The sequence below is a fragment of the Marmota monax genome, unplaced genomic scaffold (genome assembly GCF_021218885.2).
Source record: "Marmota monax isolate L192 unplaced genomic scaffold, Marmota_monax_Labrador192_F-V1.1 WCK01_AAM20220418_F8-fsc00021, whole genome shotgun sequence".
In the NCBI taxonomy this organism is placed as follows: domain Eukaryota; kingdom Metazoa; phylum Chordata; class Mammalia; order Rodentia; family Sciuridae; genus Marmota; species Marmota monax.
Genome location: NW_026695228.1, coordinates 27254036 through 27325038, shown reverse-complemented (window position 1 = coordinate 27325038; position 71003 = coordinate 27254036). Strand labels below are relative to the sequence as shown.

The following is a 71003-nucleotide window of genomic DNA, read 5'->3' as shown; positions in this document are numbered from 1 at the left end:
TGGACCTGCCAGACGCACGGAATGAGGAGGAGGGAACCGTGGGGGGGGGGGGGGCCCAACCACAGGCCGCTCACAAAAGCTGCCTCCATCCACGTAGTTAGAACTTCCTTTGTGTTTCTACGCCTGCCAATCAGTGAGATGGTCGGTCTCCTCCACGCAATTAATCCAGTCCTTCAGCCTTTATTTCTTTTTATTATCTGGACACCATGCTAAACTCTTAATAGTTGATTGCTTGGAGTTTACAGCGTACTGACACTTTTTGTAAAGCTTGAAATTTTTCTTCTTCAAATATGCATTACTCTTTCCACTTGACGGATTTTTTTGACTTTAAATTCGGGGCCTTCCGCACTGCGTTTTGTAAAACAGCGCTGATAAACACTCAGAAGTGATTCTAAAAAGTTTTCTGATCATCAGTTTTGCTGTGATTTTCAGTGAGCGGCTTTTGTGGAATAAAGAGTTGTTTAGAACTCTAATTTACAAATATTTTACAAAGATTTGTTAGTGCCTATTAGATATGGAAAATGTGAAACCTCCAAATAGTGTGGACTCGGGAAAAGGAGTGAAAAAGAAAGCCATACATTAATAATATTGATCCTTACCCAATCATTCTTTCTTGGTGACAAAACAAGCCCTGGGGAGAAGTTCTCCATCAAACCTAGACTGACAGTCTCTCGAAAAAGACTTAAGCATTGATTTCTTCCGAAATAAATCCTTTCCAGATGCTGGCCACTGACCCCAGATCCTTCATTGCCCAATAAAAATAAAATCTCAAATTCCTGAGTGAGGAGCTCTGTCATTAATTCATCCCTCGATATAAATAGAAGTATAGACTCCTGCTTCGGCTGGCTGCCCATTTTCCACCAGGAAAAGGGTCACTCCATTCCTGGAAAAAAAAAAAAAAAAAAACTGTGCTGATCCGTAAAGTTTGCGTCCTGTCCTGTTCTTTTGGGCTAACAGTGCCTGTTATCAAATGTGTTTTGTGAACACTAGATTGCTAATTACCTCACCATAAAATGTTTATTTTTTGCCATATACAATATTTACCTTTTATGTAGTCAAAGGTGTTTGTTTTGTAAAGGAACTTGTGAGTTTCTTGCCTTGCATTAAAAAGTATTCTTAAAAATCTATATTACAAATGGATTTCCTAATTTTCCTTTGTAATGTTTTTGTTGTTGTTGTTGTTATTGTTTTCTGCCAGTAATTGAATCTAGAGGTTCTTAACCACTGAGCTACATCCCTGCCCTATTTTGTATTTTATTTAGAGACAGGATTTCACTGAGTTGCTTAGCATCTCACTTTTGCTGAGGAGGCTGGCTTTGAACTCACAATCCTCCTGCCTCAGCCTCCGAAGCCATGCTATTGGGATCACAAACGTGCACCACCGGGCCCAGCTAAATTCTTTTTTTTTTTTTTTTGTACCGGGGATTGAACTCAGGGGCCCTTAACCACCGAGCCACATCCCCAGTTCTATTTATTTATTTATTTGTTTATTTTTTTAAATTTTATTTTATTTTTATTTATTTATATTATTTATTTATTTATTTTTATTTATTTTTTTTGAGACAGGTTCTCTCTAAGTTGCTTGGGTTCACTCTAAGTTGCTGAGGCTAGTTTTGAAAGTACAATCCTCCTGCGTCAGCCTCCTGAGCCACTGGGATTAGAGGCATCTGCCACCACACTGGGCAAGAAATTAAATTATTTCAAAATGTACAAAACAGACATTCTTATGAAGTTATCAAGGCTTCTACCAAGCATCTTTCAAATTATCCACAAGCTTCATCTGTTAAACAGCCACACAAGTGAGACCCAAATTCAGGTTACCAAAATGCACTATAGTATGTTATTCAGCAAGAGCTGAAGTTCCCTGGAGCAGAGTGTCAGGCAGACAATCAACCAGTCTGAGGTTTTTCTGGACCCTTCAAAACTTGTCATGCCTAAACTTGGAATGGAACCACCGTTTGACCAAGTGATCCCACTCCTTGGTCTACACCCAAATGACTTAAAAAACAGCATACTATAGGAACACAGCCACATCAATATTTATAGCAGCACAATTCACAATAGCTAAACTGTGGAACCAACCTAGATGCCCTTCAATAGATGAATGGACAAAGAAACTATAGTATATATACACAATGGAATATTCCCCAACATTAAAAGAGAATAAAATTATGGCATTTGCAGGTAAAAGGATGGAGTTGGAGAACATCATGCCAAGCGAAACAAGCCAATTCCAAAAAAGAAAACAAAGGCCAAACGTTTTCTCTGATATGTGGATGCTGATCCACACTTGAGTGGTGGGGACAGGGGACAAATAGAGGAACTTTGGATTGGACAGAGGGGTGTGAGGGAAGGGAAGGGGGATTGGGGGTAGGAAAGATGGTGGAATGAGACAATCATCATTACCCTAGGTACATGTATGATTGCACAAATGGTATGATGCTACATTGGGTACAACCAGAGAAATGAAAAGTTGTGCTCCATTTGTGCACAATGAATCAAAGTACATTTTATTGTCATGTATAACTAATAAGAACAAATTTTTGTTTTTTTGGTTTTAGGTGAACACAATATCTTTATTTTTATGTGATGGTGAGGATCGAACCCAGTGCTTCATGCATGTTAGGCGCGCACTCTACCACTGGGCCACGATCCCAGCCCTAATTAGAACAAATTTAAAAATTAAAGAAAAATTGTCATGACTGTGAGACTCTCATGTTCTATTTGGCTAAGAGGACAGGTCTGAGAACATGAGCGCCACTCATCACTAACACAACTCTGCATTGTATTGCTTCAGGTACACTACTATATCTCCTTGCTTTTCAACAATTTCTTCTAGGCTTGAAATAATCCTGAAACCAGTTTCCAAAGTAATGTTGCTGTGGTAAGGATAGTTTTTTTTCCTTCTTCAAGTACATCAGCTCTTGTTTGACTTCCTTAAATTTTCTCATTTTCACTGCACAAATGAGCAGACAGGTCAGGGAACAGAGCTTAGTTCCAGGGCCTGACTGAGGTCAAAGTACAACTTATGAGGCTCAGGAAAAGAATGCTGCATGTACAGTATGAGGAGAATTATTGTGTTGCTGGTTGAATACACCATTAGGACAAGTCTTTTAAGACCTTATGGTGATGATACTGAATGTTGCATTCAAGAAGTAAATGTGAAATCCGCAAAATAACTTTTCCCAGGATTATGACTGAACTTTAAATGGGTTGGTATAGTTCCTAGGCACTTGTCCTCATTTAATTAGAGTAAAAACAAAGCACACAGGTCAAAAATTCTAAAAACAAAAAAATTGCTAGACAACAAACACAGCATAGATAAACAAGAGATTTGCTATGATGACTATTAAAAGAGAAAGGAATCTGTGTCTAAAATGAGCTTGTAACGAGTGATGTAGTAGAAGATAGACATGAAGAAGTAGATCATCTTCAATTGGATAATGTCCAAGGAAATGCCCTCCATCCTGACCCTCATCGCCATTTCTAGACATCAGAGGCTAAAGCCCCTGCAAGCCTGATCTCTCCACCTCTGCCAGCTGAAGAGTAGGAAAGTTGTGACCTTCTGGGACCTGTGGCCTCAACCCCAAATGTACCCACCCACCAAAGTAATTTTGAACAAGAACAAAACCAGAGGCATCACACTTCCTGATTTCAAATTATTTTACAAAGCTATACCAATCAAAACAGTGTGGTGATGGTATAAAGATAGAAACTTGGGCTAATGGAAAGAGTTAGAAAGCCCAGAAGTAAACCCATGCATATATGGTCAACTAATGTATGTTCCAGCAAACCCCTTCTTTTACCAAGGAAGTAAAATCACTACCTGAAAGAGAAAGCTGCAGAACTTTAGATAGGGCAAAGGGGAGGGAGGGGATAGGAGGGGGCAAGGGGGTAGAAATGATGGTGGAATGAGTTAGACATCATTACCCTAAGTACATGTATGAAGACATGAATGGTATGAAAATACTTTGTGTACAGTGAGTTGAAAAGTTGTGTTCTATATGTGTAGTATGAAATGAATTGCATTCTGCCAATATGTATAACAAATTAGAATAAATAATTTTTTTAAAAAAGAGAAAGCTGTACTTCTATGTTCATTTTAGCAATACTCAAAATAGCCAAAGTATGTCCCTTGACAGATGAACAGGTAAATAAAATGTAGCATATTTGCATATATAAAATAGAATGTTTAGCTTTTATTTTTTATTTTAGTTTTTAATATTTAGTTTTTAGTTTTCAGTGGACACAACATCTTTATTTTATTTTTATGTGGTGCTGAGGATTGAACTCAGAGCCCCACGCATGCCAGGTGGGCGCGCTACTGCTTGAGGCACATCCCCAGCCCTAGAATGTTTAGCTTTTAAAAAGAAGCAAGCTAGAAGCTGTGACACACCCCTGTAATCCATCCCAATGGCTCAGGAGTCTAAGGCAGGAGAATCGCAAATTCAAAGCCAAACTTGGCAACTTAGCAAAGACCCTACACAACTCAGCAAGAACTTGTCTCTAAATAAAAAATATTAAAAAGGGCTGGGAATGTGGCTCAGTAGTTAAGCGCCACTGGGTTCAATTCCCAGTACAAATAATAATAATAATAATAATAATAATAATAATAATAATACATGAAAGAAAAAAAAGAAATCCTTTCACTTGCAACAACATGAATGAACCTAGAAGACACCATGCTAAGTAAAGCCAAAGAAAGACAAAAATTGTATAATTTCCCTTATATGTGGAATCTAACCAGAGAAAGCATTTAATAGAATCTTAAGTCATTAAAGACAAAGCCTCTCCCAAATGGAAAGGAAAGAAAAGCTTTAACCTTGTGAAATCTATATCAGTTAACACAGTTATTGGTGAAAATGAAAAAAAATTCCAATCCCAGCAAGTAGGGAGACCAAGGCAGGAGGATCATTGCGTTCAAAGCCAGCCTCAGTAACTTAGTGAGATCCTAAGCAAATTAGCAAGACCCTGTCTCTAAATATAAAAAGGAACTGGGGATATGGCTTAAATAAATAAATAGATAAATTCCTTTAGGACTAATAAGAAAAGTATTAAGTTTTTCCTGCTTTGGTCTCAGGAAAAACCTATGTGGAAAACCCTTAAGAATACATAAGAACTAGAACTGGTAAGAGTTTTTAGCAAGGCTTCTAGTAAAATCAAATACAAAGATCAATTAAATCAGAATTAGTTGATGGAGCAGAGATGGTGTATAGATGATACGACTGGGATGTGATATGTTAATACTACCATTAGGATTCCAAGTCCCAGATGCCATGGCCAAACTGCAGTATTGACTTCATCTGTGATCCACAAATTCTCAAACTCAGTCATCTGTGAACAAGTTCCACAAACGACCTACTAGTCTTATTTCATACAATCAGGATGGCATCCAAAGTCAACCCATGATTCTTTACAACCCACACAAAACAGTTAAAACCAATCTCATGATCTATGATGTGTATGCCCACAATTAAAGGTGACAACACTTAAAACCACAAGAGAAAAAACTCAATGACCCTCTTGTCTTCAATTTTGAACAAACAATTCAAAGTACAAAGGTCTCTTATATTCTGGATTGTTAAACTTGATTTGGATTACTATTAATTACAGTGTTTTGATTAGACACCAGAGAGCCATCAAGCAGCTATAGCTCTGAGGGTCAACCATGACATAATCCAAGATTGATCCAAGCATCAGAAGTACATAAACTTGGACTGAGGTTGTACTCAGTGGTAGAGAGCTTGCCTCGCACATGTGAAACACTGGGTTCAATCTCCTCAGCACCACAAAAAAATAAAAATAAATAACTACAACTAAAAATACTTCTTAAAATTATATAAACTTGTATCACTCAACTGAAATATAAATAGCTGAGTGCTCTTGTCTTTCTTTAGTAGAAAGGCTCCTACTCTAAATATATTTAAATTTATATACAGAAGTAAGGGCATTCCAGCTGCCAGCACATTCTGTATGTTTAGAATTTATCTTAACTTTCTACTCCAATATTCTTTGTCAAAAATGAAGGGCATCAGCCAGGGACGGTGGTCAACACCTATAATCCCAGTGACGCAAGAGGCTGAGGCAAGAGTATCACAAGTTCAAGTTCAGCCTCAGCAACTCAGCAAGATTCTGCTTCAAATTTAAAAATTAAAGGGGCTGGGGATGTAGCTCAGTAGTAAAGTACCTGGGCTCAATCCCCGCACCAAAATAAATAAATAAAGGGCATCAAAGACAAAGTAAAAATCTCAGAGGAAATTTTCTTTATCAAAGAGAAGGGGGAAAGGGCCCTTTTGGACTAACTTTCAGCCAGTGGTCACTGAACACACAGGATGACCAAGTCTGTGAAGTGAGAGGTCCCTAAGGTCAAGTCGACGTGACTCAAACGCCAGAAATCAATTTCCTTCATGAACTATTCACAAAGGTTGCTCTTAAGGAGCCACCTCATGAGACAGACCACCCTGCCTAGGCCGCTCAGGAGGGCCAGGCCCAGGGACTCGAGGGGAGCACGCCACAGCAGCCTTAGCCACACCCGCCCTTTGATGCCCCCCCCCGCCCCCGCCAAACGGTGGACTCGCAAGTATGTAGAAACCACCAAAGCCAGAGTGGGCCCCCCCACTAGGAAGGACAAAGGACAACAGGCAAAGCCAGAGGCGGAAATGATATCACTTCCTCTTTCGGCCTTCGGCCTTCAAGATGGTTCCTCAGGCATCAGCCACATGGAGCCATATCCGGCTGGCCATGTGCGGACGTTTAATGCTTCCTCCCGGGAGTCTGGGGCTGAGTCACAGGTCGGTTCCTAGCAGGAGGCCGAACCAGGTGCTCTGCTGGGGTGCGAGTCAGGCCTGGGGGCGGGGCCAAGCCCTGTGCTGACTCCGCCCATGTTTGCTGAGCCCAAAGTTGATAAGCCTGCCAATGCATGGTATGGTCTCTTTCTTCCGTAAGTCTCTCTGTAGGCCGTTATTGCCCTTTATTTCGTTCATTTACCTGGGCACCGTGCTAAACACTAAAGTTCGTTGCGTTGTGTTTTCAATGTGATTATATTTTCTGCAAATCTTTAATTTTTTTCTTCAAATATATATTTCTGTGTTACTTATAGGATTTTGCCATGGGGCCTGGGGCCACCTGCCACCTATGTGATGGTTCAAAAATAGCACTGATGTCATCGAGCATTTTCCAAGGATTAATTCAGAAATGTGTCATAATCTCAATAAGGATGCCAAAAGCTTCTTCGTGAAGTCAGGCACATTTATATTAAAGTCCTTATGAAAGAACTAACATCTAACACTAAAAGAAGCACTGAAAATTGGTGATCACCTACGGATATTAAAATATACTATAAAACCTCAGTAATTAACACTGTGTGTTACTGGCACATGAACAGGTAACAATTTTTGCAAATATACTCAATATAATATAGAAATTTGGGTCGTTAATATATTTCAGATCAATGCAGCAAAAATGCAGCAAAATGCTAAAACAACTGGTTACCCATCTGGGAGAGATGAAATTAAATCTATACCTTAGCCTGTGCGGTGGCGCATGCTTGTAACTCACTCCAGGGACTTGGGAGGTTGTAGCAGGAGGCTGAGCAGGAGGACTGCAAGTTTGAAGCAATCAAACTTTTGGGCAATTTACCGAGACCCCCGTCTCAAAAATTAAAGAGGGCTGGGGATGTAGCTTACTGGCAGAATGCCCCCGGGTTCAATTTTTCAATTTCATTCTTTAGTAATGAAAGTAAAATTTTACAGCTTTTACGTTATACAACAATAAACTCCAAATGAATTGGGAATCTAAATGAAAAACAAAAACGTGCATAAGGTGTTCAAGTGATTTCTAGTCTGAGTAATGGGAAAATGTGACCGCGAGGTGGCAGTAGAATACCATTATTTGGGCAGCGCTTTGAGAAGTTAATGGGTGGAGGAAGCCCACACAACCCGGAGAATAGCCACAGACTTTCTCTTGGGAATCACCACTTGGAAGATGGAGAGGATTGACGATGTAACTCAGTGGTCAAGCGCTCTCCTGGCGTGCTTGGAACCCTGGGTGGGTTTTGTATATTTTTTTGGGGGGGGAGTGGGTTTTGGTTTTTTCTTCTGGGTACTGGGAATTCAACCCAAAGCCTCTTGCACATGGTAAAGGAGCATTCTACCCCTGAGCTGCTTCTGAGCCCTTATTCGTTGTTGTTGTTGTTTGGTTGTTGTTGTTTTCTTGTTTTGTTTTTGCAGTGTTTTGTTGAATTGCCTAATAATTCTGTTTAATTTTCAAAGGAAACATCATAGTGTTTTACAGGCCTAGGGCACCATTTTACCACCAATGCACATAGTTTCCAGTTTTACTGTTTCCCACCAACCTCATGCGTGCAAGCTTTCTACCATTGAACTACATCCCAGGCTTTTTTAAATTTTGAGACAGTTGCTCAGGCTGGCCTCAAACTTGCTATCTTCCTGCCTCAGCCTCCCAGGTAACTGGGATTGTAGACATGTACCACTACACCCAACTTTTTTTTTCTTTTTTTTTTCTCCCTCCCTTTCTCCTCCTTCTGTTGTTTCTCCCTTAAAAACAAATAAAAAAACAACAACAACAAAAAAAAAGTAGCTGTCATCGGGATCAAGTGATAGCTCATTGTGATTTTTTTTGGAGGGCTGGTGGTTGAACCTATAGCCTTTTGCATGCCAAGCATATACTCTACCATTGAGCCACACCTCCAGACCTTCATTGTGATTTTAATTTCTCTAGTATTTAGTGAGTTGAGCATGAGCATCATATAATATATCTTAGTTGTAGATGGACACAGTACCTTTATTTTGTTTTTTTATATGTGGTGCTGAGGATTGAACCCAGTGCCTCACATGTGTGAGGCCAGTGCTCTACCGCTAAGCCACAGCCCCAGCCTGGTGAATTGAGCATCTTTTCATGTTCTGGCTCGTCATCTGTTATCTTCTTTGGTGAAATTATTCTAGTTCTTTTGCATATTTGAATTTGATTTTTTGGTTATTCTTGAATTTGTTTTTTTTCTTTTTTGGTACCAGGAATTGAATCCAGGGGTGCTTAACCACTGAATCACATCCCCAACCCCAGCCCTTTTAAAATTTTTTTTATTTTGAGATAGGGTCTTACTAAGTTGCTTAGGGCCTCCCTAAGTTGCTAAGACTGGCTTCCAACTTGCAGTCTACCTGCCTCAGCTCCTGAGCCACTTGGATTACAAGTGTACACTACCATTCCCCCCATTGCTATTATTCTTGAATTTTATAGTTCTTTATTATAAACTCTGTATATTATCCTTAATCAAAATATGATTTGTAAATATTTCCTCCCATTGTGTGAGTTTCCTTTCACTCTCTTGTAATATGATGAGGTCCAATTCATCTACTGTGTGTGTGTGTGTGTGTGTGTGTTTTACTGGGAATTGAACATAGGGGATCCTACCACTGAACTACATGCCCAGCTCTTTTTTTTTTCACTTTTTAAAAAAATTTTATAACTTGTTTATTTATTTTTATGTGGAGCAGAGGATCAAACCCAGTTCCTCACACATGCTAGGCAAGCGCTTTACCACTGAGCCACAACCCCAGCCCCCTTTTTATTTTATTTTTATTTTTTGAGACAGGTTGATCTTAAACTTGTGATCCTCCTGCCTCAGCTTCCTGAGTAGCTGATATTACAGGCATATGCCACCATGCCTAGCATAAACTTGGCTTTTGGTGCTTGTACATTTGAGTCATATTCAAGAAATAATTTCCAAATCCAATATCTAAACTCTCCCCACCCTACACACACACACACACACACACACACACAGAGAGAGAGAGAGAGAGAGAGAGAGAGAGAGAGAGAGAGACATATTTTCTGCAGAGTTTGTACCTTTAGCTCTTACATTTAGGTTTTTGATCCATTTTGAGTTAATGTTTTGTTGAATTGCCTAATAATTCTGTTTAATTTTCAAATTACATGATACAAATTAAGATTCCAACTCCATTATTTTGCATGTAGATATCTACTTTTTCTAGCACCATCTCTCTAGGCCCCCAATTTTATAATAGTATCATTTATTTTTTTAAAGGTGTACAATGTGAAGATTTGATATATGTGCACATTGTGAAGTGATAATCAAGCTAATTTTACATCCAGCATCTCACATAGACACTTCTTTTTGAGTATGGGTGAAAACACTTAACATTTACTGTCTTGATAAACTCCAAGCATATAGTGCAACATTATTACATTCAGTCATCATGCTATAAATTAAAGCACACAGAATCTCATGACTCAAAAGTTTGTTCCCTTTGACCTACATCTCCTGATGCCCCCTCCCAACCACCATTCACTTAGAATCCATATTCTATTCACTGCTTCTATGTGTTCAGCTTTATTTATTTTTGGTGTCAGGGATTGAATGCAAGGACACTTAAACACTGAGCCACATCCTCAGCTCTCTTTATTTTTTTTATTTTGAGATAGGGTCTTACTGAGTTGCTTAGAGTCTTTCTTAATTGCTGGGGCTGGGTTTGGAGTTGTGATCCTCCCATCTCAGCCTCCTGAGCCCCTGGGATTACAGGTGTGCACAACTTCACCTAGCTCCAAGTTCACTTTTTAAAAAAATTTCCCGTATACAAGAGATTAGGCAGAGTGTGTGGTGTGTGTGTGTGTGTGTGTGTGTGTGTATCCTATTGAAAGTTGAACCCAAAGCCTCACACATATTTGTCAAGGATTCTACCACTGAACTACACCTCCAGATCTTTTTTCAATTTTTATTTTGAGACTGGATCTCATAAATTGCCCAGACTGGTCTCAAACTTGCAATCTTCCTGCTTCAGCCTCCAAAGTAGCTGAGATTACAGATGTGTGCCACCTTGCCCAGCTTTTCTTTGTCTTTTTATTTTGAGGGTCTCACTATTTTGCCCAGGCTGGCCTGAACAACCTGGGTTCAAGATCATTCCACTTCAACCTTTTGAATGGATCTCTGCATGTGCCCCTGTGCCCAATATGTTCCATCATTATGCTGAGCCTTTGGACCCAGTGATCTCTAGACCATTTTTAACCCTAAGGCCACCCTCCCTACCCTGGATTTTGAGTCCAAAGAGTGATTATTATAAAGATCCTCACTTCTTCCAAAATTACAGGCCGGTTCTCCTTTCTCTTTTCAGAAATTCATACGCCATACAGAAGGTGCTGAACAGAATTGACATTTTGGCTCGTATGATGTTAATACCCATCCCACATAAATGAAGGGCTGACCCACATGAGTGAGCAAGACATTGCATTCCTTTTCAGAATCCTGTGGCTGCTCATACCAAGATCAACCAAAGAAACTTCTTTTCAAGTTACAAGTCAGCCAGGCTTGGTGGCGCACCCCTGTAATCCCAGCAGCATGGGAGGCTGAGACAGGAAGATCATGAGTTCAAGGCCAGCTTCAGCAATTTAGCAACTAAATTGAGGCGCTAAGCAACTCAGTGAGACCCTGTCTCTAAATAAAATACAAAATAGGGGGTTGGGGTGGGCTCAGCAGTAGATCCTCACCTAGCACTTGCAAGGCCCTGGTTGGATCCTCAGCACCACCTAAAAATAAATAAATAAATAAAGGTATTGTGTCCAACTACAACTAAAAAATAAATATTTTTTAAAAATACAAAATAGGGCTGGGAATGTGACTCAGTGGTTGAGTGCCTCTGAGTTGAATCCCCAATACCCATCCACTCCCCACAAAAAAAGGTAAGAGAAGAGCAGAAAGAGATCTGAAGATTTGAGCTATGTTAAAAATCTGGCAATGATAAAGACATGGGGTGAAGATTTTAGATAGTATTGCAAATTGACTCTGAAAATTAAAGCCGACAGTGAAAAAAAAAGAAAATACCAGTGAAAGAAAGTAGGAAATTTCTGGAAAAGGAGCATATATCAAAGCAATAAACTTTTGTTTTGTTTCATTTTGGTTTTGTGCTGTACTGGGATTGAACCCAGGGGGCTTAACCACTGAGTCACATCCTCAGCCCTATTATTGTATTTTATTTAGAGACAGGGTCTCACTAAATTGCTGAGACTGGCCTTGAATTTGTGACTCTCCTACCCCAGCCTCCTGAGCCGCTGGGATTACAGGTATGCGCCATGGCACTTGGTGCAAAGCAATAAACTTAAAGAAAAGTTTGAGTATAAGAAAAGTAAGGGGCTATGGTTGTGGCTAAGAGATAGAGCACTTGCCTAGTATGTGTGAGGCACTGGGTTCAATCCTCAGCACCACATATAAATAAATGAATGAAGTAAAGGTCTATCAAGATATAAAAAAAATATTGAAAAGAAAACCAAGTATTGGAAATTGAAAATTTCCTAACATCTGAGAAAAAAGGCCTCAGCTGTCAGGAGCGAGGAATGAATTATGGGTCTTTGAACTCCCTAGAGACAGAGGTCACGCATCTCTTGGGAATTTCTTGGTGCAAAGGAACCAAGAAAACATCCCAGTTGTATGCTAGCCACGGAATTTTATTAGTTCATAACCTTGGTTTCAAATGCCTGATTCCCACAGGTAGAGAATTATAGGTGCAAGCTGATAAGCCCTAATTGGGCTGCTCAGCTTCAGCTCTTTTATCTTGAAGAAGTTTTCTCAACAATAAATCCTTTAACCTATCTAATAAGCATTCTGAGCTTGCTCGTGATCAGTTTTTTTCCACAAGAGGCAGGCTGAACCACCACACCCCAGCCTTTTCTCTACTTTTGTGTCTGTTTGTCTTTTTCCTAATCCTCTCATCAACTGGTTCAGTTACCCCTGAATAAAACTGTCACACAGGAAATGACACTCAGTCTTTTTCAATAAAGTGCATCTTCAAAAGTTTCCTCCTTATAGTTGCAAGCACACTGAACTTCTCACAAATCAGGATTGTTTTTCATGAACAGTTACTTTGGAGAATTCCTTTCTGAACTGTCCTCAACTCTTCTTCTTGCTCCAACCAAGAGATCAGACTGGGTTTGATAATTTGACATCCAATATACAGGGAAAGACAACTTAATGGAAAAGATTAACAGAAGAGACCAGAAATCTTCCAGATATTCAGGAACTAGAGGTCTTTTAAAAAAATTTAAATTTATAGTTTTAGATGGACAGCATGCCTTTATTTGTTTAGTTTTGTTTTGTTTTTTAATGCAGTGCTCAGTATCGAACCCAGTGTCTCATACATACCAAGCAAGCGCTCTGCCACTGAACTACAGTCCCAGCCCTAGAGTTCTTATTTTTAAATTTATTTATTTTGGGGGGTACCAGGGATTGAACTCAGAGGCACTCAACTACTGAGCCACATCTCCATCCCTATTTTGTATTTTATTTAGAGATAGGTTCTCACTGAATTGCTTTGTACCTTGCTAAATTGCTGAGGCTGGCTTTGAACTCATGATCTTAGCCTCCTGAGCTGCTGGGATTTCAGGCCATGTGCCACTGTGCCCAGCAGGAACTAGAGTTCTAATAAAAGTAGTGAAATTATTTTGAAAGGGCTAAAATATACATATATCATCTGTTTAATTACCTCTGTCTCCTAAAACTCAAATTCAGTCTTATGTACACATTTACAAAACACCAAGACTTTATTTTTATTCTAATAGGAAATAAAGGAATGCAACAAAGAGATTTTTATTCTTTAGGGCAAACAACTACAGCAATGGTTCTTTTTTTCTTTTTCTTTTTTTGGTAGTAGGGGATTGAAAACTCAGGGGTGCTTAATGACAAGCCACAACTCCAGCCCTCTTTTTTTTTTTTTAGAGAGAGAGAGAGAGAGAGAGAGAATTTTAATATTTATTTTTTAGTTTTCGGCGGACACAACATCTTTGTTTGTATGTGGTGCTGAGGATCGAACCTGGGCAGCATGCATGCCAGGCAAGTGCTCTACCACTGAGCCCCAGCCCCTCCAGCCTTTTTAAAATATTTTATTTAAACACAGGGTCTCACTCAGTTTCTTAGGGCTTCACTAAATTGCTGAGGCTGGCTTTGAACTCATGATCCTCCTGCCTCAGGCTTCCAAGTCACTGGGATAATAGGCATGCGACACAATTCCTGGCTACTAATGGTTCTTAAACATTATTATGCATCAAAGTCATCTAAAGGTCTTACTGACACATAAATTACAGAATCTCACATCCAGATTCAGTACAGCACATCAAAGTGAAGAGAGAAAATGTATACTTTTTGTTGTTTTTTGCAGTATTGGGGATTGAACCCAGGGTCTCATGCATGCTAGGCAAGAGCTCTCTCTACCACTGAGCTACTTTTTATTTTAATTTTGAGACAAAATTTGTCTCACCAATTTGCCCAGGCTGGCCTTGAACTTGTGATCCTCCTGCCTCAGCCTCCTGAATCATTGGAATTATAGGCATGCCCCACTACTCCCAGCTGAAATTGTATACTTCTAGCTTACTGACGGCACTTTTATGGATCTTGGCCATTTTGAGAACCACCACTGTAGATTATGATCTATTTCGGGTAGGGACTACATTTCTATTATTTTTCATTGCATTCAGAGCTAACATCACCAATCCTGCAACACAGTAAGTCCTTGTGAGGCTAAAAGGAATAACAGCAGTCCTACCTACTGTAGCCAGGTTCTGGTAGTTCTCTAGCACCACATCACTGTACAGGTTTCTCTGAACTGGAGCCAGTAAAGTCCACTCTTTTTTTTTTAAATTTTTCAGTTGTAGTTGGACACTATACCTTGATTTCATTAATTTATTTTTATGTGGTGCTGAGGATCAAACCCAGTGCCTCGCACATGCTAGGAGAGCGCTCTACCGCTGAGCCACAACCCCAGCCCTAAAGTCCACTCTTGTCTATGTTGCATATACTAGCCTCCTGAGGGAATAAGTCTGGCATTGGGAACTCCCCGTGGCACCCCCCACAGGGACTGACCATCTGATGCAGGTGAACTTCCCCCTCAAGCTCTGCCAAAGATCCCACACAACACCTGAGATGGTTGTGACCTGCCAAGATGTCAGTTAACCTGCCGACAGCAAGACAGCAGGAAGCAAGACTCCACCCTTGAAACCTTATCCCTGCCTTTGAGGTATCCCCTTAAATAAACCAAAAGAGCCATTTTATCTTTATCTATTTCCAGAACCATAAGTAGAGTAAATCTGTCAGGGGCTTTGCATTCTGTAAATGTATTTCTGATTATTTGTGCTTTGTTATTTACTGATTATTTGAGAATGTAAGACTTAGGGTAGCTTGGGTTATCCTGGGCAGAAAGAAGGGCCCCTTAATGAGACACCGGTCATTTTCCCCTCACTGATACACTCTTCCTGGCTAAAGTCCATAGCCACATCCAAACACTGTGTGTGATGGCAAAGTTGCTGAGGTACCCCAGAGGCAACCTGGAAAAAGTGCACTGGGTAGCTTCTGAAGTGCGGGCACACTGCAGCTCAGAGGCTGTGGAAAGAGGCACTGAAAGGAGAGTGTTCACCAACATATAATAGCAACAAACTTATCATCTGTTAACTGAATATAATCCTTTAATAAAACTGAATATTGGGCATGGGATCCTTGATTATAGAGCCACACCATTAAAACTGCAGCAATTCACTATGAAGGGCTATGTATACATGCATCTGTCTACCCATGTATCTTTCTGATCTATCAATGTATCAAATCTATTTACCCAAATATTAACCTTCTGCTTAAGAAAAGGCTACATTGCAAGAAGCAGCAGGGGGGTAATCATCCCTTCATTTATTTTTTTGTATGTTTGGGCCTGGGGATTGAACCACTAAACTACATTCCCAAGGAAGAGCAGTTTGAAAATCTTAATCCCTAATGGAGATACTTACTATTATGGTCCCAATACATTACAAAGACAGACTGCTACCTGGACATTTTGGGCTCCTTATACCACTAAACTAAGGGAGTGGGAGCTGGGGAACTGTTAATATACTGGCCTAGAGTGATAGATCATAACTACAACAGGGAAACTAGGGGCTGGGTGCAGTGGCACATGCCTATAATCTCACCAGTCCGGAGACTGAAACAGGAGGATTGCAGTTTGAGGTTACCTTGAGCAACTTAGTGAGATTCTGACTCAAAATAAAAGAGTTGGGTATATAGTTCAGTGGTAGAGCACTGAGTTGAGAAAATGAACAATAAAGAGTAACCCAGTAAAGAAAAAAGGGCAGGGAGCGAGGAGAAATTGGAGTACCTCTACACAACCAGGCAAAGAAGACCAAGAGTAGGACCATAGGGCTGGGGTTGTGGCTCAGTGGTGGAGTGCTTGCCTACATGTGTGAGGCACTGGGTTCAAGCCTCACCACCACATAAAAATAAATTAATTAAATAAAGGCATTATGCTCATTTACAACTAATAATATTTTTAAATACTAGGACCACCTAGTATATCCAAGCTGTAAAGATTAATGGAAAATTACAAGTATAAAAGGGCAGGACAATGAAGGCCTTAGTACAAACGAGTGGGACATGAAGATCTGAGTCATTCTACCAGGTAAAGAACCCAAAGCATCTGGATTCCAGTGCAAGGGAACTATGGAGCTGGTCTTTGAAGTAAGTCAGGCATATAAACCACACCCTCAAAACCAATGACAGAAACAAGAACTGTAGTAGCTTTGCATGTTTTTTTTTTTTTTCGCTTTTGAGTTCTATTCTTTTTTTTTGGTGGGGGTTACTGGGGACTGAACTCAGGAACACTCAACCACTGAGCCAGATCCGCAGCCATACTTTGTATTTATTTAGGGTCTCATTGAGTTGCTTGGCTCCTTGCTGTTGCTGAGGATAGCTTTGAACCCACAATCCTCCTGTCTCAGCCTCCCAAGCCACTGGGATTACAGGTGTGTGCCACCACATCTGGCTATAACCTATAATCATTCACCTCTATCTCCTTTCCATTTCTACTTTTTTTTTTTTGTAGTTGTGTATGGACAGAATGACTTTATTTTATTTGTTTATTTTTATGTGATGTTGAGGATCAAACCCAGTGCCTCATGCATGCTAGACAAGCATTCTACCACTGAGCTACACCCCAGCCCACCATTTCTACTTTATATACAAGGTATTGGAGGATAAATTCACGATTTGGTCTGTAGGTAATAAGAACATTACATGGGCTGGGGATGTGGCTCAAGCGGTAGCGCGATCACCTGGCATGCGTGCGGCCCAGGTTCGATCCTCAGCACCACATACAAACAAAGATGTTGTGTCCGCCGAAAACTAAAAAATAAACATTAAAAAAATTCTCAGAACATGACTACATTCACGTAGAAATTAATATGGCCTGTGATGAAGGATGTATTCCTTCTTACTTAGGAAAAGGGTGAGAATGTCATCCCTTCAATTTTCTTAGGTAGAAATATAGAGCTGCTTAATCATTTTTTTTTTCCTTTTTTAAAGAGAGAGGTGAGAGAGAGAGGTGAGAGAATTTTTTTAATGTTTATTTTTTAGTGAGACCCATGGGATGCTGTATCAAAATTAAAAAAAAAAAGGTGGGGGTGCAGCTTAATGGTAGAGTGGGCCTGGGTTCAAAACCCAATACTGACAAATTAATAAATAAAAATGGCTGGGGATGTAGTTCACCATGCAAGGACCTGGGTTCAAATGCCAGTACTGTAAATAAAAGATAAGTGTGAATGAACAGAAAAAATATGTCTTCCCAGACAAAGTTGTAAATTCCATGGTGGAAGTACTATGCATTTGGATGATCATTGTTCCAGTGTCCCTGGCAGAAAGCACATCAGTAAGCCTCTAAATTTAAAGAATCAGTGATCATTTGCGGACTTTCAGAAAATAACCATTGTTAACTAAGCACAAACACAACATGCAGAAACAGAATTCAAAGTAAAAATTGAGTAAGACTCATAAAATATTGCCCCAGAGAAAAACTACATGAGCCAAAACTTTTTTTTTTTGCTTTACTATTTTTTTCCACATTTTTTTTAATATTTATTTTTTAGTTATCGGCGGATACAACATCTTCGTTTTGTATGTGGTGCTGAGGATCGAACCCTGGCCGCACGCATGCCAGGCGAGCGCGCTACCGCTTGAGCCACATCCCCAGCCCCTTTTTCCACATTTTTTATTGGTGCATTATAGTTGTACAAATTGACGGGATCTGTTATTACATATTCATACATGCACACAATATAATTTGATCAATATTACCCCCCCACACCCCTTTTGGTCCTTTTCCTCTATTGATCTCCCTTTGATTCTTTTTTAAGTTGTAGATGGACACAATACCTTTATTTTATTTATTTATATGTGGTGCTGAGGATTGAACCCAAGGCCTCACACATGCTAGGCAAGTGCTTTACCACTGACCACAACCCCAGCCCTCTCCCTTTGATTTTTAGGTGATAATTGTGTCATAGTTTTCCAATGCCTGATCAGTAGCCTTTAAAAGAATATTATGTGTACTTCAAATTGAATTTCATTAGGAAGACATCCGTTTGTATGTCCTTCTATTAATGTTACTAATTTTGATACTTGTTTAAGGCCCTAATCAACATAGCACTGTATTTTAGAGACTTTTCCATTTGAACAAGAAAGTAATTTGTAGGTTAGTACTTTGGTAGAAGGATCGTCTCCCCAACCCCCACCCCATCTTATCACCCCTATTTTTGCAAAACATTAATTCTGAAAATATATTTGAGTATTCTTACCATGAATAAGAGAATACTTATTTTCTTTTTCAAAACAAGTGCCTTGTAGTTAAATTTTAAGTATGTTCCTTATTTTTATCCAGAATAATTTTTGTTTTTAAGTACCAGGGAATTGAAACCAGGCCCTGTGCATGCTAGGCAAGCACTCTACCACTGAGCTACATCCTCAGCCCCTCTCTAAAATTATTTTTGAACACGGTCCAGTCAGAAACTACCAAGATACAAGATACAAGGAAAGGGAAAATTTAGTGTACACCAAAGCTAAATATTCACTTGCCCTCTGATCTAGACATCCAACCTGAAAATATTACCTGAAAATGTAGTTCCACAAATGTGAAAAGTGAAAATTCTTCACTGCAGGTAATCATGGTGGATGCTCAAACAATTGGGAAGAATGAGTGTCAGGGGAAAAGATGATCCTACCAAAGTATCAAACTACAAGTTACTTTCATGTTCTAAAAAAAAAAAATAGTCTGGAAAAGTCTCTAAAATGCAGTTCTATGTGATTAGGGCCTTAAGCAAGTATCAAAATTAGTAACATTAATAGAAGGACATACAAACAGATGTCTTTCTAATGAAATTCAATTTGAAATACACATAATATTCTTTTTGTCAGGTCGGTGGCAGTGACTTAGAACAAAGCAGCCTGCGTGGAAAAGAAACATCAATCAGGTGCTGACAGAAATGCCTGTCAATCAGCGGGATCTCCTGACTAACAGCCTGTCAATCAGCAGGACCCTCTGGCCAATCCTGGAGTTCAGACAACTCCAACAGGACAAGAGACTCTAAAAACACCTTTTCCTGTCCCAAGCCCTTCCCTTACTGCTGTAAGCCCCATAAAAGTCCAGTCCAGTCAAGCTTCACGCGGTTTCTCCTCAGACCCTTCTCCTGTCCCCTCTGTGGGTCTGACTGAGTTCTCCCAGGGAGTGATATCTCAATAAAGCCTCCTTCAGCGGCCTTTTTAAATCTGCCTCCTTTGATTGCTGCCCGCCTCGCCTGATCTTAGACTTTTTTAAAAGACTACTGACCAGGAATTGGAAAACTGTGACACACTTATCAGAAGAAAGCTGTGCCCATTTACTACTGTACAAGGCTACTTGCCCACTACTAAGATAGAACCCATTATTTGAAGTCTTTATGGCTTAAAAATAAATGCAAGCCGGGTCCAGTGGTGCATCCCTCTAATCCCAGCAGCTGGAGAGGCCGAAGCAGACGGATCGCAAGTTCGAGGCCAGCATCAAGAATATAGGGAGGCCCTTTGCAACTTAAATAGGGCTGGGGATGTGGCTCAGTGGTTAAGCACCCCTGGGTTCAATTCCTGGTACCAAAAATGAAAATTAATATAGAAACCTTGAGCGGATCTTAGATCCCCAAACACCCAAAGCAAACATTGATACAAAAGAGATTATTTTTTTTTACAGACTTGATATTTCATGACGTGATTTTAAATGTCTTGATTGAAGTAATATTTGCTCTTAGTAAGACAATGTCCAACCAAACAACCAAATCCTCAGTTAAAACGTTAGTTTCTGTCAAAAAAGTAAAAGTAAAAAGAGGGCCCTGTCCCACCGCGTTTCCTAGTTCTCACCAGAAGCCGCGGAAGCGCTGGTCGGACACAGCGCAACCCAGCGGAGGTTCGTTTCCTTCCGGAAAAAAAGAAAGAAAAAAAAAGGCGGGGGGGCTCGGGCTCGGGCCCTGGCTCATGGCCGCGGCGAACAAGGGCAGAGCACGCCCGGCCTCTATACAGAGGCTCCCCGGCGAAACCCGTTCCGCAACCCACCCTTTAGCGCGTATCCGCATCATTCAGGCGAACGCAAAAAATCTCTCCTGCAAAAGCACGGCCGGAAGAGACCGCAGGACCACTGACGTCACTTCCGCTCACCGCCAGGGTCTGCGGTGCTCGGCAGCTCAGGCGTCGGCCGCGCAGTGCGGGAGGATGGGGCCTGGGGCCCGCGCCCACTCAGAACCTAAGGCCGAGGGTAGAGTGTGGGCGGGGCTAGGGCGGAAATGGGACTAGGCGGCCATGGGGGTGTTCTTGTCACACCCGAAACGACCCATCGGATTTCCTCCCGCTTCAGCCCACGTTTCTAGAGGGCCCTTGCTTGGTAGGGAATTTAATATGGAATGGCAGTCTAGCTCTAGCAACTATGGGCCTCTGCATGGTGTTAGAATAACTATTGATTACAGCCATTCTGGGGGCTTCCACACAATCTTGCACCTTCAGTCCATCCAGTCAGGTTCAGGGGTCAAAGGGAAGAATGGCAGAGGCTAAAGGGTTCTGACAGTGCTTTTGACAATCACTAATAATTTAGCATTCTCACAATTTATAGCATTCCACTTTTCAGCATTCCCACCAACCGTTCCTCAAGCCCCCAATTTCTGCGAGGGCCCTGGGCCCCTAAACTTATGAAGTTGAGTTAGAATCAGGATTTTTCTCATCTGAGGTTACAAGGAGATACCCAGTTCCTCCATCACTAATGACACAATTCTCAAGACTGAGCCTGGTTCTGAAGGCTCTCCTGATATATATCATGAACCAATTTATCAGTAGGTTATTGCTTGACATTTACAAATATCCCCAAAGCTTAGTAGCTGGAAATAACAATCCATTATTAGTAGAAGCCTCTTGAGGGCAAACTTGCACAGTTCAGATTTCTATTGGTCAAAGTCACAAGATCAGTTCATATGAAAGGGAAAATGAAACACTCCGTCTTCTGATGGGAGCAACTTCAAAGAATTTGTGGTTGTTTGTAATCTGTCACAGGATGTGCTGGGTCTTGGTCAAGGGTCCTGTTGTTTTTTTCTACTTAGATGTGTTTAATGGGTTGTGTGAGGATGCACCTACTCCTGGGTCTCTGCATGTGTGAAGCTCAGGAGGTGTATCATGGGAATATGAATGCAAATGGGCCGGTCCATTTAGTTAGAAAGAAAAAGCATTAACAAAGAATTAAAATTTTTTAATGAATTTAATGGTTTAGATAGCAACTAAAAAGTAACGGAGTACCTAAATTTAAAACACCAAGAGTAGAGTAATCTCAATGAAAAATACCAGTACAAATACAGATAAGCACAAGGACAAACAGAAAAAAACAAGATGCTAAAAATTACTCCAAATTTATTACTAATTATATTATACATAATGGACTAAATGTTCGAGATAAAAGAAAAGGATTGTTAGGATTTTTCAAGTATTCGATTTTTTATTTTTTTTTAAACTCCAGCTACTAAAGTATAAAGACACCTCTGGGGCTGGGCTGTAGCTCAGAGGTAGAGCACGTGCTTAGCATGCATGAGGCCCTAGGTTTGATTCCCAGCACCAAAAAACAAACAGAATATATACAAAGGGTCAGAGAGACTTAGAAATGGAAAAAAAAAAAAAAATCAGGGTGATATAGCCATATTAATATCAAAAAAGAACTGAATAGAAAACATGAGAAAGTTTAGATTTTTTCAAAACAAATATTTTTTGAAAGAAATCACAAAACTAAATATTTGCCAAGATTAACACAAGTTAAAAATGCACAAAGAAATCATTCCAGAATGCAAGAAACCTAAAGTAAACTTAATTACCCAACCAGTAAACATTAAAAATATAAGAAAAAAAAACCCGCAAATTTTTGCTGCACAAGTGAAAATGAAAACATGCCTATAAAATTTTAACTCACAATGTGTAAGATGGGATTGGAAACCCTAGTTGTCCTATAAGCATAAAAGAAATTGACCAAATGCTTTAAAATCATTGTAGAAAAAGGGTACCTAAAACAGTAATAATTACTCTAGATCTGAATAAATCAACAGGATAAATCACCAAGTTAAGAATTTAGAAAACATGGCAATATTCCCCAATGCAATGTATGATACTGTCATAATCTACATAAAAATATCTTTCAAGTCTTTCTTGAATTATTATTTTGGTAATACTGGGGAATGAACCCAGGGCCTTGCATATGCTAAGCACATACCCTGCTTTTTGTTACAGAACAATCACATGCCATTGTTATTCAAACATATATTTGTGAGAATATTTTATAACATTAGTAAATGCAAGTTACCTTTAAAGATGATCCATTATGTCCAAGTTGAGTGGATCTAAGAACACAAAGTTAACACTAGCTGGGTATAGCTCAGTGGTATACTGCTTCCCTAGCATGTGTGAGGCCCTGTGTTTGATCACCAGCACAAAAAAGTTTTAAAGTGTTAAGATTAAAAAAATAAAATAGCCAGGCATGGTAGCTCATGCCTATAATCCCAGAGATCTGGGAGGCTGAGACAGGAGGATTACAAGTCCACACACTTTAGCAGTTCAGCAAGGCCTTGAGCAACTTGGCCAGACACTGTCTCAAAATATTTAAAAAAAAAAATTTAAATAAATAATAATAAAAATCAATAAATGACCACATTTGAGAGTCCTTTCATTCATTCACTCATTCAAGTACTTATTAGGCATTATAGGCCAATTGGAGTTCTAGGTACTTGAGTCTTACCAGTGAATGAACATGATCACAGGATGCAGGGAAGGCAATTAATAAATCCAAGAGAAATGCAGCCTCACAAACTAAGGAATATTGAGAAATCTTTATACAGACTGGGTAAAAAGTAAAACCTAATAAGTCAATAAAATGGAGAGCATCTCATCAGAACTTTGAAGAACAATATGCTGCTTTTATTACTTTTGGTCAGTATTGTGCTGGAGATCATACTCATTAAAAAAAAAAATAACAGTTGAACTAGAATAATAGTCATTCTCTACAGATATGACTGCTTGGTGACAAACCAAATAAATGAATCTATGTGTTTATGTGCCCTAAAGTGGCAACTTCGAATAATTCATGTTTAATTTAAACCCCAATATGACTTTTAAGGTGGGGGTCTTTAGGACTTTACTGAAGTGAGGTCAAAAGAGTGGAGAACAAATCCAACAGGGCTATGATTTTATCAGAGGACAGAGAGACCTTGTTCTTAGTCTCCATCACATGAAGACACATTGAGGTGGCTGGCAACTGCGTGCCAGGAACAGAGGCCTCACCAGAAGTTGACTGTGCTGGTTGGTACTCCTGATCTCAGACTTCTGGCCTTCAGAAATGTGAGAAAATAAATTTCTGTATCATTTCAGTTTATTTATTCAAAACAGAATCACTTTTTAAGCCACTTGATATACGGTATTTTGTTATGGTGGCCTAAGCTAAATATGACAGATTTTGGAACTGAAAGTGGGGTTTTGCCTAAAAATGTGCAAGCAGCTTTGAAATTCAGTAATGTATCAGGGCTGAAAATTTTTTAAAGCACATGCCAGGAAAAAAAAATTAATAAAGGATATTCTGGTGAAGTGTCACTTGGCAATGAACTATTATTAAAAAATGGAGAAAATGCAATCCTTGAAAGGCAGAGGTAAAGAACTTGGTAGAACTATATTCTAGCATTTCATAGAAGGTAGAACCTGGAAGTATTACAATTGAAAGTCTGAGAATTATAATTAAAATGTTGAAGGAGTAGCTTGGTTCCTCCTGACTCCTTTATTAAAATGCAAAAGGTAAGAGCTGAGGTGGGCACAGTAGTACACACCTATAATCCCAGCAATGCAGCAGGCTGAGGCAGAAGGATTGCCAAGTTCAAGGCCAGCCTCGGCAACTTAGTGAGGCCCTAAACAACTCAGCAAGACCCCATTTCAAAAAAATAAAAAGGGCTGGGGATGTGGCACAGTGGTGAAGCCCCTCTGGGTCCAATCCCCAGTACAAAAACAAAACAAACAAAAAATAAGAGCTGAACTGAAGAAAGAATATTAAGCAAAAAGGAACCACAGCTTCGGAGATTTGGAAAACTTTTAGTCTAAACATACTACAAAAACTAAGAAAGCTTCTACTAAAAATGTTGTTGAACAACTATTTGATAAAAAGATCATGGGTTGGCTGGGCATGGTGGTCATGCCTATAATTTCAACCCTTCTGGATGCTGAGGCAGGAGGATCATAAGTTATAGGCTAGTCTGGGAAATTTAGTGCGACCCTATCTTGAAATGAAATTAAAAAAAAAAAAAATCGCTGGGGATATAGCTCAGTCAGGGTGCTTGCCTAGCATGGGCAAGACCCTGTATTTATCCCCAGTAATGGGAAAACAAACAAACAAAAACTGAAGTCAGAAACAGAAATTAGATTATACTAGCAAAGACACTGCTGCTTGGATCTACAAAGAACCCAGCAGGCAAAGCAGTAAATTTCTTAGATCTTATAAGAAGAGGATGTAGGGATAATCAGCTACGAATATTGACTAGCCATTAAGAACAGGTAAGGATGGTTTCCTTCTTGGCATGCTCAGTGGGACATCAGTGGGATTAGAGGATATGCTTGGAGGAGTGTCTTTCAAGAATTCACCTGTGTCCTATATCATCTTGGAGTCTGGTGAATTTTCACATGAATAAGCCACACTGGCAGCCACTTATCAACAAGGGATAAGAACCAAATCTTCATTTATCTCATATAGCATGTATTAATGCTACAGTAACTATGAGTCCAAGCACCAGGATGAGGCCAACCTGCAATACTGACCTCACCTAAGATCCACAAGTGCTCAGACTCAGGTATCTGTGAATGGGCAACAGGGAAGGGGCCAGGGATGTAGCTCAATGGTACATCAACCCTGTGGTTGATCCCAAACATTACTAAAAGAAAAAAAAGTTCCAGGGGATCAACATATCTTATTTCATACTATCAGGATGGCATCTAAGGATAATCTGAACCATTACAACCCATACAAGGCAATTAAGACTAATCTGATGATCTTTGGTGTCACTGTCAACTTTAAAGGTCACAACAGATGGGCTAAATAGTAACACCCATACCTTTACACTCATAGGCCTTCTTCCCAGTGTGAATTTTTGTGTGTTTGTTTAGTCGTGAGGAAACAGCAAATGCTTTTCCACATTGCTTACATATGTAGGGTTTCTCTCCAGTATGGGTTCGCATGTGAATGTTAAGGGATGTGGAATATATAAAAGCTTTCTCACATATATCACACACAAAGGGCTTTTCTCCACTGTGAATTTTCAAATGTTTAGTACGATGAGAAGAAGTAATGAAGGATTTCCCACACTGAACGCATTCAAAAGGCTTCTCTCCAGTGTGAGTTCTTACATGATGAATCAAGCCTGAAGTCCTAGTGAAGGCTTTCCCACATTCCTTACATTCATAGGGCTTCTCTCCACTGTGAATTCGTACATGTGTAGCAAGGGCTGAATACTGAGTGAAGGCTTTCCCACATTCCTTACATACATAGGGTTTGATTCCAGTGTGTGTTCTTATATGTTCAGTAAGCTGAGTAGATCTAGAGAAGGTTTTCCCACATTCCTTACATTCATAAGGTTTCTCTCCAGTGTGAACTCGTATGTGTTCAGTCAGGCCTGACCACCGGAGAAAGGCTTTCCCACATTCCACACATTTATATGATTTTCTTCCAGTGTGAATTCTACTGTGATCATTAAGGTATGCGTTATTTTTAAAGGACTTGCCACACACCCTACATTGGAAGGACTTTTCTCCATTATGGGTTTTTATATGTGCAGAAAGTTGAGAAAAAGTAGTGAAGGACTTCCCACATTGCTCACATTTTTTGGATTTCTCTCCTGTATGAATTGTTACATACTGAGTTAGGTGTGAGGAAACTGCAAAGGCTCTCCAACATTCCTTGCATTCACAGAGTTTATTTCCAGTGTGGGTTCCCATGGGATTATTAAGGCATACAAAACATGGAAAGCCATTTCCACATTCCTCCCATTTGTAGGGTTTTGTTGCATTGAGAATTTGAAGATGTACATCAAGGTCTGTGGCATGAATAGGTTCGTTCCCATATTTCTCCCATTCATACGGATTTCCTCCATTGTGAGTTCCCATATTTGCCTGAAGGTATGATTGATTAAAGAAGGCTTCCCCACTGTCTCTGTATTCAAAGGGTTTCTCTGTCATGCTAGTTCCCTGGTACATCATATCTGGAGTCAGGCTGAAGACTTGTTCACACTGATTCAACTCAGAAAGGTTCTGTTCAGTAGAGGTTTGTTTATGTAGAGTAAGGATGTTTTCTCCATACCCATTACCCTCAGAAATGTATCCTTGATTTTGCATTCTCACATCTGTCATAAGGCATGACTGTTCAATGGGTACTTCTCCACATGGCTTATAGTCACACAGTGTCCCTCCATCACTGAGGCTTGCCTGCTGATGAATGCATGAATGAAGATTAAGGGATTTCAGAAAGGTGAAATAAATTTTACCCAGACATTTCCATGGTCTTTATAATTTTTACAATTTCCATTTCATGCACAGATTTCCTGACCTCTTTATTTCCTAAAAATTGGATAATGGATCCTTTCATCAAAATCTTGTGCCACTGACTCTAACTGTAAAAAGACTATATTCCCATAAAATTGTTTAAAACCTACATGTCAATTTGTCTAGTTACATATTTGGGAATGTGTTTTTGAGAAAGCTCTGAAGCAACAAGCTTCATGATGTTCAAAATCTCTCTCCAGAGGAACTGCTTCCTCTTAGGTATATACTACTCTCAAATATCTCTCATTTGGGGGCTGGGGCTGGGGCTCAGCGGTAGAGTGCTTGCCTAGCGCGTGCAAGGCCCTGGGTTCAATCCTCAGCACCACATAAAAAAATAAATGAAAAAGTAGAGACATTGACAACTACAACTAAAAAATAAATATTTAAAAAAATATATCTCATTTGTACTGGTTCTCTCTAAAGGAATTCCCAATCTTTTCTAAGAGTGAGAAATAACAAATACCCCTTGTTAATCTTACCGTTTGTATCCCAATGGAAGTTTGTGTCATACAGTCATTCTGAAGCTCTGACCCTTTGGTGCTAGGTTGGAGTTCCAATTCTGAAGCTAAACAGCAAAAGAAATGTAAGGGTTTGAAGAAATAAATGGTAGTAGAAATTAAAAATGATGAGGGGTCAACTGTCCTTGTTTGCAAATTAAATATCAGATTTAAGGATTTTTAGTATATTAAAAATTTGACAATAGAGCTGAGCGTGGCTCAGAGGTGGAGTGCTTGCTAGCAAGCATATCCCCTTGTGTTCCATCCCAGGCACTGCCAAAAAAAAAAAAAAAAAGCAGCAATAAGGACACAAGGTCAACATTTTAGATGGCTTATTTCAGATTCTGTGAAAATTAAGGTGAAGATTATCAGAAAAGGAAAGTAAAAACTAGGAAAAGCATATACTGAAACAATAAACTTAAAAGAGGGAACAGAATAGGTAATTTTGTGAGATTATAGGAATGTTTGAGTAGATTGAAAGTAATAGGTTATAGGAAGTGGAAGATCTCAAATTCTGAGGAAAATGGCTTCAAGCTTCAGAAATAAAGTACACCTTTAAATGTTTTCCCATATTAGCCAGGCATGGGGGTGCACACCTGTAATCCCAGTGTCTCAGAAGACTGAGGCAGGAGGATCACAGGTTCAAGGCTAGTCTCAGAAACTTAGCAATACTGTAAGCAACGTAACAAGACAAGACCCTTCTTATTTTTTTTTTATGTTTATTATTTTTTTTTATTTTTAATTTTTTATTGTGGGTTGTTCAAAACATTACAAATTTCTTGACATATCAGACAAGACCCTTCTTAAAAGATAAAAAGGGCTGGGGACATATTTCCCTAAAATTGTTTAAACCAAGTTATCAAGTTATCCAGTTATATATTCAGAAATGTGCTTTTTTGAGAGCTTCATGGTATTTAGATTCTCTCTCCAAAGGAATTCCTCCCACTGGATGCAAATTATTTCTCTCAATATCTCTCATTTGTACTGGTTCTTTATAAAGAAATTCCCAATCTTTTCTGAAGGTGGGAAATAACAAATATTCCTTGTTTACTTTATCAGTATTAAAGCACCCCTGGGTTCAATCCCAAACACAAAAAGCAAACTAATTTTTTCTCATATGTATAGCACATACCTATAATCCCTGCTACTTGGAGGCTGAGGCAGGAAGATCACAATTTGGGGACAAATATGGCCAATTTACTGAGATCCTGTCTCAAAATAAAAAATAAAAAGGACTGGGGATCCAGCTCAGTGGTAGAGTTGCCCTTGGGTTCAATCCCTAGTACCAAAAAAATAAAAAAAGAACAACAAAAAAAAAAACTTCCCATATTGCTGGGTGAGGTAGCACACGCCTATAATGCCAGATACTTGGGACACCGAGGCAGGAAGATCAACTGTCTCAAATAAAAAAGGGGTGGGGTGTAGCTAAAAGGTAAAGTGCCTCTGAGATCAATCCTCAGAACTAGGGAAAAAAATTCCTCATTAAACTGAGTTCTTCTTACTCACATTGAAGAACTTCACTTTCCATTGTCCTCAACTGTTCTTCTTTTAACGAGGAGATCAGACTAGGTATGAAGAACTGATATCCTGTGCAGGTGGAAAGATGCATGAATGGAAGAGGCTCATGCAAGAGATGACAATCCTTCTTATGACTAAGGAATTATAGTTCTAATGAAAGCAATTATTTCAAAATGGGTAAAATGGAAAAATATGGGTTGAATGTATAGCTTATTGATACAGCATGTGCTTAAGCATGTGCAAGGCCCTTATTTTCATCCCAAGCACCAAAAAGAAAAAAAGAAAAAGGCATGTCTCTCCATTTCTGTGCCCCCAAAAGATTGGGTATCTCTAAACTCTGATAGTCAAATGAAAGCTGACACACACATTTACAAACGCTAAGACTTATCTTCAAGTAGAAAATAAAGCAAATCTAACAAAAGGATATTTGTTCTCATGGGACAGCAACTCTTCCCACTGGTTCTCAAACATTACTGTGCATTAGATTGATCTGGAGTGCTTCTCAAAACAGACAACCAAGCCTCAAACCAAGTTTTCAATATAGTTATTTCAAAGTTGTGGAAGGAAAGTGTATATTCCTAACAGGCTTAGTGAGGTCATGGTGTTGATGACATTTTAAGAATGGCCACAGTAGATTAAAATGTATTATATCAGGAACTATGTGTTATTTCCCACTATAGTCAGAATTAACAGTCAATTCTGCAAGACAATAATAAGCATATGAAATACATCTGTTCCATATCAAATTACAAGGAATAATGACAGCCTTACCTACTGAGGTCAGGTTCTCAAAGTTCTCCAGCATCACATCTTTGTATAGGTTTCTCTGAGTTGTGTCCAGTAAAGTCCACTCCTCTAGGGTGAACTCCACAGCCACATCATCAAAGGTCACTGAATCCTAAACCATTACACACATGCTGGTTTGAGCCAATTAACACTTCCACCAATGTTCACTGGAGAATTAGGAAAGGGGGCTTAATACCTATATATGGTTCTGAGGTCTCCCATATTCCATCCCCAGTGTTCAATGGCCCTAGGAATGCCTCTCTCTATCTAAACTCACTCACTGTTAACCACCTACCATTATATATGCCTTGAACATCATTTGTTAAACATGAATTAATCTCAGCACACCTACTTTAGGAGCTTTTGTCCTACCTGTCTCTACTGTAACACACTCCTGAGCACACTGCAGATAAATGCTAATGAATAAATTATTTGAAAAAAGGACACTAATCTGCCTCACCATCTGTCAGAGCACTCAGCAAAATGAGAAACATGCAGTGGGCATCATGAGGATCAAAGTAATTACTGAAATACTGGGATGATTTTCAAGGTAACACCTCACCAATCTGAGGCTTCCACTCCCTGAGGAAATTCAAATGAGGACTCAGTCCTTAAATGGGGCTGTATTTCCATTAAAATAAAGTCTCTCTAAAAGGCAATGTCTTTAATGCACAGAAGTATTCCACTTTGTGGAAGGACACCCTTTCTTTTTACCTGGTAATAATTTGCCTGGTAGTCAGTCACCATTCTTTCTACGTTTGTCTTTTCTTCATAAAAGCAGACTGGTTCCGTGGAAAGAAGGCCTAATGGAAAAGAAAGATGGCATCAGAACCCAGAGTTGCCCATAATTCCTATATTCACATGCTATAAAGTCATTCCATCCTACATGGAAATTCCCTCATAATCTTAAACACTCAAAAACCACATAAATATACAACATTACCATGAAATGCCACAATAGCCATGACATGTCTCACCTAGAGCCCAGGAAGCCAATTCTGAGCCATGCTGCCCACTGGGGAAAGGGTAATGATCTCATTTTATAGGTTAAAAAACAAAAAAACAAAAAACAAAAAAAACTTGAGCCCTGAAAACATATAACTCTATTTTCCCATGGTGGTAGAACTCATGAAGATTATGCAGCACCTCTTCCCAAAGCATAGACACCAGGGAGATGAATTATGAGACAACATTCTATGTCCCACTTCAGTTCTTCCTAAATGAATCAGCAGCATGACTGCTGAAGCACCATCCACTGGACTCTATATTCTGCATGGGAGACCTAAAACAGAGTATGAAAAAGAGCATCAACAAGGACTTACCATGGGACAAAGCAATGGCTGCCATCCTGGGATGCTGATGGTGAAATGTGCCTGAATGCTCCCTTCCCTGATGCCAAGACCACTTTAGGGCAGCGTATGAATCTAAGTGGACAGAAGCAATCTCCATTCCTTTTCATACAGGGTTATGTGGAGTCCCATTCATATCAATCATTAATCAACATCAAACATCAGTCATTAAACATCATACATTAGTGTTCTCTCTACAGTTAACATATGTGAAAGCCACTAAAAATGGAGTATTCAATAACAAGTACAATTACACAAATACTGACAAGACTGGTATTTGTCAGAGGTTGCTCTAATACCTTTCTATATATAAGTTCAGATAATTATCATAATCATCCTACCATTACCATACTTAATACTGAAGAAACCTACAATTCAGACAACACTTATAATTAGGCTAGTATCATCCAGTTTGGAAGTTGTCAAACAGGACTTGGATGCTGCTGCTTATCCTAAAAGCCTGATCTCCTATGATTCTTACTACTCTCCACATGACCAGAAGGTAGTCTTGTAACTATACAGTATAATTCAGTAGTACTAACCCCAAGTGTTATTGACCACTTCTTAAGGATCTAGTATGACTAAATAATTTTGCTTAATAAATTAAAATCAGAATAAAAAAATGAACACGATTTAGCTACCTGAAAACTCTCAAATATGTTTGGAATAACTTGGATATCTGAATCTATTTGTGTGTGTATGCATGCAATGGGAACTGAACCCTGTTTTGCACATGCTAAGCATGTACTCTACATCCCCAGTTCCTGAATCTGCTTTTTCTTGGTACCAGGGACTGAACCCAGGTCACTGACTGCTGAGTCACATCCTCAACCCCTTTTATTTTGTGAGACAGGGTCTCACTATTTAGGGCCTTGATAAGCTGCTATGCTGGCCTCAAACTGGCAAGCCTTCTGCCTTAGCCCCCTAAAATGTTGGGATTACAGGCATATTTTCCCCCCCTTTTTAAAAAATAAAGCAAGTTTATTCTCGTTTTAGAAATACTAGTTTGAGAACAGGAAATGGCCTTCTTGTAGGATGGGCATGAGATTAAAAACAGAGAGAAAGGAGGAATTGGGGAGGGAAGACAGGAGAATGGAGGCCATATCTCTCACTCTGGATGGGGGTAGGTCAAATGAATGATGGCTGGCTAGGAGATAGTAGACACCTGCAAGAACCGGAGAACAAGGGATCATCATCCACAGCCTCTTCATAAAGCAGCAGGTAATGGTGGCACTAGTGACTGGAGCTATCCCTGTAACCACCAGTCTGTGACGAGCACAAGCAGGCACTGCCCACCTGGTACCAGGTAGAGTCAGCAATGCTGACCTAGGCACTAGGGGCACAGTAGGACACACCTTCATCCTTGAGCTCCAAGCTATGCAGTCTCAGGCAATGGCTTTGGGGCCCCTCCAGCTCCACACAAACAGGGCCGAATCCCCAGCTCTGCCATGCCATCCTGGCCCACAATGCACACTGATTTGGCAGGTAATAGAAAACAGTCTTCCTTCTCAAGTCACTCTACCCACCAGCTGGCAGCCAACTGCAACCAACTCCTTCACAACAGGAGGCAGTCTCACAGGTACACATGCCCGCTGCTAGCCATGCCACAGCTGCCACCAGCACCACACCCAGCAGCAGCACTGGTAGGAGACATCTATTTTGTGCAGCCAGCAGTACGGCAAAATAGACTCTGGGGGACCGGAAGCAGCATGCCCAGGTTGGTGGCAGAAAGCACAGCTACCGGGTACAAGTGTGTGGAGGAAAGCCAAGCAGGTACCTTCTCTTTCCCTTCCTCCCACTGCTACCCCTCTGTATTAATTTTGTGAGATATAAACACAAAATAAGTACAATCAAACTTTAGGGTCCAGTGAATTATGAAGATTTAGTATGAGAAAAAGAATGTAATTATCAATTTTTTTTATTGATGACATGCTAAAATAATTTTCAATATGTGGGACAAAATAAAATATATTATTACAAAAAACCTTACCTGTTTCTACTTTGTTTACTGTGGCTACTAGAAGTTTATCTCAGGTCTGTCTTACTCTTTCATTCTTTCACCAAATAATCAGGAAGTCCTATTTCTGTGGTAGGCATAACCAGAGCAGGGATACACAGGAAATGTCCTGTCCTTAAAGATCCAAAGTTCTATAGGATAATAAAAACAATAACAAAATAACTGAGATATTAATCATAAGTGCTATGGGGGGGAAAAAAAAACAAGCAGCTGAGAAAACAGTGTCCTGTACATGCATACACACAGAAAGCACAATTACTTTTTTTTTTTTTTAAGTAGGAATTTAATCCAGGGTCAATTTACCACTGACCACATCCCAGCAGTTTTTATTTTTTATTTTGAGACAGGGTCTTGCTGAGTTGCCAAGGGCCTTGCTAAGTTCCTGAGGCTGGCCTCAAAACTTATGATCCTCCTGCCTCAGCTTCCCCAGCTATACAAGCATGCACCACTGTGCCTGGCTAGAAAGCACAGATACTGTGAACTGGTTCTGGGGCAAGATGATAGCAAAAGAGGGAAATAAACATTAACTACTTCACCTTTGACCCAATAAGATTAGAATTATCAAGGATTTTATAAGAAATTCAGAACACATTTCCAGTACTGATGAGCTTCATCAGCATCTTGGTTGAAAAAATTCTCAAAATGAAGAAATCTGCCCTCTTCCCCCACATCAGTAAAAGGTGAATGCCAAACCACCAACACTTGTCTACTTTATGGATCTTCTCAAAGAATACCTTTCCATAGTATTCATCGGGTGAGAAAAGACAGTCAATTTTTTTTTGCATCAGTTCTTTTTTTTTTTTTTTTTTTTTTTGTGGTGCTGGGGATTGAACTCAGGGCCTTGTATACAAGATGCAATCATTCTACCAATGAACTATATACCCAGTCCTTGCTTTAATTTTTATTAATTTCTTCCTTACACTTCCTTCATGTTTCTTATATTACCTTGTAACATCATTTTAAAGAGTTCCTTTTGTTTTCTTTTTCTTTTTGGCAGTACTGAGAATTAAATATACTCTACCACTGAGCTACATCCCCAGATCTTCTGATTTTTTAAAAATTTTGAGACAGGATTGCTCACTAAATGCCGAGCCTGGCCTTAAACATGTGATTCTCCTGTCTCAGTCTCAGAGCGCTGGGATTAGAAAGTATGCACCACTGTGCCTAGCTAAAAGATTAGCTCTTAAAAAAAAGCCAGATGTGGTGGGAAAATTCTGTAATCCCAGTAACTCAGGAAGCTGAGGTTTGCATGTTCAAGTCCAGCTTCTGCAATTAGCAAGGCACTGTCTAAATAAAAAATTAAAGGGATGGGGACGTAGCTTCAAGATAAAGTGACCCTGGGTTTACTTCCCCAGTTCCCAGAAAAAACAACAAAAAATCTTCAATAAATCAAATAGAACAACAGCCTAAATAGTGATCTGCAGAATGAAATTTAAATGACAACCCCCTGAAGAATTCACAGTTCATGACTCATGAACCAAATTCACCCTAATAAAAACCCTATAGGTCTTACTCTACACAAGAGATGTTTCAAATGCTAAATCGACATATGGTAAGTCACATGTCTAGATCGGTGGGGTGGCTCACACCTATAATCCCAACTATTTAGGAGGCTGAGACAGGAGAACCCAAAGTTCAAGGCACCTCTTGCAACTTAGTATGACCCTGCCTCAAAATAAAAAATAATAAAAAAAGAGGTGAGGATAGAGAACCCTTGGGCTCAATCCCCAATATGGGAGAAAGGGGATCTAGATCCAAGTACAGTGCCTACAATATGCCCACAATCATTCCCTTCCAGTCCATTCACTCACCCACTCTTTGAGCCATAAAAGAACTGAGCTCCTTACCAATAGGAAACACATTCAGCTGAACCATATTAACCAAGATGGTACCTGTGGTTGATAAAGTACCAACTCTAACACTTGTCTTGGAAGGCCAAATGAATAGTGCATTGTAACCAGTATAGCAGTAATAATCACTAAAAGGACTGTGTCTTCTGAATGTGCTTGTGCAGAAAGTGAAAAGCTCAGAACTGCAGCTCAATTTAAGAACTAAGAACCAAAGAGCTTCTATGATAGTTCTCATGGGAAAAAAAAATGTTTTCGTCACCACAGGGGCTGTTATTGTCAAAAATTAAACAAAAAAATTTATGCGAATGGATTAAGTTACAACACTGGTGCATACCCATAATCCCAGCAACTACAGAGGCTGAGGCAGGAGGATTACAAGTTTGAAGCTAGTCTCTAACTTAGTGAGACCCTGTCTCAAAATAAAAAGGGCTGGGAATGAGGCTCAATGGTAAAGCACACACCTGGGTTCAAACCCTAGTGTGTGTGTGGGGGGGTTACAACATCAATATCAACCTCACCTAATTTCTTATGTGAAAATTAGGGCATTAATCAGTGTGTTAAAAACAGGGGAGATTACTCCAACATGGCCAAGAAATTACATTCAGAGAAGCACATAATATTAAAGATTTATTATATTCACAGGTTCTAGAGAGGAAAGCACAGCAAGTCAAGCAGGGGACTACAAGGGAAAGCAGGTTGAACCAAGCAGGTGAGCAGCTGTAAGAGGGTGACAACCTATGGGGTGGGGGGGTTTACTAGAAGTCTGAGTGAGGTAATTAAGCAAAAGTAGTAAAGGGATTCCATTGGTGCCTTTGAATGTCAGGAGTTCACAGTTAGAGGGTATAAGAAGAATTTGTGGCAGAGGCCAGCCTTACCACACTGGCACATCTGGTGGCCTTGGATGAGAAATACTGAAGCATCAGAAAAATATGAAGTTTTAAGATTTACAAAACAATCAGGGAAGAGTATGAAACGTGGAATGGGGGCAAATGACAGTCACCCTCTTAACCCCAGGATACTCTAAACCTCACTTCCCAGGGAAGTATTTTCTCCTTTGACTTCTTAGTAGACTAACCTTGGTCTCTTTGAAAGCCCTATAATAATTACACACACCCCAAACTATGTAAAGATGTCCATAACCTACTGTGAAATCACTTTATTTGCAGTTAATTTTTACTTTTCATAATTTGCTTACTTTTTTTGGTGTGTGGTGCTAGGGATTGAACCCAGGGCCTTGGGCATGGGCGGGGGAGCACTTTGTTTACTTTTTTTTTTCTAATTTACATATGACAGCGGAATGCAATTTGTTTACTTTTAATCAACAAACTATAGTATACAATGTTGTTTTGAAATATATATTCATTTTGTGATGAGAACACTTAAAATCTTTAGCAATTTTCAAGGATATAACATGTTATTAACTAATAGTCACCAGGTATATAAGAGATCTTTTGATCTTTCTAATTCCAACTGAAATTTTATATCCTCTGGACAACAGCCCCCTCTTTATCCCTTTGCTACTTCTATGAGCTCAAATTTTTTTAGCTTAGGTATACAAGGAGATCATGATGTATATGCATTTCTGTGCCTGGTTTATTTCTCTTAACATAACATCCTTCAGGTTCATTCATGTTGTTGCAAACAACAGAATGTCCTTTTTTTAAACAAATACCACCTTTGAACCTGCTTTATTCAATCACCAATAAGACTCTGATAAGAGGGACCAAAAAAAAAAAAGCTCAAACAAACAAAAGCCTCAACAATTTCCACCCCCCCCCACACACACACATCAAGAGGGACCAGAACAAGAGCATGCTCAGAAGCAAGTTCAAGCTATACTATAAGCTCCTCAAGCACTTACCCCAAATGATCTAGTATATCCAATAGGAGATTTATAGTACAGACTTCTAGTAGCATGGAATCAATCTGCAATTTTCTGCAGAAAATTATTCTCCTTTTGAGAAAAAGCTTAGCCCTGACTCACGGTAGAGAATAAACAACTGTGGGACATCAAGTGACCAAATAGTCCGATCTTCCTTAAATAAACTGGGACTTGTTTGACCCACCTTGACTTACGTTTGGGCATATGTAGCATCAATCTACACTAAATGGAAATGGCATATAAGACACTGAGCTCTGGCAAGTCCAGTGAGCCTAAATAAATTGCATGAGTAAATGGCAAAGACTATTTCAACACCATCTTCAATTGCACTGTCCCTTTCCCTCAACCCATGCCTATGGCTTCCTTCCACCCAGTATACTAACACAAAACCTAAACCTCCCCCTTTATAGATGTGTCTGTATGACATGCACCACCTGAAAAGTACAGAGCTGAAGCATGGTGTACCACTGACCAATGACTGGTCAGACTGTAGTAACAGTGCCATTAGTAATACTGTTGTCAGCACCACCATCTATGTCTTCACAAATAACTTATCTTTCATCATGGAATTCACATAGCATTATTTCTTTTTTGGGGGGGTGGGAGGCAGTCCTAGGGACTGAACTCAGGGGCACTCAACCACCAAGCCACATCCCCAGCCCTATTTTGTGTTTTACTTAGAGATAGGATCTCACTGAGTTGCTTAGCGCCTCACTTTTGCTGAGGCTGACTTTGAACTCTCGATCCTTCTGCTTTAGCCCCTCCAGCCACTGGGATTATAGGCATGCAATACTGCACCCGGCCATATAGCATTATTTTTAATTAAAAAACTCACTTCAGGGCTGGGGATGTGGCTCAAGAGGTAGAGCACTTGCCTGGCGTGTGCGGGGCGCTGCGTTCGATCCTCAGCACCACATTAAAAAATAAATAAATAAAGATGTTGTGTCCACCGAAAACTAAAAACAAATAAATAAACATTAAAAAAATTCTCTCTCTCAAAAACAAACAAAACAAAACAACAACAACAAAAAAAAAAAAACTCACTTCACTGCAAAGGACACTCCAATAGGAGTATATCCATGCAATCAACTAGTCTTATTAGATATGCCACAATAGGTGGAATATTGTAATAAAAACTCACTTCCCAGGGTTGGGAATGTAGCTCAGTGGTAGAGTGCTTGCCTAGCAAGTGTGAGACACTGGGTTCAATCCTCAGCACCACATAAAAATAAATATATTGTATTCTACATCCAAAAAACAACAATAACAAAACACATAGGTGGGCCCAGTGGTGCATGCCTGTAATCCCAGTAGCTTAGGAGGCTAAGGCAGGAGGATCATGAGTTCAAAGCCAGCTTCAGCGAAAAGTAAGGTGCTAAGCAACTCAGTGAGACCCTGTCTCTAAGTAAAATACAAAATAGGGCTGGGGATGTGACTCAGTGGTTGAGTGACCCTGAGTTCAATCCCCGGTACCAAAACAAACTAAACACCCTTACTTTCCAGTGGCAGAACTTCAAGCAGTACATCTGACTCTTCACTTGGCCAGAGGTATGTATATACAATGATTCATCAATAGCTGTCAATGGTTTTGTTGGATGCCCAAGGATGTAGAAAACCAAGACTGGGTGACAAGCAAATCTGCAAAAATTTTTTTAATCACAGATGGCCTTCTCAAAAAGGATATAGGCTGTCGAAGTATCTGTGACCTATGTGAATACCTGCTAAAGGTGATCCACTAGAAATAAGACAATTGGGCTGGGGGTGTGGTGCTTGCCTAGCATGCACAAAGCCCTGGTTCTACCACTAGCACCACCAATAAATAAATAAATAATGATTAATAATTACATGAGCAATATGATGCACTCTGTTACTTTTGTACAGTTGTCTGTTACTTTCTCAGCCACCCCAATGGGTGTTTGTTTAATGGGCCATGAGCAAAATTGCCTCAAGAGCAGAGATAACATCATTCCTGGTTCAACAAAATGGACTCGCCCTTACCAAGGCTGAACCATCTAACACTATTGCTGTGGGCCTGATCTGCTAAAAGCAGAAACCAGAGATAGGTGTCCCTTATGGCACCATTCCCTACAGAGGACCAGACAGGCACTTCACTAGGTGTTTTGATTACAAGTTGCTCACACTGAACCTCTACTAGCATGAAGGTGACAAATATTTACCCTCACTATAATACACTTATGTTATAAATATGGATTTCCCTCTCCATTAATAATACTGCTGCCTGCACCACCATCTGTGAATTCACAAAATAATTTATCTATCATCTTGGAAATCACATAGCATTATTTCTAATTAAGAAATTCACACCAGGCATGCTAGCACATGCCTATAATCCCAGTAGCTCAGGAGATTAAGGCAGGATTGCAAAGTGAAACAAAGCCAGCCTCAGCAACTTAATGAGCAAGACCCTGTCTCAAAATAAAAGGTAAAAAAAAAAAAAGGGGGGGGGGGGCGCGCCTAGGGATGTGGCTCAGAGGTAAAGCACCCCTGTGTTCAATTTCTGATACCAAAAAAAAAAAAAAAAAAATTACTTCACCACAAAGGACGTACAAAAACAGGAATACATCCATGCAATCATATAGTCTTATTAGTTAGGTTACCATTCAGAAGTACCTGATCTACATGAGAGGTGAAATATTATAAGAAAACTCATGTACAGGGCTGGGAGTATAGCATAGTGTTCAATCTGCAAAAGGCCCTGCATTTGATTCCCCATAATCTCAGGAAAAAGAGCACAAAACTCACAGGACAAAGTTGTAGACAAACCTCACAATGGATGAGATTCTGTCTCATAGGATACAACATAGTTGTTCTGCGATTGGCTCCAGAACCCTTATGGACACCAAAATCCCCAGATGCTTAAGTGCTTTATTGCACAATATTATCAGGTGTAGTGGCAAATGCCTATAATCCCAGCTACTCAGGAGGCTGAAGCAGGAGGACTGCAAGTTAAAGGCCAGTCTGGGAAACTTAGCAAGACCTTGTTTCAAAATAAACAGTTTTACAAAGCAGGATATATAGCTCAGTGACAGAGCGCCCCTGGGTTCAATCTTCAGAATTAAAGGAAAAAAATTAAGTAAAATCCCACAGTATTTGCTTATCACCTATGTGCATTTCCCTAATATTTTAAAGCAACTCTAAATTACTTTAATACCAAATACAACATAAATACAATATAAATAGTTGTTATACTGTATTATTTAGGAAATAATGGCAAGGGAAGAAAAGGTCTGTACATTCTCAGTATAGATGCAACCACTGAAGGCTTACCTATATAGTACATGCCAACAACAATAGAATGTTTTCTTCCAATTGGTGGCTGGTCAAATTCCTGCATGTGGAATGTGCAGAAGGCTAAGAGTATATGCTTTAAATCAGACCTTGGAGATGAGGATGTAGCTCAGTGGAAGAATACCTACCTGCCCAGCATTAGCATGTGTGAAGCCCCGAGTTCCATTCCCAACTCACGTGTACACACACATGCACACACACAATCATGCAGCTTTACATGGTACTTTCTCCCCATAGGCAGAATCCTGGAGTGAAATAATTGATCAGTGAATGTAGAATTGACTCTGCAGACAGAAATTCTGCCTCAGTTCCAGGAACCTAGATCTTAAGCCCTAATGGGAAATGCCTCCCTCAGGACACAACTAGAAATGAGACAGCTACCTGGGTATTTTGGGCTTCATATATCACAAATATCTAAAACAAAAGGCAAAATGAAGGGAGGGGGCTGATCTACTGGCCATAGTGATTGACGCCAAGTACCAAAAAGAAATGGGTACAGGCTGGGCATGGTGGTGCATACCTGTAATCCCAGTGATTAGGGAGGCTGAGGCAGGAGGTCTGCAAGTTCAAGGACAGGCTCAGCAATTTATCAAGGTCCTAAGCAAACTGACAAAACCCTGTCTCATAAAAATTAAAAGGGCTGGGGATATGGCTCAGTGGTTCAATTCCCAGTACCAAAAAAAGAAAAGAATCTGAGGTACAGCTGTATAATTGGGGCAAGGAGAAAGAAATTTAAAGTCTCACATACTTCCATGCTGAATAGAAAAAGCTTAATGGAAAATTTCAACTGAAAAAAATGAAGAATGGAAGACTTAGACCCTTTGGGAATGGAGTTTGGATTAACTCTACCAGGTACAAAACTAACAAATCACTTCAATCTTCCTTCCATTTTTATTTTACACATAAGTATTTTACGATTTAGTCCTGAGGTAACAATATTCACTGAGAATGTGATGAAATACAAGGAGCAGTTAATATGGTTTATGATGGTGATATACCATGTCTAGTGGGAATATGCATCATATCACTTTGGGAAGGGTTAGGATTTCTTCCCTTATATTTTCTTAGCTATAAATATAGACTTGATTAATTACTGCAAGAAACTTAAAATATATGTAGAAGGGTAAATATGGAAGTTGAGTAGCCAGAGAGTGGAATGTGCCAGTAGGCTAAATATTCATCTCAGCTTCTAATTCCCCGTCAACATTTGCTATGAAATACAATACTGGTTTCTTTAAACATTTATCTTTTATCCCGAATGTGTTAAGTTTTCCAAGTACAGGGGCATTACGGGGACACTGAAGAAGGATGGAAACTTCTGTGGGATCCCACTGGTGCATGATGAGTCATCCTCTGGTGCTCTGTCCCCACCATGTGCCCAGAATACAGGCTCCATAGGCAATATCGATTCTCTTTGTCATCATCCTGTACTCCTCATAACAGGGATACCAGCCATTACAAGGACTCCCATGCCGCCCCTGACCAATGCAGGCAGCTGAACTTAAGATGGCTTATGTGAATTTGCAGGGACACCAAATAAAACAGACACAATTTACACAAGCTTCAGGACAGCTTCCCCGCTCTCAGCCTCAGGCTCCCCAAAAGGGAGAGCAAAAGAAAGTCACAAGAGGCTGATGAGAGAGAGAGAATATGTTTGGAAGTGAGCTTTTATTGGGGAGACTCTTGTTCTACTTAGAAGTTCTATCCAAAAAAGGGCAGAAGGGGCAGGGCTACAAGGGACAGATGAGTGTAACTCAAACCTGGGGGCACATCCCACAAAGAAGACCCCTTGATGTCTGAGCTAGATCCTGCCCAAGCCACAGTGAATGCAGTGGTTGGTCAGAATCTGAGGCATCAGGACTGGAAGGGTGTGGTCACTCACGTGGCTTCCCACACTCCCACTAGAAGCACATCAGCACATACGTCAGTTTCAGAGTTTCCTAAGCGCCGCATGACAAGTCACAGTACATTACAGAATGCAAGATGCATGCTGACCCAACTTGCTCTACATATCAACCCATAAGAAGCCTATGTCGTAGACCTTGGTTCCCCATAGTTCTCCAGGTGCTGACACTGCATTTTATGCCCAATTCCCTCTGCACACTGGCCCAACTTCAGGTAGCTTTTGCCATAAAGCATCCTTCGTGCTTGACTAATGACTGGAGAGCAACTCAGGCTCACAGCATACCAGGAGCACTACCTTCTAGTGGACTACACCTACACTGCAGCCAATACACCCTAACAGGACCTTAATGAGTTCCACTTTGGGATATTCATGCCCCTGGATAAGCTCCAGATTGATACACAAGATCTGTGATTTGTTTCTAGCCAAGAGAATGTGGCTAGAAATTTGCAGATGTAATTAAGGCCCCAAATGAGTTGGTTTTTAATTCATCAACAGGGAAAATCATTCTGGTAGAACTAATATAATCATGTGGAAGACTCTTCAAGAGTCCTTCTGTGAGGTACAGATACTCTGCTAGCTGTATTAATGAAGGGTACACATGACAAAAATTATAAGTAAACTCAAGAAACTATGGTAAACACTCAGCTGACAAGTATAAGACAAGTCCTACAGCTGCTAAGAAATGAATTTTGCAAATTACTTCAGTGTGGAGATTGATTCTTCCCACTTAAACCAGATGAAAATAATCTCTACCAATACCCTGACTACAAACAGATGAAATCCTGAGCAGAAAACCTATGTAACCCATGACTGGACTTGTGACCCAGAGAAACTATGAGATAAGCATGTACTATTCTTTTTTTTTTTTTTTTTGGTACCAGGGATTGAACTCAGGGGCACTTGGCCACTGAGCCACATCCCTAGCCCTATTTTGTATTTTATTTAGAGACAGGGTCTCACTGAGTTGCTTAGTGTCTCGCCATTGCTAAGGCTGGCTTTGAACTCTCAATTCTCCTGTGTCAGCCTCCCAAGTGACTGGGAAGCATGTACTATTCTAAGCCACTGAATCTGCTGAAATTCATTAGGCACCAACAGATATATATATATAGGTTTTCTAATGAAGTTGGTCTTGGAAGAGGTAGGCATTCTTCTATGATTAGAACGTACTTTTTTTAATACCAGGAAGTGAACCCAGGGGTACTTAACCACAAAGCTGCATTCCCAACCCTTCTTATTTTTTTTTTCTTAAGACAGGGGTTTCACTAAGTTGCTTAGGGCCTCACTATGTTGCTGAGATTACAGGCATACGCCACCACACCTGGCTATTATCTTTCACTGACAATTATGCTACTGCCGGGTATGACTGTATACTCCTATAATCCCATTGACTCAGAAGCCTGAGACAGGATGGATTGCAAATTTAAGGCAACCTGGGTAACTTAGGTCCTGTCTCAAAATAAAAATTACAAGTGCTGGGGATGGCTCCATAGTAAAGCACTTGCCCAGCATACACAAGGGCCTGGGTTCAATTTCTAATACCACACACATACAAAAAATAGAATATGACAAAAAGCAACAACAATAATGATGATGTTACTGAAGTTCATCTATACTATGGCATCTATTATTAATTTATTCCTTTTGTTTACAATAAGGATTCCAATAATATTATTTATTCTGTTGAGCCATATTTGGTTGTTTCTAATTGAGGACTATTTCAAATAATAGTGATGAAATGTCTTCAGTTTTATATTAACAGACATTGCACCCACTACTCTAAAGTTAAAGCACATTTTTAATAGATATTGCCAACAGCTCAAATTGCTTCTTCAATAAACTCTGCCACCAGCAGAATATACACATCCTCACCAATTTTATCTTCAGAACCTCTCATCAAAGCTGGGTGTGGTGGCACATACCTGTAATCTCAGCTATTAGGAGAGCTGAGTCAGGAGAATCACAAGTGTTAGACTAGCCTGGGCAACTTAGCAAGATCTTGTTTCAAAATTAAAAAAAAAAAGTCTGGAGATATAGTTTAGAGGGAGAGAGCTTGCCTGACATGTGGTGGGCCCTGGATTCAATCTCTGGTATAAACAAAACAACCCTCATCAATTTTTTTTTTCTTTACGGCCAGCTAATTCACCAAGACCTCTAAGTAGCAAACATTTAAGGTAAAATGGATATTGTTATGCCAAAGGGTTCCTTCAGAGCTTTCTACCAGATCATATTTAATATCTAGTGGTATCAAACTACTAGATGTGTCAGCCTATATAAGCAGTGACACAAGACTAGCTGGTCTGAACTTTCTCTCAGGGAAACTGAGCCCTAATTTGGATGTGGGAATACCAAAATGGACTGACAACCACTCAAAGAAGCTTTGACTATTTATGAACATAATCATTTCTTAAGATTGAGAATTAACAAGTGAATTTTCATAGAGAACTTCTTCTTTAATGTTTAATCACTGATTCTCATTAATTCCTTGAATTAATTCCCTATTCACAAAAATAAATAGCTGTAGAAATAAAATTAGTCATGCACTTCCTTCCATACCTCCTAGTTCAAAAAGGTGAATTCCTATGTGTTTTTTTTTAAGAGCATTAATTTTTTAAATACCTTTTATTTTATCTATTTATGTAGTGCTGAGGATCGAACCCAGTGCCCCAAGCATGCAAGGCAAGCACAATACCACTGAGCCACAACCGCATCCCCCCTATGGACTTTTGATCTCAGCTTAAATAGAACTCACTTTTTTTTCCTTTACCTACTTTCATACACTAACAGAGCATATTACACTTTACTTCCAAAATTCTGATCACTACATAAATTCATTTATTTGCCCTCTTTATTAGTGTATAACTTCCCTCAGAACAGACCTTCAGCTCTCCTTCCCTCTGAAGATAGCCCTCATGTGCATTCCTTGCTTTACCTACAATGGAGGTAAAGCTTTACCAACAATCTCTCTCAAGATTGCCCCATTCTCCTTTGAATATGTAACTATTTTCCTAAACCTATATCAATACCTTTAAAAAAAAAAAAAAAAAAAAGACCTAGTGTGAATTTTTTTCTCTACCCTCAGTCATTCATCAGTTTATAGGATATATATAAGAAATGGAGAAAATATTAATACGCCATCAGACTTTAAACAAATAGCAAAACTTGTGACTTTCTGAAAGAACATGTGACCTTTCAAAAAAGTCAACAGAGAGGGGCTGGGGTTGTAGCTCAGTGGTAGAGAGCTCGCCTAGCCTAGCATGCATGAGGCGGTGGATTCAATCCTCAGTACCACAAAATGTAAAATAAAGATATTGTGTCCACATAAAACTAAAAAATAATTTTTTTTAAAAAAAAGTACATTAAAAAAGCCCAACACAAGGGCTGGGGATGTGGCTCAAGTGGTAGCTTGCTCACCTAGCACCACATAAAAATAAAATACAAGATATGTGTCCACCTAAAAAAATTAAAAAAAAAAAAAAGAGTCAACAGAGAAACAACAGTGACTGTTTTCAGTTCAAAGAACCTAGGAGACATTAAAAGTTTTCAATATAAGAACTTTGAAGAGATTGATATTAGATCCAGTAACACCCAAAAGTCTATTTTGGAACAATGTGGAGAATTTTAATTTCAAAAAAACTAAATACTTTGGGCTGGGGTTGTGGCTCAGTGGTAGAGCTCTTGCCTGGCATGTATGAGGCACTGGGTTCGATTCTGAGCATTGCATATAAGTAAATAAATGAATAAAATAAAGGTCCACTGACAACTAAAAAAATATTTTTTAAAAAAGTAAATACTAGATTTTTAATTTTCTTAGAGGAAATGTTACTATTGTGGTTTTAGTAGACCAATATTCTTATCTTTAGGTGATACCTCACCAACAACCTGATAGTATCATGCCTGTAATTTCAATGTATGCTTAAACAGTTCGCCATAAAACGTACTTTATTATTCTGTGGAGAAATCAAATAGCTAATTCAATTGGTAGTACCAGTCTAACAAAGCCTTCTTAGCTGGTGGGATGGCACACCTTTAATCCTCCTGCTGAGTCAGGAGGATGCACATTCAAGGGCAGCCTCAGCAACTTAGCAAGGCCCTGTCTCAAAACTTAAAAATAAATAATAAAAGACTGAGGATGTAGTTCAGTGGTAGAGTGCCCCTAGGTTCAATCCCCAGTACCCAAAACAAAACAAAGCCTCCATTCTTTCCTCCTGGAGGAGGGCTTATAAGGTTGGTACAGAGGTAGAGACCTATAAAGTTCAGATAAGAATAGTTATTAACGGGGATGGGGATGTTGCTCGGTGGTGGAGCAGGCTTAGCATGCATGAGGCCCTGGTTCCATTTACAGCATCCAAACAACAACAACAACAACAACAAAAAAAAAATAGCTTTTTTCTTCAGGAGAAAGTGGCGCTGGGGTCTAGGTACCTTTGTATATGTTCACAAGACACCTAAGAAAGTATCTTTCTCTTTCTACCAGGGTACAATGTATCACGAATAAATACATGACGCACAAACAAAGCGAAATTCCTGGATGAAATATTAGTTCGCATAAAAAAGGAGGAGAAGGCCCCCTCGACCCATTTTCTACCCAGCGCTCACCAGGACACGCAGAAGTCGCAGGGTCCCCGGAGGAGGACGCAGGTGTGAACCAACGTGACTCCAGTGCCGGAAATTCTATTCCCTCTGGAAAAAAATTCACAAAGGTTATTTCGGAGGCTTTTAGGAGGGGCGCGCGGTGCACGGACACGCGTCCAGGGCGAGCTCTCACCACGCCGCTCAGCCCGGCGCTGGAGGGGACCGACTGCCCGGGCGGCCTCTCGGACAAGGCCACGCCGGGAGGACGCGCAGCCCGGCGGGCGGGGAGCGCCCGGCCCCTCGGAACAGGTCCTGGGGACCGCCGGGGGCAAGCTCGTGTTCCCACCACCCTCTTCCACCGCCGGGGCATCCCTCTCACCACGCCTCACCAGAGCCGGGCCGAGACCTAAGACCACCAAGTAGTGAGGTCTCGGGCGAACCGGGCCAGAAAGGAGGCGGTGGACCACTGACGTCACTACCGCTTCCGGGCAGGCAGCAGCACGTTAGGCCTCTTCGGGCCGAGAAATTACACTTTCCTCTAGTGTCCGGGGGCTCGCGGGTGGGCTCATCAAGGGGATCGGAGGCAGAAAGAAGTCCAGGGGCCAAAGCCGAAGTTAGAACCAGGCCTCTGAGCGGGCTGCGGGCGGGGCTGGGGGCGGGACCAGGCCCTGCGCTCCGGGGGTGGATGGAGAAACCGGTTGGGCAAGAGTGGGGGTGGGGACGCATCCCTCAGGATGCTCACAAAAGCTTTTCTCCCTTTCCAGTGAAGGATTTCTTTTGCAGGCTCCAACAAGAGAGACTGTTGGTTTTGCTATATAAGTAATATTTGTAGATGAGGACTCTGTTGCCACCAGAACCCAAACAGAAATATTGGATTTATATGTCCTTAATGAGGGTTGATCTCTTTTTTTTTTTAATTTATATTTCAGTTTTCGGTGGACACAACATCTTTATTTTATTTTTATGTGGTGCTGAGGATCGAACCAAGTGCCTCACGCATGCCAGGCGAGCGCTTTACTGCTTGAGCCACATCCCCAGCCCGAGGGTTGATCTCTTTGGAGGAGCATATTGTTAATTTAATGTTCCTGTAGAAAGGGGGTTGTCATCAAGATTTTGTCTGCAACCGGGCCCACATCTGTAATCTCAGCTACTTGAGAGTCCAAGACAGGAGGATGGCAAGTTCAAGACCAGCCTCAGAAACTTTAGAAAAATCCTTTCTCAAAATTAAAAACAAAAAGGGTTTGGGAAGTTGTTACGTGTTAGAACATTTGCCTAGCATGTACAAGGCCCTGGGCTCAACTCCCAGTTTTGCAAAAAGAAAAGAATCAGGTTTTCAAAGATTTTGATGACAAAACTTTGAGGCACCTCATGGTGACCTGAAAAATGTGTGTCCTTTAGAAGTGGAAAAAAATTGTTGCAGAGAGGCTATTGAAATAGCCACTTTTGTTTGGGTTTAGGATTTGTGTGTATGTGTGTGTGTCAGTGGGGATTGAGCCCAGGGTCCTGTGCATGCTAGCTTAGTACTCTACCACTAAACTATATCCTCATCCCTTTAAAAAAAATTTTTTTGTGAGACAGGGGTTCCCTAAATTGCTCACATCAGCCTTAAATTTGAGATCCTCCTGCCTTAGCCTCCCAAGTTGCTAGGATTACAAGCATGTACGACCATGTCCAGGTAAAGCCACAGTTCTTAATATCTGCCTCTGTTTTATTATTTATTTATTTTTGGTATTAAGGATTTAACCCAGGGGCACTTTACCATTGAGCCACACCCCCTGCCCTTTTTAGTTTTTAATTTGAGGCAAGGTCTCTCTAGGTTGCTTAGGGCCTCACTAAATTCCTGAGGCTGGCCTCAAACTTGCAGTCTCCCTGCCTCAGCTTCCCAAGTAACCAGGATTATAAGTTTGCACCATCATGACCAACTGTGTTTTGTTTTATAAGAGGAAAAGATGGTAAATAATAATTAAAAATGGACTATCAAGAAGAAAGGGGGAAAAGATGGAAAGATAAGAGCCTATTACCTCTAGATAGTAGCCTCAAGATAATTAGTCCCTGGGCTGGAGGTATGCGTTAGTGGCAGGCATGTTAAACTCCTGCTTAATATGCAAGAGTTTCCCAGCTTTGATCCCCAGCACTACAAAATATTTATTTATATAAATGAAATAATAAAATAAAAGTAAGTGGTGGATGTAGCTCAATGGTTTAGCCCTTGCCTAGCATGTTCAAGGCCCTGGGTTTGCTCCCCAGTACACACACACACACACACACACACACTCTTCTCTCTCTCTCTCTTTCTCTGGCAAATAGTCCCTTTCTTCTGTTTTTTCTTTACCTTTTCTTTTCCGTTCATCGAGTACTGGTGATTGAACCCAAGGCCTTATACATGCTAGATGAGCACTCTACCCTGAGCTACATCCCCACCCTTTTTTGTTTTATTTTGAGACAGGGTCTTCCTAAGTTGGCCAGACCAGCCTGGAACTTATGATTCTCCTCCCTCAAATTCCTGAGTAGCTAGAATTACAGGCTTTGACCACAGCACCTCACCCTATTTTTTTTTTATATAAGAATGGTTTGGAGCCAGGCATGTGGCTCATGTCTATAATCCCAGTAATTTCAGAGGCTGAGGTAGGAGGATTGAAAGGTCAAGGCCAGCTTCAGCAACTTAGTGAGACCCTGTCTCAAAATAAAAAATAAAAAGGTCTGGGGATGTAGTTTAGTGGGTTCCCCTGGGTCCAATTTCCAGTATCACACCCCCCACACACACACACACAAAGACTATTATGATGGGATATCACACCTATGATCATGTGGCAACAATTAAGTACTTTTCCAGGTGAAATTAATGTCCCTAATCAAATGGGAGACTATTCCGGAGGTGGCCTGACCTAACCAGGTGAGCTCCTTCAAAAAGGGTGAAGCAATCAGAGATGAAGAGAAGCAAAGACACTTTCTCTGTTCTCTGTTGCTAGCTTTATTTTTTGGCCTGGGTCTCACTGAATTGCCCAGGCTGGTGTCTATGAGAAACAGGTAGCTGGGATTATAGGCACACCCTACCGCACCCAGCTTCTGTTGTTAGCTTTGATGAAATAAGCAGTCAAGAATTCCACAGCCACACAGAAATAAATTGCCAATAACCTGAGGGAAATTAGAAATATATCTCACTGTTTTCAGTCTCAAGATGAGAATATAGGACTGAGAGTATAGCTCATTGGTTGTAGCATGCTTGCCTGGCATGCAAGAGGTCCTGGAATCAATCACTGGCACTAGAAAAATTTTTAAAAGATGGGACTGTACCCTGGCCACATGTGATTTTAGCATTATGACATCCCTGAGCAGAGAACTTGGCTAAACCATGGTTACACTTCTAGCCTACAGAAACTGCAAAGTTTACTTTTTTCCCTCCAGTACTAGGGATTGAATCCAAGGTCTCAAGTACGCTAAGCAACTACTCTATCACACAGCCACATCTCCAGCCTAGTTGGTATTATTTTAAGCCACTAGGTTTGTGGCAACCATAGCTACTACAATCTGTAAATTATTGCTTTTCTTTCCAGAGGAGTATTTCAATAAATGAAGATAACAGTTTTTCCTTTAGAATTTGGATTTTTTTCCACTTAAGGTGTTTTCAAATCAAGTTCCTATGAATAATATTTTATATTTCTCTTGATGAACATGAATTTTGTCATATAGGCCATACATAAGTTCAAATTCAGTGGAAAGGGCTGGGATGCAGCTCAGCAGCAAAATATTTGTCTCACATTCGCAAAGCCCTGGGTTCAATCCCCAGTTCCAAAAAAGAAAGAAAGAAAAAAAAAAAGAACCCCACCAAATTCAGTGGAAAATTCCAAATTCTTTTTTCAAAATATATTGCTTAAAAAAAAAAAAAAACTCATAGCTGAACATAGTGGTGCATGGTGGTGCAGCTACTCCTGAGGCTGAGGCAGGAGGACCACAAGTTGTAGGACAGCCTAAGCAACTTAGTGAGACTCTGTCTCAAAAAATTAACAGGGTTTGGGGATGCAGCTCAGTGGTAAAGCACTATTGGGTACAATTTCTAGTACCAAAAATAATAACAATAAGGACAAGAAGAAGCTGTGGGTGTAGCTCACTGGTAGAGTGCACAAGGACCTGGGTTCAATCCCCAGCCCCCACACTGCCCCTCCCCCTCCCCAAATTACAAGAACAGCAAGAAACAAAGAAAAATAATTTAGAGCCATCCTTCAGCTATCACAATAAATCCTAAGGTTTCAATGTCTGTATCTAAAAGTCAGTCCTGTTCATCTTGTGCCTTTCTCAGCTTCTGCTCCAGTGTGGCTGTGTCCTCAGCTCCGTGGGTTTAGTTGGCCCTGCTTCACGTGGGAAACACTGTGTGAGACTAGGCGACAGGTAGGTGACAGGCACGCAGGAAGCTTTCGGGAGCTCCGGTGGCGTGAGCTCCCGCCCCTAGGGCGGCCCTTTCAGTCCATCCCGCCGTCCGCACCGCAGGGCGCCGGGCCTCAACCCTCCTCCAACACCACCCCCACCCGTAGCCCAGCGGAGGACTGGTTCGAAGTTTGACCGTGTCCTCGGGGCCCGTTTCTGTCTTGCCCTAACGCAGAATAGGCCTCAGGGCCGTGATGGGGATGGGGGGGGAGTTGGATTTCTGCACCCGCACGGATCCAGAACAGAGGAAGCCCCCGACCCCGCCGAGGAGTGGGCGGAAGTGACGTCGTAAGACGTACCCCTCTCTTCCGCCGGCGGCGGCGCTTGTCAAAGACCTGCTTAGCCTGGTGGTGGTCGGTCCGTGCTTTCTTTGAGACGCTCGCGTGCAGCCGAGGGTCCGGGTGTGGGAATGAGGCGACACTGACAGGTCTCACCCCGGCTCCGAGGAACCTCGGTGGAAAGGCCTTGCCCGCTCCTCTTCTGTCCGCCGGGGCCGCGAGTCCGGCCGCTGGTCCCCGGGAGGAGCGGGTTGGAAAGTGTCGTTATACTGCGTCGTCGGAGTGACCGCATTCACCCAGCTCCCCTCTTCAAAAGGCTCCAGGGAACCTTTCTCACTTATTTTCCAGAAGGAATTTTTTTTCCTGTCGAATCATAGATTCTGGCCCCGCGTCCTCCGTCCTCAAGGACCTAGCGATCCCACACGTTCTGGTGAGCCCTGGGTGAAAGGCGGTCAGAAGGGGGCGGGGGTCTTCCTTTTCTTATGCAAACAAATATTTCACCTGAGAACTTGACTTTGTCTTTGCGAGCCTGTGTTCATTTTTGCCACCTGATGTTAAGGTGGGAAGATACAGATACTGTCTTAGGCGCGTTTCCCTGGGTGACTACCGCAAGCAGTTGTAGACCCCGGGTCTTTCTACTAAAGGATACCAGCCGCTCTCTTTATCTGAGGTTTTGGGTCTGTACATCCCTACAGAGCTTCAAAACCAGGACCTACAAGGAGAAAGGATGGAGATTTTATTACGCTGCACCCCCACCCCCACCCCTGTTTTTTCTTTTGTGTGCTTGAGATGGAACCCAGGCCCTTGGGAATGCTAGGCAAGAGCTTTACCGCTAGGTTTAATCTCCAACCCACAACTAATCGAATTGACCTTTAACAGGGTAAATTCTTAAACATACTCATAATTTAAACACCTAGAATTGGTAAGAGGGGAGAGTATATTGAGAAGGATTGATATTTACATTGAGAACAAGACAAGAGTATGATTTGATGGTTAGATCATTGAGGTAGAGTAAGAAGATTTTAGGAGATGGAAACTTCATGAACAAAATCCCAGAGCAATTGAGAGCCTAGAGCAGTTCCTGAACTGAGGAAAGGGAGTTGGCTAAAGCTGAGCACAGAGAGGGAGAGTGCTGGAAGAAGACTGGAGTGAGATAGGACCAGAAAAATGACTGGGTTATATTGTGAGGCCGTGGGGCCTTATGAAATGGTTTAAGCAGGGAAGTGATTTGAATATATATCTGACTATAATGGAATTCAAGGACTTCCTAGTTTGAGAATGGAGTTCAGGAAATGAAAGAGTGAAGGTAGAGTCAAAATAGCAGCTTATGATGAATAAGTTTTAAATATGATTGTAGTAACATACTTAGATGATTGTTACAGAACAGAAAACAATAAAATAATTTGCAAAGTTGTTTTGTTTTGTTTTTTTTATTTGAGTTGGGTTCTTAGCATAGGCTGGGCTAAAGTGATATTTCTACCTCAGCCTCCCAAGTAGCTACAGGTGTGCACCACTGCAACTGACTTTTTTCTTTTCTGTACTGAGGATTTAACCCATTGCTTTAACATTGAACCACATCCTACCCCTTTTTATTTTTTTATTTAGAGACAGAGTTTCACTAAATTGCTTAGGACCTCACTAAGTTGCTAAGGCTTACCTCAAACTTGCCATCCTCCTGCCTCCACCTTCCAAGTCACTGTGATACAGCCAAGCACCACCACACCTAGCCTATTTGCAAGTTTTAAATAAGGTGAAATTGCCAGACTCTTTTTATCCTTTCATCTCTTCATGCACTCTTCATGCATAGTGTGTGGATGATTGATCAAGGGAAAATGAAAAAGTTCATCCAGCTCTTGGAAAATTGCAAACTGAAGGAGGACACAAGCATTTAACCAAGGAAATAAATATTTTGGAAGTAAAGCACAATATTATTTTGTTGTTTATTTGTATGGGAGTTGGTGAAAGTAAGGAGAGTGCTAAGCAAACAGAACTAAACAACTATACACATTGTAGAATTAGTCATGCTGAAAAGGAATGGAATATCAGGTAACAGAAGCCTATTATAAATTAGCTGTTGAGATTTCTAGGGTGAAAGGAATACATCAAGTATTACTGGCAGTTTTCACACTAGTGCTCTTTTCTTGGGAAAAAAAAAAGCTAGAGGAGGAGTCTGATCTCCAATTCATAGCTGACAGAAAAAAATTAATACTGTATGTTGAAATGCAACATATAATAGGAGAAATTATGAATGTTGGGTTTTTGTTTTGACTTTTTTGTTTTTGTTTTAAGAACTGAGAGTTGAATCCAAGGGCACTCCACCACTGAGCTACATCCTCAGCCCTTTATTGTTTATTTTATTATTTTGAGACAGGGTGTCACTAAATTTCCTAGTCTCAAACTTGCCATCTTCCTGCCTCGGCCTTCCAGGACTCAGGAATTACAGGCATGTGCCACCATGCCCAGCCAAATTGGAGAAGCCACGGCTTGAGCAATGGTGCATGCCTGAAATCCCAGCAACATATGGAAGGCTAATGTAGGGGAATCACAAGTTTGAGGCCACCCTGGGGAATTTAGTGAGACCCTGTCTCAAAATAAAAAATAATAATAAAAAAAAAACTGGACATATAGCTCAGTGGTACAGCACCCCTGGATTCATTTTTACCCTAGTACTGCAATAAAAATAAAAACTCCATTTTAACCTGGGTTTTTTCCCTCCAGTGCTAGAGTGGCCCTGAGTTCAATCCCCAGTACTCCCCCCACAAAAAAAATTCCAGTTCAGCAAATGGACCTCTAAATAGGTTTCTATGTTGCTCCATGGTTTTACCTGTCTTTATACATTTTCCATCTTTTCTCCATCCTATATGGGCTGGAGGACAGATCAAGTGTATATACTTTCCTGGGAACTGTTAACTGTGAATTTTCCCATGGGCCAGGTAGCTGCCCTTTTAATTATGGGACCTATTGGAGTCTAAGCTATCTAAAATCCAAAAATCCAGCCAGGCATGGTGGTGCATGCCTATAATCCCAGCAGCTGAAGTAGGAGGATCGAGAGTTCAAATCAAGCCTTAGCAATTTAGTGAGGCCCCTAAGCAACTGAACAATACCCTGTATCTAAATAAAATATAAAAAAAGGGCTGGGGATGTGGCTTAGTAGTTAGCACCCTGGGTTCAATCCCTAGTGTCAAAAATAAAATAAAATCCAAAATTCCTGTCAGGTACAGCTGTACACTGTTCTGTTGTTTGTTGGTCTTATTATATTTGTGTAAGTACTTTTATTGATTTAAAATATAGAGGCTCATACACTCACCACATAAACCACACTTCTCCCAAACATGATAAAAATTGATACCCACATCAGTCTATGTGGGTATAAACAGGGAAAGAACACTACATTCTGATATCCCACACAACATCAGCCTGGCCCAGAATTTCACTGTTGGTGACATATCACTTTAGAGGAAATCACTCCATTTGCTAATATCTTGCCATTGAAGATGATTTCATCCCTGTAACAGGTTTTCCTTTAATTCAGTAGAACTTTCACCTTGGGGTTGCTCATGGGCAGTCTCGCCAAAGGTACAAATTGGACATGGGACATTTCTGCTCTTTATTTATTTTAGATACTGGGAATTGAACCCAGGGGTATTCTAGCATTAAGCTGCACCCACAGCCCTTTATTAAAATCTTGAGACAGAATCTTGCAAAGTTACCTGGACTGACAATCCTCCTGTCTCCTAAATTGCTGGGATTACAGGCACACACAACTGTGTTGACTCTTCCTTTCATTTAGATTCTCTTATGTTGTTCCTGAGCTTGCTGGTTGGTCCATCATCCTAGTAAACTCTTTGCTCTCTGTCAAAATGCACTACACTCCATGCCTATAGGGAAATCTGCTATTAGGGTTTGAATTTGGAATGTCCCCTAAAACCTCATGTGTTGAAGGTAACGCAGTATTATTCAGAGGTAAGGCTTTTAGAAAATGATTGGATCATGAAGGAACAAGCCCCCTCAGTGGATTAATTCATTTGATAGATTAATAATTTGAAAGGATAACTGGGTGGTAACTGTCGTCAGGTGGAGCATGGTTGGACTAAGTAAGTCCTGAAGGGTGTGCCTTAGGGACTGTATCTAGTTCTTGGTGTCTCTCTCTCAGAATAACTTTAAAATATGATTGTGGTAACATAGACTTTGATCAGTGTTGTGATCAAAGTGATTTTGATCAAAATTATTTCATTCATTTTCCTAGATTAAAAACTTTTTTTGAGAGAGAGAGAGAGAAAATTTTTTAATATTTATTTTTCAGTTTTTGGTGGACACAACATCTTTATTTTATGTGGTGCTGAGGATCGAACCCAGCGTCCCACACATGCCAGGCAAGCGCGTTACCACTTGAGCCACATCCCCAGCCCGATTAAAAACTTTTAAAATTAAAAACTTTATTAAATTGTATTCAGAGTGAGGAGTGAGGATTCCCATGATGTCCATACACAAGTCATGGGAAGTTCTAATTAATCCTTTCCCTTTCCTCCACTATCTTGTCTTATTTTTGTAAGTGGGCTTCTAGGCAAAAGCCATGCAACTCCAGGTTTCTAGGAACTGGAAGTACCCAGGCCCTCATTGTGGTCTTGGAACTCAGGCCTGAAGCTCTTCCTTTCCTCTGCTATGATGTGTTGGAGTGGCATCTTTCTGTCCTGGAGTCACACTCTGCTGTTGGGACTCTCAAACCCAGATCCTGGATGAACTGGATAGTTTCCAAATAGCATCTGTCAATCCCCTCATCCTTGCTGCGCCCAGTTCAAGGTCAGAGAGGCAGGATGTCCTATTGTTGCAAAATCTTCATGTTCAGGCTTCCTGAGTGACCTGAAAGATACTATCATATCCATTGCCCTTTCTTCCAACCTCTGAATCTCACTGTCAACATCTGAGCAAGGCCCTAGGGGGTAGATTTGCTGAATGGCCCATGGGCTGTCTGCTCTGTTTCCCTCTCGCCACTCAGCTTCTTTGCATGTCGTATGGATTTCTTCAGGGTTCCCCTTGGAACCTCAGCCTATCCTCTGAGGAGCCCACTGTTGCCAAGCCAGAATTCTAAGAGGAAACATCTTCTACGATCCCTAAGACTTGCCCAGAGGATGTTTGTTGCCAAGGAAGATGTTTTAGGTTGCTCTTTTCCCTCAAGCTCACAGACAAGGTGGGTGTTCATCTGCAGAGGAGGAGGGAGATGATCTCAAGAGCTACTCTTGAGATCCTGGCCAGCTCCCTGCTTTAGCTGGAGAAACAACCCTGCATTCTCAAGGCTCTGGTTTAGAGCTGAGGAATGTAACCACATATGATATAGGTAGAACACAGGCTCTCTGTATGCTTGTTTAATAAGGGAGGGGGTATCAAGTTTGAGAAGTGGCATCAGACAGTGAAGAAACAAGAAGTTGTCCTTCTCATGAGGTACATTAAATGGTTGGCTCACTTTTTTGTGAGGGGAGGTAAAGCCAGTACTGGTGATTATACCTGGGGCACTTAACCAGTGAGCAACATCCCCAGCCATTTATTAAATATTTTTTATGGGGCTGGGGATGTGGCTCAAGCGGTAGCGTGCTCACCTGGCACGCGTGCGGCCCGGGTTCAATCCTCAGCACCACATACAAACAAAGATGTTGTGTCCGCCGAGAACTAAAAAAAAATAAATAAATATTAAAATTCTCTCTATATATATATATCTCTCTTTCTCTCTTCTCTCTCTCTTAAAAAATATTTTTTATATTGAGACAAGGTCTCAATTTCATAGGGCCTCACTAAGTTTCTGAGGCTGGCCTTGAACTTGAAATCCTCCTGCCTCCTCCTTCTGTGTCTCTGGGATTACAGGCATATGCCATCATTCCTAGCAACCCACTTTCATTTTAATAGTATATACAGAAGATCAGAATCTTGCTCCCCAATTACTGGTTTAGGGATCTTGAACAAACCACTTGAAACCTGCACTCAGTTTTCTTCACAGCTATATGATGAAGCTGACAACCCTGTGATGAAGAAAGGGTAGCAAAAATCAGGGGAAATGGCCTTTCCTATGCCTCTGCCCTTGGTAAGATGTAAAGAACTATTCAGCTGGAAGGGGAGATAGTTCCTGGATACTGGGAACCCACAGGTCCTCTTTTTCCAGCAAGAGAGACTAAGTATCCCAAGTTTGCACATCAGTCTCTGTTCACAGTGACATCTGGGCTGATGAATAAGGGCTTCTTGATAGGGTTCCTTCCTAGTCTTCTTCCCTCACCCATCTTCGGGTTTTCACTTTAGGGGAAAAGAAATTTTACAGGTCCCAGGATAATTCTGAATGTGAATGAGGGCTCTGGGCTATTGATTCCTAAGAAAGGATACTTCTGCTGGGAGAAACCTTCCTCAGTGCATAGCCATTTAAGAATGCTGACAAATTTGTGTTCACCAAACCTCCTGCAGGCTGCAATAGAGGCACCTAGGCCAGCCCATTCAAGAGTTTTGACCAACTTAACATTGCTAGAACCTAGTCATTTCTTCATCTCTTAATTTACTGTAGGATATGGCATGTTTAATGAATTCTTGAGTATTTGATCAAAGCTTAGTGAAAAAAAATTCATCCTAAAGCTATTCTTAGGGAACTTGTAACCTAGTGAAGTAGATTGTCACCTAACTACACAAATAAATGTGTAAGTCCAAATTGATTGAATGTTCTGAAAGTGAAGTAGAGGTCAGTGTGATTTTTCTCTATCTTTACAAGGCAATAGGAAAAGGTAAGAACAGAGAGGGATTTTTAAGCAGAGACTGAAAAACAAAAAGGTAACATTGAAAGGGAGGGGAGTACAAGGAGGGAAAAGTGTCTTGTGAGTTGACTGAGTTCATTTCTTTCTTTTCTTTTTTTTTCTTTTCTTTCTTTCTTATACTGGGGATTGAACTCAGGGGACACTTAACCACTGAGTCACATCCCCAGGCCTTTTATGTGTTTTATTTAGAGACAGGTTCTCACTGAGTTGCTTAGACCCTCACTAAGTTGCTGAGTCTGGCTTTGAATTCATGATGCTCCTCCCTCAGCCTTCTTCAAGGGTTTCTCCCTTCAAGACTTCTTTTCTATTGCTGGGTTAAAAAAAAAAAAAAAAAAAAAAAAACTAAAGAAAGGATCTATTCTTTAATATGTTACTGACAGGTTAGGGTTAGGGTTAGGGTTAGGGTTATTCTTTAATATGTTACTGATATTTATTCCAATGCCATAAATCAAGGGAAAATAGAAGAAAACATGAAAGTGTTTTCATTTCACAAATTGGAAATTTGTGAAATGAAATTCAAGGAGTTCATCAGAATCAGGCTGAACACTGGTAAGTTCTCCATAAAAAGCCTCTTATGTTAATTATCAATCTCAGTAAATATTTGTATTCACAAACACAGTGTCAAATACTGTTTGAGTGGATAGCTGAAGTTCAACCTTCTACCCAAACTCTACCTCTGATCTCCTGAAGGGATGTTCTGAGGTGGTGGGCGTAATAAGATGGCTGATTGTAGGAACATGCTCCCTTTGTTGCACTTCTTTATACGGAAACATTTTCCTTGAGTAGACCCCATACTTATGAATGCTGATGCTACTTATGAACTATTTGCAAGTGTGTAGATGGTGGTGCCAACAGAAGCATAACTAGCAGAAAGACAGTAGGTGTGACCTCATGTTTATAGATGGTTGTTAAGTGCCACATACTTGGTTTATACTGCTCTGGATTTTGGCCATTCCTGTTCTAATCAAGAAACTCATCTCAGTGATGGCTTGGCACAGTATAACCACAGAGCTTTTCAGGGATGGAGGGTCTTCATTCACTAACCTATTTTTTTTTACTACCTTCATGAAAAGAATGTCTTCTGGGCCCTTAACATCAATTGGTGAAGGGGAGCCTTTTTCACATATAAATATAGTACAATCACATATAAATTCAGTACAATCTTCCTTTATCTCTAGGATTCCTTCTCTTTTATTATGCCAGGAAATCTCTTGCATTATCCATCTCACTAACCTTAAGATCACCATTGAGTGCAGGTTTATCATCTAATTAAGCTATTATTTAACTATTAGCTAATATGTGGGATCCAGATGTCTATTAAGTGGCCCCACATCAATGAATATGGCCCTATTTAGTTTTACCTTCCACTGTCCTTGGTCTTGACATCCTTAGCATCCATTCTTATACTTGTTTTGTGATTTTCCTCTGATATTATTTCCAGATTGGGATTATTTTGTTGCGTGAGCTTTTCTTCTTACATTATATTATATATCTATATCCCTGGATTGTTACTGGTTTTTACTCTAGTGACAACAGCAGATCATGGTTTATCTTGAAAATGTACATTTCTTTCCAAGATCTCAGGCCCAGTTGAGATTATCACAGGGTTTTCATTGAGAGTAGGTTGCCTCTTTAGATACCAAGGACAACCTACCTGCCTGGTTAGTGGGTCTCAGACTGTCTTGGGGGTTTAAGATTGACTTTTCTCAAGGTCCAACAACATGTCTCCATTCCAAGTTTCAGATTCTTATTCTACCTGATTGAATTGCAAATTTTTAAAATTTAGCAGTTTCTCCATGCCAAACATTCACACCAACAAGCCATATAATCTCCCTCATGACATTTATCACCATGGAGAAATAAAGTCACATCTTTCTGAAATTTCTCTACCTATAAAATGAGAGTTTTATAGTTTTCCTGGTGGGCAGCATGGCTCACCATCCTTTTTATGGCTCTAGGTGATTCAGGATACTCTAGCATTGTATGGTAGAAACATGTATGTGAATTTTACTGAATATGCAATTACATGGGAATTTCATTTTAGAATGGAGTGACTTCTAGTCATGCAAGTGTACAAATTATGGTCAGCTCTGGATTACCATGCTTTCTCTCTTTTCCAGGAGTTCTTTCTAGGGACTCACTCTGCCTTCATGAAGAAAAGATAGAGACATCAAGGATGTTGACTGACTACCTGACACACTATTATCAGGTATGCAGAAGCAGTGTCCCCCATAATGACATACCTGCTCCAACATGTAGACACATTTCCTTTTAGGCAGATTTGTCTCCACACCTTCTTCAGTGAGGTCAACAGAGCCTCACTGAAGAGCTGAGTTCCCAGTTAGTTTTCTCCAGGAAATGGAGCTTCTCATATTAGCAAGGTGTTACCTTGAAAATCTCCCTCATTGTTCAGTGATTAGCAACTGATCAAGACACTCCAAGTTCTGAGTGCATGTTTGTTTGCTCTGACAGATGATAGGAAGAAGAAAATGTGTTCTTCTTCTAAAGACTTATTCATTCACACTGATTATGAAGCATATACAGTGCCCTCAGGTACTTCAGAAGAAAAAAGTAAGATGAGAACAGCTTCCAGGCAGGTTGTAGTGAGATCAATTAATGTGTCAGAAGGGCCATTAAAGCCACATGACCAGAGGTGATCAGCCTTAAAGTGAGGTGGATAGAGAGAAGAGTTCCCAGGACCACTGAACCCTTGGTAGACAATGGAAGCCCTCAGATCCCTGTGTAGGCATTGGTCTCACTTCCTCATTCTCTTGTGAACATCAGTGGAGATGTTTCTATTGTACTTGTTACTCAGGTTGGCATGTGTGTAATGACATTGTGTATACAAAGTGCTAAAAGGTTCAATCATTTAGGAAGTAAAATGAAATGAAGAAGTATCCTTATTGGTAAAAAAAAATCCCAATGATTCTGAAACAATAATACATCAGATTCATCTGGAGGGTTTATTGAAAGATGCACACGAGCCAGGTATGGTAGCTCACACCTGTCATTTTAGCACCTCAGAAGGCTGAGGCTGGAGGATCATGAGTTAAAAGCCATATTATTGTATATATAATTTATGACTTAATGACTGTTTTTTTTTTTTCAAGAACTTGGTGACCTTTGAGGATGTGGCTGTGAACTTCACCCAAGAGGAGTGGATTCTATTGGATCAAACGCACAGAGACCTATACAGAGATGTGATGTTGGAGAACTACCAGAACCTGGCCTCAGTAGGTAAGACTGCCATCATTCCTTGTAGCTTAGGGAAGATGGGTGTTCTGTACTTGTACACTGATGCTGCAGCACAGTGATGTCAACTCTGACTATGTTGGAAAATAACAGGGGCATAGTCTCTGCTTAATACATTTTAATCTAATGTTATGGTTCTCAAAATGTGAGCCAAGATGAACATATCACCATGACGTTGTTAGAAATATGTTAGTAGTCTCCTTTGACATACAATTATGTCATTGGGTAGATACTTGTTGTGCTTTTTTTTTTTTTTTTAAACCAAGGATTGAACACAGGGAATCTTAACCATTGAGCCACATCCTCAGCCATTTTATTTTTTATTTTGAGACAGGAACTCACTAAGTTGCGTATGGCCTCACTAAGTTGATGAGGATGGCTTTGACTCACAATCCTCCAGCCTCAGCCTTTTGAGGGGCTGGAATAACAGGCTCAGTGAGCTACTGTGCCTGATTCTCATGCATCTTTTTTTTTTTTTTTTTAGTTGTAGATGTACACAATACCCTTATTTTATTTATCTGTCTATCTATCTATTTATTTTTATGTGGTGCTGAGGATTGAACCCAGTGCCTCACACATGCTAGCAGCTCAGTATGTATGAGACCCTGGGTTCAGTCCTATCACTGAGCCATAACTCCAGTCCTTGTGCATCTTTTTTTTTTTTTTTTTTTTTTTTTTTGGTGCTGGGGATTTAACCCAGGGCCTTGTGCATGCAAGGGCACTCTACCAACTGAGCCATACCCCAGCCCTCGTATTTTTTATAAACTTTTTAATAAACCCTCTGGATGAATCTGATGTATCATTGTTTCAGAATCATTGGGATAGTTTTTTACCAATAAGAATAAAGCTCTCTTCATTTCAATTCCTAAATGATTGAAACTTTTAGCCCTTTGTATACATAATCATTAATTTGAGTTTCAGGGGTCAGGTATAACCAGTGTTTTGGGAGCACAAAGGTACTACTTGCATTTTTAACCCCTCTGAAATAATTTAACTGTTTTAATTAGAAGCAACATTCCTGAATAATGTGAAGATTTATGATCTCTTGCATCAGTTTCTTCTATTAGTGCATTTTTCCCCATGTACACGTTGTCAGCTCATCAAACCTAGTCTGATCTCTTGGTTGGAGAAAGAAACCGATTTGTGGGCAGTGCAGAGAAGAGATCTCCAAGGTGAGTGTGAAGGAAACTGTTTAAGATGCACTTGATTTAGGAATGTTGAGGTCATATATCTGAGAATATCTTCAGCTTCCCATCTTCATCTATTTTTTGTCTACTCAGATTTTCTTATAATTTCACAAAAAAAACCTACTCTATTTCTTCTTGAAGTATATCATTTTGATGTATACTGTGTGTCTAGATCTTGGATAGTTTTTTTTTAAAGAGAGAGAGAGAGAATTTTAATATTTATTTTTTAGTTTTTGGAAGACACAACATCTTTGTTTGTATGTGGTGTGAGGATCGAACCCGGGCCACACACATGCCAGGCGAGTGCGCTACCGCTTGAGCCGCATCCCCAGCCCTAGATCTTGGATATTTTCTATACCTAATAATATTCATCTTGGGACTGGGAGAATAGCTCAGTATATATGAGACCCTGGGTTCATTCCCTAGCACCACCAAACACACACACACACACACGCACGCACGCACACACACACACATTCATTCTGTTTACCATTTGCTTTAATTTTCAAGGAATCAATTTGTAATAAACTATTTAAAATTATTTGTATCCATAGCTTTGAAAAATTTTTAATCAAGTTAAAATTCCCAACTTTTCTTTTTTTAAATTTTAAAATTTTGTTTTGTTTTTTTGTGCTACTGGGGTGGTACATACCCAGGACCTTGCACATGTGAGGCAACACTCTACCACTAAGCTATATCCCCAGCCCTTTTTATTTGTTTTGAGATATGGTCTCACTTAGTTGCCCAGGATGGCCTTGATCCTCCTGCCTTAGCTTCCTGAGTAACTAGAATTACAAGTATGAGCTATTGGGCCTTACTTAAGTTTTCAAATTTTTAAGCTAGTTTAATTTAAAAATAAATAAAAATCATTTCTATCTTTCTGGGGATGTAGTTCAATGATAAAGTGCTTGCCTGGCCTGGATTCAATGCCTCATACTGAAAGGAAAACACACACAAATAAAAGGAAGAAAAGAAAGAAAAAAAAGAGTCAGCTTTAATGTTGTGTATGTGTGTGTGTTTTGCTGGGGATGGAACCCAGGGCTTCATGCATTCTAACTAAGCACTTTACCATTGAGCTATATACCCAGTTGTATTATTTATAACTCCTTCAGTATGCCATTTCTTTCTCCAATTGTTAATTTTGTTTTTCTGTCTATTTTCAGAATGTGAAATGAGACTTAGTACCAGTGAGTCCATGCTTAAGCAGGAGTTTTTGAGGGGACAAACCTGCGTTGGGATACAAATGGTAAGTTTAACAGGGGATGTCTCTTATTTTCTATATTCATAGAAGATTACAAATTCCATTTTAGAAAATCAGTCCAAATGAGAGAGGCATGAGAAAAGTAGCATTCACCCAAGAGAGAGAAATGTCTGGAGAGATATTCTGAATATAATGAATTTAAGAGTGCCCTAAATGTCTCATGAAACCTGTTGATTTAGAGTTTACAGTATACATCCTTCTTAACAGTCTAAGATTAGAGAATGGCACAGGATTCTGGCAGTATTTTACTATTGCTCAATTAGAAAGAAAACATGATAAACTGAGTATGGTAGTGCACACCTGTATTTCCAATACTTAAATGATTAAAGCAGGAAGATTTCAAGTTCCAGGCCAGCCTGGTCAACTTAGCAAGACTCTTTCAAAATAAAATTAAAGGATTTGGGTTGAGGATGTAGTTCAGTTTTGGAGTGCTTACCAACTATATGCAAAGCCCTGGGTTCCGTCCCCCACTCCCCCCCCACCAAAAAAAGACAGGAACTATGTAAATGTAACACAATGGGGAAGAATCATTATCATCCTCAAAATGATATACTTTAATCAGCATTTGTCCACATATCAACAGGGAAGAAGCAATAGTGTTGGTGAACTCTATGACTATAACCAACCTGAAGAAGTCTGTCATGAACATTCATTTTTCAAGACACACATGAGAGTTCAAAATGTAGGGAGAAGTTATGATTTTGATCAGTATGGAAAAGATTTCCTTACTCTGCACATGAAAACTTCTATTGGAGATAAACTTACTGAGTTTAATGAACGTGGAAAAACCCTCAGCCCAACTCCAAATGTTGCGTATAAGAGAACATGCACACAAGAGAAACCGTTTGATTGTAGTGACTATGGGAAGGCCTTCATGAATCAGTCATACCTTCAGGCCCTTATGGGAACTCACAGTGAAGAAAAACTCTGTGAATGGAATGAATATGGGAGCAGTTTTATTATATCCACAAACCTTGCTATGCATATAGAAAGTCTCAATGTAAAAAATCCCTATAGATGTAAGGAATGTGGAAAAAGTTTTAGATATCCTGCTTACCTTAATAAGCACATGCGAACCCACACTGGAGAAAAACCCTATAAATGTTCAGAATGTGGGAAAGCTTTCGCTCAGTATTGGGGCCTTTCTCAACATGTACGAATTCACAGTGAAGAAAAGCCCTATGAATGTAAGGAATGTGGGAAGTCTTTCACTGTTTCTTCATACCTAACTAAACATGTAAGAATTCATAATGAAGAAAAACCCTATGAATGTAAGGAATGTAGAAAATCCTTTGGAAATCCTTCATACCTTAAAAAACACATTCAAATTCACACAGGACTAAAACCGTATAAATGTAATGAATGTGGAAAAGCCTTCACTCAATCCTCAGGCCTTACTAAACATGTACGATCTCATAGTGGAGAGAAGCCCTATGAATGTAAGGAATGTGGGAAAGCCTTCACCACGTCCACTTGCCTCATTGCACATATAAGAACTCACACTGGAGAGAAGCCCTTTGTTTGTAAAGAATGTGGGAAAGCCTTTGCTAGATCTTTTTGCCTTATTGAACATATAAGAACTCATGCTGGAGAGAAACCCTATAAATGTGAAGAATGTGGGAAAGCCTATACTGCTTCTTCAGACCTAAACAGACATGTAAGAATTCATACTGGAGAACATCCCTATAAATGTAAGGAATGTGGGAAAGCCTTTGCTTATTACTCAAATCTTTCTGTACATCAAAGGACTCACACAGGAGAGAAACCTTATGAATGTAAGATATGTGGGAAAGTCTTTACATATTCCTCAAGTCGCAATAATCACATACGAACTCACAAAGCCCAATAACTATAGATATATAAGGAAGGTGGGAATGTTTGTTTTCTACATACCTTACCAGTCATATATTATTCCACAGTGGTGGAAAACTATGAATGTAAACAATGCGACAAAGCCTTCAGTTACTCTGATTTCTTTTTAGTACAGGAACAATGTCACACTGGAGAGAAACCCAATGAATGTAAGGAGTAAGCCAACTCCTGATTTTGAGAATTCAGAAGTTCATTTGCAAAATATTTTGTACTTGCAATTACATATCATCAGTAAGATGATATTGTCCTTGGTTAGTGATACTATGTTTGATACTTGCTTAAAATATTCACCATCAGAGAACTCTATTTTAAATATAGACTTTTCCTTGTGAATAAGAAAGTGATTTGTAGGTTGTTATTTTGATATTCAGAGCATATTATCCCCCAATAAGCATATTATCCCCCAATAACCTTGTTTATTTTTTGAGCAGCCAAGAGTCGCCTCAGTGAATAAAATTCTCAATTTTTTTTAAACATGTGTGGTGGTTTATTTTCAAGGCAAGTTTTTAAGATGGGATATCTAGGTAAAAGTATATATTTTTAATTTCATCATACATGAATGTTTTTCTTTCCACATATATTGTGCCATAGGCAATTTCTGAATCAACTTTTATTTAATTTTTAATATTTATTTTTTAGTTATAGGTGGACACAATATCTTTATTTTATATTTATGTGGTGCTGAGGATTGGACACACTGCCTCACACATGCCAGGCTAGCACTCTACCTCTGAGCTACAACCCCAGCCCCCTGAATCAAATTTTTAAAAATTTGTTTAAAGACTATTCTTTAATAAGGAACAGATTTTAGTTTAATTGCTAGGCATTCATTTACAAAAGGAAAATCAATGTCCTCTTCACTTTTGTTTTTCAATGCTGGGGATCAAACCCAAGGCCTCATACAGGCCAGGCAAGTGCTCTGCTCTACCACCACACCATCCACACCCCTTCTCTTCACTTTTATCCTAAGGAAGAATACTCAACTGACTGACTTTAGCCCTAATTTTACATGTGACCCTAAACCTGTGTTTACTATTTCTCTAAATATTGTCAATGTGTCCTCTTATTGATGATAATCCTTGGGACACTGATAATCTTGCCACCACCATTGAGCTCTGTAAGCCAAAGTATTTTTATTACTAGTATGTTCCACCTGCCCAAGACATCTGATGTGGCCTTATGGTCTTTGATAGTTAAGGGCTATTCACTTGATTTCTGCTAATATGGGTTCTCATCAGCAGCACTGAAATTGGGGAAAATATCTCAGTCATACCTGGTATATAAAGGAGTGTAAACACAGAGCTTTTCAAGGATAGAAGTTCTCCCATCACTGATCTGTTTCTGAATACCTTTATGAAGACAGTGCCTTCTGAGTTCTCCATATAGGCTAATTAAGGAGGGCAGTGCTGATCACATAATAAATTTAGGAGCTGGACATGTCTGTAATCCCAGTAACTAGGGAAACCTAGTTGTGGTGCATGACTGTAATCCCAGTAACTAGGGAAACCAAGGCAGGAGAATCTCAAGTTCAAGACCAGCCTCAGCAGTTTAACAAGACCCTGTCTCAAACTTTTAAAAAAAATTTAAATGGCTGGTGATGCAACTCAGTGAAAAAGCACACCTGAGTTCAATTCCCAGTACCACCAAAAAGAAAAAAAATCAGTACAACATTCCTATACCTCTAGGATACTTTCCTTCATATTATGCCAGGGTATCTCTTTGGCATATCACCCCCACTCACTGTAGGTCACCACTGAGTTTAAGTTCAAGTCATCCAAACAATTTAACTGTTAAAGGCAGCACCCAGGTCCATGAGCTTATATATGAAATCCTGTTGTCTTCCTATTTCAATAGTTGGCCCTGTCTAGTGTTATATTCCACAATTCTTGGTCTAACACCCTTAGAATCCCTTCTCATACATGTTTCTTGTTTTTCTTATGACATATATTACCACAATGGGAATTAATTTATTATGTGAGCTTTTTTCTTTTGCTTGATGTTATACATTTGTGCCTCTGGGTTTTGCACTGGTTATGACTAGTGGCAGCTGCAGGCAGTTGTGGTGCATCTTGAGGGAAATGTTATTTCCTTCTGTTAGTGCAAGAGGACTGGGCTAGATGCAAACTTTACAAACCAGCCCAGCACAGCTTTTATTCAGGAATGGAATGATGCCTCTGACTGACCCATTTTCCTGGTGGAAAATGAGCCATTGGCCAAAGCGGGGTGGGTGTTAGGCTTATATGGTTACACTGAGAGGTGAATCAATTAATGAGCATGTCAGTTTGGGCTATCCTTACTAGGCCAGATGGAAGGTGTGGGGTTAGTGGATGTGGGGTCAGTGGTCAGTACCCGGGATTTATCTTTACTGGGCCAGATGGTGGGTGGGGGTCAGTTTGGGATGGGATCAACGCTTTGGCTTCTTCTCAGAAACTGTCATTTCAAACTGGATGGAAATTTCCTCCCCAGGGTCACTGGGAAAGACAGTGACTCCTTCACTCCTTCTCCCCAGGCCACATTATTCTGGGGTTTGTCTTTTTCAATACCTAACACCTTCCATGAGAATTTAACAGGGGTTTCAAGCAGAGGAATGCAGAAACAAAGGGACAAGTTTCCCACCTTCACCATTTGCTCTTCATTCACATTGTGATGGTATCTAGAGATGAGGGTCTTTGGGGGACGTGATTAAGTCATAAGGGTTCCACCCCCACAGTGTTATTAATAAACTGTAAAAGAGACTACAGGGAGCCATCTGGACCTTCCATTTCCTCTGCCTTATGAGGACAAAACATTTGTCCTTCTCACCCCTTCCAACTTTTCTGCATTGTGAAGACACAATATTTGTTCTTTTTTGCCCATCTGCCATTTGAAGATATGGCAATAGGCACCATCTTGGAAGCAAAGGGCAGGTGTCACATTCCTGGTGACTTAAACACTCAAACCTGCCACCCAGGGATGTGTTGCATGCAACTAAAACACTCAGGGGTCACTCCAGGGGAACTGGGCTGCCTGAAATAACCACACAAGAGAGAGAAATACCTTTTTCTTTGGGGGTGCTGAGACAGCTCTTCTGACATTAAGGGTCCGCAGAAAGAGAAAGAGTGAGTGCATCCTGATCCCTTTTATTGAGGAGAAGCCATTCAAATGAGGCAAGGGGTCAGGTTTCAGAGGATTGAGTCTAGCTTCATGATGTCTGCTGTCAGCAGGATGCCTGACATCTAGGAAGGCCACACTCAAAGGCAAAGCAAGAGAAGGGGACACACAAATTTCCATGGAACATTCTATCCCAAACAGGGCAAGGGTTAATATCACAAAGGAACAGGTGAGGGTAGCTCGATCCCTGGGGATGTAGGAGGACTCGCCCATGCACAAAGACACATTTGCGTTTTCTCAACCCTAAAGATCGGGCTACTATCTTTGGTTACTTAAGCAACCAGATCACAGGGTGACAGACAGTGCCACACTGATCAAAAGGGGAGGCAAACACTGGTCACATGCTATGTCTGCCTCCCACAGGCAGGCCCTCAATAGACACTGAATCTTTGGGTACCATCATCAGGAAGATTTCTTAGGCCCTTAAAGTTAAAAGGAGGGGATAGGTTGGGGATGTAGTTAAGTAAAAGAGCACTTGCCTAGCAGGAGCTCGGCCCTGGGTTGCAAATAAAATAATTTAAAAATATAAGAGGATATGTTGGGTGCTAATTATTCTGTAGTCCTGTAGACAGGGGCCATTTCAGGATGCAATTGTCAAGAGACACCTGATCCCTGTCTCTCTCTTCTTTTACTCTTATCAGCTAGAGAAACTAAAGACCTAGGCTCTAGCCCTTGAAGACTACAACAAATAAAAGTAAGGGGTGGAAGGAAGACTGCCACTTTAAGTGGCCAGGAGCTCAGTGAAAACAAAAAATGAATTTCAAACTTGGTTAGCTAATGCCAGGTAAAGCAAATATAATGGTATGATTACTTACTGACTTTAAAACCCCTAGGTATAGGGAGCAAAGATGCAAGGTAATTAAATAGAGTATATATACATATGGAAAAATATTTTAACACAAGAAAATATAGGAGCCAGGCATGGAGGTGCCCGCCTTTAATCCCGGAGGCCCTGGGGCCTAAGATAGGAGGATAGAGTTCAAAGCCAACCACAGTAAAAAGCAAGGTGATAAGCAACTCATTGAGACCCTGTCTCTAAATAAAATACAAAATAGGGCTGGAGAGGGCTGGGGTTGTGGCTCAGTGATAGAGCACTCACCTAGCATGTGCGAGGCCCTGCGGGTTCAATCCTCAGCACCACATAAAAATAAATAAATAAAATAAAAGTATTGTGTTCAACTCCAACTAAAAAATAAATACTAAAAAAAATAGGACTGGGGGTGTTGCTCAGTGGTCAAGTGTCCCTGAGTTCAATCCTCAGTGTCCCCCTCAAAAAAAGAAAATATATGAATAGCCATGTATATATTTTCCTCCCACTAAATTTAAACATTGTGTTTTATACAACCCAAAAGTATACCTAACAGACAACAAAGGAAAATGGTTATGTTTTACTTTATAGGCTTGTCTAATTTTATCAGTCATGAAACAGCATTGGGCACAGAGGGTCAACTTCGAGCCTGCCAAAGCACTACCCAAATAAAGCTTGTGTACTACTGCCACCTCCTGGTTACATCTTTTTCCTTACTACTGCCACCTCCTGGTTACATTTTTTCCCCCTTAATAGCAAAAAAAAAAAAAAAAAAAAAAAAAAAAAATCACTGGAATACCCTACATATGTGTATGTTTTTATTTTATACATTTAGATTCTAGATTCATTTGGAGTTTATTGTTGTATATTGTAAAAGGAACAGGTTTAATTTCATCTTTTTCCAGTTGTTTTAGCACCTTTCATTCCAAAGTGCATTTCTGTTCCATTGATCTAGAATATACTTGAATCAAATTTCCATGTTATTGAATTTACTTGGAGACATTCTATTTATCCGCTTCCTGTTCATATGTGTAAGTACCATGCACTGTTAATTACAGAGGTTTTGTAATATTTGGGGGGGATACCCGGGATTGAACTCAGGGGCACTGGACCCCTGAGCCACATCCCCACCCTATTTTTTATTTTATTTAGAAACAGGGTCTCACTGAGTTGCTTATCACCTCGCTTTTTAATACTTTTTAATATCTGTAGGTTATCATCCATTTTGTTTTTCAGTGTTTCCTTGTTCATCATCAGATATTTGTTCTTTGATATTAACTTAAGTATCAATATGCCTAATGGCTTTTAAAAAATGTTGGCATTCTTGTTGGGGTTACGTCACACTTCTGAATAAC

At 40.2% G+C, this 71003-nt stretch overlaps 2 protein-coding genes and 1 pseudogene across 14 annotated transcripts; 1 reads left to right on the top strand and 2 right to left on the bottom strand.

Moving 5' to 3' along the window:
• Positions 1-2767: 2767 nt before the first annotated feature.
• Positions 2768-3494, bottom strand: LOC124087736 (transmembrane protein 192-like; annotated as a pseudogene).
• An 18083-nt stretch (positions 3495-21577) lies between these two features.
• Positions 21578-47249, bottom strand: LOC124088046 (zinc finger protein 266). 13 transcript variants are annotated; one of them, XM_058576774.1, is made up of 9 exons: positions 47013-47249; positions 46658-46741; positions 33088-33245; positions 31071-32262; positions 30463-30551; positions 29734-29860; positions 28951-29031; positions 27427-27512; positions 21578-26833 (listed from the first exon to the last, which is right to left on the bottom strand). In XM_058576774.1, exons 4-9 carry the CDS (start codon positions 31195-31197, stop codon positions 25445-25447), a joined length of 1899 nt encoding a protein of 632 aa, XP_058432757.1. In that variant the 5' UTR covers positions 31198-32262; positions 33088-33245; positions 46658-46741; positions 47013-47249; the 3' UTR covers positions 21578-25444. The 13 variants fall into 13 exon arrangements, with proteins under 13 accessions (XP_058432757.1, XP_058432756.1, XP_058432758.1 ...); XM_058576773.1 differs by having other exon boundaries at positions 47023-47249; XM_058576775.1 differs by having other exon boundaries at positions 21578-26830; positions 47023-47249.
• A 4101-nt stretch (positions 47250-51350) lies between these two features.
• LOC124088048 (zinc finger protein 426) lies at positions 51351-66164 on the top strand. Its single transcript, XM_058576781.1, has 6 exons — positions 51351-51763; positions 60239-60327; positions 61229-61357; positions 62461-62542; positions 63721-63803; positions 64402-66164. The coding sequence occupies exons 2-6, from the start codon at positions 60295-60297 to the stop codon at positions 65665-65667; spliced, it is 1593 nt and encodes a 530-aa protein (XP_058432764.1). The 5' UTR covers positions 51351-51763; positions 60239-60294; the 3' UTR covers positions 65668-66164.
• Positions 66165-71003: the final 4839 nt, after the last annotated feature.

Coding starts and splice junctions, on each gene's coding strand:
- LOC124088046 (XM_058576774.1), bottom strand. CDS start 31,197: ATGGAGATTGCTTCTGTCCACTTAGATTCATACGCTGCCCTAAAGTGG. Junction 29,861..30,462: donor ACCAGGCAAATTATTACCAG/GTAAAAAGAAAG, acceptor GTAATGGTTTAG/GATTCAGTGACCTTTGATGA. Junction 27,513..28,950: donor GGAAAGTGAAGTTCTTCAAT/GTGAGTAAGAAG, acceptor TTTGCTGTTTAG/CTTCAGAATTGGAACTCCAA.
- LOC124088048 (XM_058576781.1), top strand. CDS start 60,295: ATGTTGACTGACTACCTGACACACTATTATCAG. Junction 60,328..61,228: donor ACCTGACACACTATTATCAG/GTATGCAGAAGC, acceptor TTTTTTTTCAAG/AACTTGGTGACCTTTGAGGA. Junction 63,804..64,401: donor CCTGCGTTGGGATACAAATG/GTAAGTTTAACA, acceptor ACATATCAACAG/GGAAGAAGCAATAGTGTTGG.